Here is a 72,089-nt window from a genome sequence, read left to right as displayed (position 1 = left end):
AAAATTACGGTAATTAGTTACTTGGCAAAGTAACTAGTGATAATTTTCATGGGTTTTTTTCTCAAAAGAAAAAAAAAAGGTCACACAATGTGAAGCTTAAAGGGTTTTGGGAACAATTGGCCCTAGCCCAATTCTTTACCCTCCACTTAACTAGACACAAGGGTCTTGCGATAACTAGATAGTAACCTTTGCTATGTGTGAAAGTCATTTAAAGTTGTGAATCAACCGTTCTGTCAACTTTCAACAATCAACATGTGTAAGTTTTAAGTTTTCATCATTTAAAGATAGATTTAAGTCAAGATTTTGCCGATTTAGGAGCATTTTAAAAACATGTTGCCAATGCAGCCGTGTCTGTCATTTGCATCTAGTTCTATAATATGTGATATCTACCGTATCATGTGGGCGTAGTTTGTAGGCTATGGCTACACTCAGGTAAACGAGGGAGTTTATTTTATATCCAGCGATGAAGTTGGAAGCAGTTATGTGGCGTCGGAGCTACTCCTGTTCTGGTTTGTTTACATCCGTGGTACACTCAAAATGGCGCATGGAGGCGTGTCCGCTAGTTTGGGCACGTGACCGATTGGAGCCACCTAGCATCGCGTTTGCAACGGCGTCCTCCCCACTCCTGCTCTGCTTTCTCGCCTCCGTGAGTCCGTCTCTCTCAGACTTTTTTTATTTAACCAACTTAGTAACGCATAGTAATGCACGCCTTCCCCGCCTCAGTAACGGTAATGGCGTTTCCAAGATGAGAAAAGTAATTAATTAGATTACTCATTATTGAAAAAAATAACGCCGTTAGTAACGCCGTTATATTGTAACGCCGTTATTAACAACACTGGTCAATTCTATCCTTACAAAATATATGAAGACAATCTAAATGACCTCTATAACTGAACTCATTATATATAGTGAAAAGGTTGCTTAAAATTTGGTGGGGACAATTTGAGCATCCTTAAAAGTTCCTAGTGTTATGTCCCTAACTTCCCTATGCAAACCTACGCCATTGGTCCATTAACAGAAGTACTATTATTGTTGTGATAATTTAGTACATATTAAGGCCAAGTAAAAGGAAAAAGAAGAACTACGAAATGTAATTCATACTATTGCTACGAGAAAAAACTGTCGTATTATTACGTAGGGTAATGTAACTGGAATCAGCTACGCAATTCACGTACATGAACCGTAGCTGAGAGCTACGACTTTAGCCTGGCTCATTAAATATTTCAAATAGATCCTGTTTCTTTTTGGGAAACAAAATGTGGGAAAAAAAATGTCATGATATGACGCAATTTTGCCGTGGCACGACATGGTGAGGCAGTCCGACTCCGATGCAGCTCACCACCGCAGCCTGAAAAAATCCTAGCGTAAACAATGCCTCTTAAAGGATCTCCAGCCCAGGAAAAAGTTTAAAATACCTAGTTCCTGCTCGAGTGAGTAGCCTGCTGACCAAGGCTGACCAGGGCATCTTTGGAAGCGGAAGTACAGCACGGACACTATTCAAAATCAACAATGGCAAGATGAACCATGGCCAAATGGTGTTGTGCTGCGCTAAGCATTGGATTTGACACACATTATTGGGTTTTAATGTGGTGATAGTGTTTGCATGCTGTACAAAACGTACCGTGTGAGACTGACTGGCAGAGACAGGCGGAGCCTCTCCGGGCTGCCGTTCGGTGGGTTTCACTCTCTCTCTTGGCAGTGGCGACAATTTGACAGTCCACAAAGTCAAGAAAGAGAACGATCACGAACGCGACTGTGTGACTTGGGATCCCTTTCATGGTTAAATTTTCCCCTATGCATTTTTTATATACTCCAGTTCACTCGGCATTGAGTCCAGAGGGAGCGGCCCAGCCGCTGTCTGAGCGGCGACTTGCTACGCTGTGCTACATGAAGTTTTTTAATTAATTAATTATTATTCTTATTATTTGTTTTTTTAAATTCAAACTTACATGCATACAAACTTTTTTTCACAAAACCGTCAGTTGACATAAAATTGACACATACAGATGCACAGTTATATTATCATTGCAAAATAAAAGACAATAATAAAAAAAAAAAAAAAAATTAAAAATTAAAAAAAAAGAGAGAGAGAAACTATACAGACAAGTTTCCTGAGTGAAATATGGGCAGCCCCATCTTGGAAAATGTCAGCTCCGAACTTCCGGTTTAGAAAGAACAACAAGAATTGAGGTTGAAGTAAACAGTGTGTTGACAAAGTTAAAACTGCAAAATCAAAGCAGAGGAACCCATGGAATCTCCAAAAACGGATTCAGCACGACGTAGATGACACTCCGATACTTTCTGCGCTGTGCGTGATCCCCTGGAAGCGCCTATTTATGTGGTTGGAAGTGGAATGTTTTCATCAGCGACCAGCTAGTAGCTACAATGCACAAGTGTGGATCTACCTCGCCATACGCCTTACATCGAAACCAGCTGCAGACAAGGAGTTAAGGATATGATTTAAGCGGGAGGATATTCCTAAAAGATTGTATGATTGTTCTTATCACTTCATTGATCATTCGTGGACAAAATTATAACAACCTCTCAGCCTGTGTTGATGTAAGGTCCACTTGAGTGACCAAAATGATGTGAAATTACAAATTATATTACATTTGGCTGACACGGATTTTGTTGTTACAAGGTATGTACAAGGTTGTTATAAGGTATGTGCATATAAACAAAACTAGTATGTCTTCTATTCTTTTTTATTGCAGATATTGATCGCAATAAAACATTTGGAGAGATGATTCCATTTCTTGTTTATTTAAAACGATTGGTGGATTGCAAAACAGGTCAATGAATCAATTTATAAAATTATTTAAAAAATAGACTACGAGAATGTGATATCAGACAGCAGAGCTCTGGAGCGGCTTGAGAGCCTCGCCGAACTTTCACCCGACATTACGCAGACTGTCGGCGGCTTCCAGACGGGCTTTCTCCCGCTGTCCTCGGTAATTACAGCTCCAATACGTATCTTAAAGTTGCTGCAGTTAAAAAGCTCGTAGTTGGATCTCAGACAGTCCGCCGCGAGGCGAGCCACCGTCCGTCCCAGCCTCTCGGCCGCCCCCGGGTAGACACACGTAGTCTCGATATAAGTCCATCAACGTACAGTAAGTGTTGATGTGAGGCACATCAATTTGTCTTCCCTAGCCTAACAGCGTTTTCCACCTGTGAATAAACGAGCAAAAACCTTGCAACACTGCATTTACGCATTGACATAATTGCGCCATCTACATTTACTGATTAGCAACCGGCTAGCAGCCACAGCAGTACAGTAGTTGTAGTAAATAATGTTAAAGATCATCATAATTACAATCATAATCATAATAACAATATCGAAGGCAACAAGTCATTTGATGCGCAAGATTTTAGCTTTAGTATTTTTTGAGCACCGGACACTCGACAGTGCAGGGATAGGAAGAAGATAGCTCCCATAACACAGCTGCAACATGGCTACAAAAACACCCTGTCTTTGTGGTGGCACGAGTGTGGTTCCACATCTGCCTTCATGAACATGTTGTCCTCCCCTGTCATGAAGATAGCAGATGGATGCGGTATTTCCAAATTGTCTTTTTTAAGGGATTTTGATGAGTAATGTTACTCCAGCTCCACTGTTGTTTTGGATGAAGAAATTCTAAAACAGAAGTTGCGAGCAGACATAAGGAAGTAAAGCGGAAGTACCTCGGAAACTTGTCTATACCAGGGGGTCCCCAACCTTTTTTGCACCTCGGAACAGTGTGATTTGGGTCTTTTTTTCACAGACCGGTGTTCTGTCAAAATTTTCACCCTTATCAAATTTTGCTCCCAAAGCTTTTGTTGCGGTAAAAAAAGCCCTCTTTTACATTCAGTTGGACTCTCAATGTTATCCAACGGTGCTAAAAAACTATTTACATCAGAAACATACATATGCAATTCGAAAATGGCATAAATTAATGCTCAACGACACGGCAAAGTCATTAAGTGAGAGAGCTGCGTGCAGTTGTTGTGTGCAACGTAAGTTTGTATTCCTTTCTTTAAAGAAAGTTTGTAGTGTGTACTTTGGAATCGCTGCATTCGCGGTCATTTTTAACGTTACGCGCATGCCAAATTTGTCAGAACACCGGCAATGTGTGGCAGAAAAATACAGCAAATATAAAATAACTTTTGTTTTTAGCCCCGTCGTGTTAAGTGCAGGGAAAATACAACTCACCCGCTAAATTAGTGGGAGGCCTGACCTTGTTTCATTGAGACGAGATGAGAGGTCCCGAGATGGTGGAGTGAGAGAAGCCTGCTTCACAAAGATACGATGTTGGAAATTGTAGCATGGTTTTCAGTGCTCTCCTAGCGATGTCAGAATATTCCGAAATGATTTTAATCCAGAACCTTGGTAGAGTTGTCTCAAATGTACGTTTAAGGTCGCCGTGATTTGTGATCTCCACAAGCTGATATTCCTGTTGCACAGACATGCTCGAATCACTCGGTTTATTCACATACGGGTCACGAATCCACTCTTTCGCAGTTCGTGGGTCTTTAGTGATTGGGAAGTAGCATAGATTTTTTATTTTTTTTCAAGGTTGTAGGCTCATCTTCTGGCTCGTCAGGTTCCCTTTTCCTTGTAAAAAAAATCTGTCCAAAGACATCTGTTTTTCAGTCATTCTACTGTGGGGGCTATTTATTTCCAGGAACAAATGTGATGTGCCCGCCCTACGTCATACATCATTATTGAGGACCAGCGCACATAGGTATATGTACAAAACAAGATGTACTGCTAGCAGTCCAATCAATTGATTTCTATGACGCCATTCTATCCTGTAATATTACATCTAGAGTAGACAGGGATATTAGTGTGTTAAGGGGTACACGCCAAAGTTAATTTGGCCAGAATGCAGTCATTAATAAACTATGATTTCAGTGCGGCCCGGTAGCATATGAGCCATGGACCGGTACCGGTCAGCGGCCCGGCGGTTGGGGACCCCTGGTCTATACAGTTTAACATGTAAAATTAATGCTATGCTAAATGACATGCTCCATGCCAAGGGAGGGGCGTATTTCCTCTTCAAAAGTCATCCAATCAATGAGTGCACCTTTTGTCCACGTCATGCAACTAGTAAAGTTTTGTTGGCGCACTGTGAATGCTGAACCTTTTCAACAACTCTTTTGCATATGTTGCTGCGAGGTAGCTCTCCAACTGGACCCTGGTCCTCTTGGTCTAGTGTGAAAGCGCCGTAAGAGAAAAGGTGCTCAGACTGTCTGGCAAAAAATTAAAGACTTAATTTCCCTTCACTCGTGAGTTGTTGTATCTCTTTTCATCCTTATCTGAGCAGATCAGTAGCTGGTTGATTCAGCTTGCCCTGTGCCAAAGTGCGAATTTGTGTCTCTGGATGTGAGATGGGAAACCTTCCAGGCAAGACAGCATGCTGAACTAAACGTAGACAAGCTGCAGCAAATTGTAAACGAACACCAGCAAACGTATTAGCAACAGATTTCTATCCCAAGTTTTTTTATGCTCTAATTATTTGCAAATCCTGCAGGACTCAAGGGGACTAAAAGAGACATCTTCAAATATAAAACGACAGCCTTTCAAACAATCCAAATAAAAGTCACCCAGACTTTCATTTAGCAGCAATTGTGTCATTTTTTTACAGCATGGTGACAATAACAATCAAACAATAGCTTTTTATTATGTGCTTGAACCCAGTGCACCACCAGCGTGTTTGTGAGAAACTCTATCACTCCATCATAAAAAAGGATATGAACGGAAAAAGCTAAAAGAACGAGCACGGTTTCAACTGATGTCTTCCAGTTGTGTGACCTCTCTTTCCTTCTGACTCTTTTTTTCTGTCTCTCTGACTCTCTCGCTTTAATAAGGCCAGCTGTAGAGTCGGCCTCTCTGGGGGGAAGCAGTAGAGTGTGGCTGGAGCTGAGTCTGAAAGTGGGGCTCGTTGTGGTGGTGGTTGGGGGGTGCAGGTTAAGGAGAAGGAGGGGCGCACTTCCGACCATTTTTCCTCATGTAAAATCACATCAAGTCTGGAGTTTTGGCAGCCAACTCTCTCCCCTTTGGTTTTCTTTACCTCCCTCCTTCACTTCCTTCCCTTCCATCCCACTTTTCTTCCTCTGTCTTCCCATCTCTTTCTCCCTTTTTCCCTTCCTTCTCATATTCTTCTTCCTGCTAGCTCACACCGTGCCCGCTATGGAAAGTAGACAGATGCTTTTGGACTTTTGGTAATGAGCCTCTCCAGACGTCTGCTCAGTGGCACCATAACAAGTCCCGAATCTTCTTTGCTCCCCCTCCCTCCACCTCCTCCTGCTGTTACTTTCAGGCTAAAAACGAGTGTCCAAGGACCGCGATATATTGCTCACTTCCTTGGAGACTCTTTTACCCTCCAGACGCCTGCTGTTGTGGTACTGTGTTGGGTCCAGACCTGCTTCCGAGTTCCGACAGGTCCCACACCAGAACTGTTCTGCTGGGTTGAGACTGCGGGGGTGATAGTGGCGTGTGTGTGTGAGTGAGCTATGTTGGTGGGTGTTTTTCATCAGACTAATGAATAATACGTCTGAGCTGCGAAAAGAGTACCAAGCGAAAGGAGAAGAGAGAGAAGTCTAATGACTCTCAGATGGTCGTCTACTACTGTGCTGCTGCTGCCGCCGCATGCGCCTTTTAAGGGGGGGATACTCTGAGATATATAAACTATGATTATTATTTTAGGGATATAATCATATGGCTCAAATGGATATGTTTGGAAAAAATCTTTTTATAATATTCTGTGCTCCCCTCATATGAGACGAAATGAGCCGAAAATATTTATTGTCTGTTGTATTTTCCTTGTTATTTTGCATGGTGCTTAAGAAAAGGCATTATAATAGTAATTTAAATTGAAACAATGTGCTTTGTTGGGTGACTCCAGTGAGTCAAGCAATAGTCACACTAATTTTGCAATGGTGGAAGAGCTGAGCACATACAGTTGTGGTCAAAAGTTTACATACACTTGTGAAGAACATAATGTCATGGCTCTCTTGAGTTTCCAGTTATTTCTACAACTCTGATTTTTCTCTGATAGAGTGACTGGAACAGATACTTCTTTGTCACAAAAAACATTCATGAAGTTTAGTTCTTTTATGACTTTATTATGGGTGAACAGAAAAAAGTGATCAAATCTGCTGGGTCAAAAATATACATACAGCAGCGCTAATATTTGGTAACATGTCCCTTGGCCATTTTCACTTCAATTAGGCGCTTTGGTAGCCATCCACAAGCTTCTGGCAAGCTTCTGGTTGAATCTTTGACCACTCCTCTTGACAGAATTGGTGCAGTTCAGTTAAATTTGATGGCTTTCTGACATGGACTTGTTTCTTCAGCATTGTCCACAAGTTCTCAATGGGGTTTCAGTCAGGACTTTGGGAAGGCCATTCGAAAACCTTAATTCTAGCCAGATTTAGCCATTCCATCACCACTTTTGATGTGTGTTTGGGGTCATTGTCCTGTTGGAACACCCAACTGCGCCCAAGAGCCAATCTTCGGGCTGATGACGTTAGGTTATCTTGAAGAATTTGAAGGTAATCCTCCTTCTTCATTATCCCATTTACTCTATGTAAAGCACCAGTTCCATTGGCAGCAAAACAGCCCCACAGCATAATACTACCACCACCGTGCTTGACGGTAGGCATGGTGTACTTGGGATAAAAGGCCTCACCTTTTCTCCTCCAAACATATTGCTGGGCATTGTGGCCAAACAGCTCGATTTTTGTTTCGTCTGACCACAGAACTTTCCTCCACAAGGTCTTATCGTTGTCCATGTGATCAGCAGCAAACTTCAGTCGAGCCTTAAGGTGCCGCTTTTGGAGCAAGGGCTTCCTTCTTGCACGGCAGCCTCTCAGTCCATGGAGATGCAAAACACGCTTGACTGTGGACACTGACACCTGTGTTCCAGCAGCTTCTACTTCTTGGCAGATCTGCTTTTTGGTGATTCTCTGTTGAATCTTCAACCTCCTGACCAATTTTCTCTCAGCAGCAGGTGATAGCTTGCGTTTTCTTCCTGATCGTGGCAGTGACAAAACAGTGCCATGCACTTTATACTTACAAACAATTGTTTGCACTGTTGCTCTTGGGACCTGCAGCTGCTTTGAAATGGCTCCAAGTGACTTTCCTGACTGGTTCAAGTCAATGATTCGCTTTTTCAGATCCATGTATGTATATTTTTGACCCAGCAGATTTGATCACTTTTTCTGTTAACCCATAATAAAGTCATAAAAGAACCAAACTTCATGAATGTTTTTTTTGACAAAGAAGTATCTGTTCCAATCACTCTATCGGAGAAAAATCAGAGATGTAGAAATAACTGGAAACTCAAGAGAGCCATGAAATTATGTTCTTCACAAGTGTATGTAAACTTTTGACCACAACTGTACATATTTTGTGGCCACGCTGCCACATCATTATGTACACTTACACAATCTAATAAAATCGACAACCAAAGCCTGTTTTGACAAGAATATGGAACAATTAATAGATGTTATGTAATGCTATTTTGCAAGTTCTCCCACTTAGAAATCATGAAGGAGTCTGAAATTTTCATCGTAGGTGCATGTCCCAGACACGTGCCGCCCATAAGGCGATTTAGGCAACCACCTAAGGGCGCATCAGCGTCCAAAAGGGTGTCAAGACAAATATTCAAATAATATTTGATGATAGCAGTATTAAAAAAAATATATACAAAACAATAAAATAAAAGAACAACAAAACTGTTCATAATAAGTCTTTAAATAATAATGAAATCATTTTTCTAGTATGCCTTCTGCCCGTTTCACTTTTTCCTGTGATGCGATAATTTCACCACAGACCCTAGTCTCACTCACCACCCAGCAGACCAGCGAGCTACCTGAAGGTGCTATTTTCATCGTCCGCATTTGAGCGACATTACGGTGACAAGTCAACTTCATGAAAAGACAAAAGCCCTCCGGATCAGAAGAAAAAGAAAGAAGAGAGCAAAGACGTGAAGAAAAACAGAGGTTTGTTGTGATGATTTTTTTCAACAGCATAAGCACGTAAACTTAGCGCAACTGCAAGCTAGTGGTTATTTACATAGAGCTTATATGACTTAGTGCTAAAGCAAAATTATACTGTATCATTAGCCAGGCTGTTGTTTTAGAAATATTTTCAGTATTCAGCCAGCTGTGGATTAGTTTCGTTAAATTTACTCCCCCTCCAATTTTAGAGAAATTTGGACAAAGTGTATGGCAGACTAAAATTGTTTTGCTTATTTTCATGTGATGTGAACCACTTTTACCTTCCGTTAAATTGTGCTTTTCAAATAAATTTGCCTTGCCTAAAAGTGCCAAGGTTAATTAAATAAATACACCATTAAATATGGAATTAATAATTTAAAAGTTCTGTGGTATTGGGGACTAAAAGTGCCACGGATTAAAATGCAAGCATTTGTTATTAAACTCACATTCATGTAAAAACATATTCAATTTATTATTTTTTTTGCTATCATATATTATTTAATTCATTATTATTGGATAGTCCTGTGTAGTTGCCGTGCTTCAAGAATTTATTTTCTTTTAACTATGCCCATCAAAGATAGTGGCCGGATCCAATACACAGGTATAGTAGGCTGCAAGAATGTAGGCGCTATTATGGTAATGTCATGCTGGTTTCATAATCAACAGCTATTTGACTAATATTATGTAACATTCCACTTTCTTTTCTTTGTAGATGCTCTTCTGAAATATTTTCTTTCTACCTCTGTACATCCTGGGCCATCGTTTACAGCGAACTTATCCACATCAGCACCAAGTCCAAACCCACCAAGTCCAGGAAAGAAGTGCACCTTCCAAAACAGCTGTCATATGAAAGTGCAATAGATGCTTTTGCATCAGTGAAGACAAGCTGAGTAAGGTTATAGTTCACGGTGAAAAAAAAAGTTTCATTTTAAAGTGTCCTGTGTGTCTTTATAGAGGTTTGTGTGGGTGGGTGTTAATCATATTGTAATAACAATTGTAATTTATTTAATGCATTTGTTTTTTAAGTGTTTTTACTGTTTTTACTTTTTTTATATAATAAATTACAAAGAGATAATGTGCTTTTTCAGTGTGTGTTCAAATATATGTGGTGAAAATGGTGGGTGGTGGGGGGGGCAACAAATGTGTTGCCAAGGGCACTAAATTGGTCAGGAACGGCCCTGGCATGTCCACTATGTAAAAAGAAAAAAATCAGAAATCACAATGCGTGATTTAAAAATATATACTGGTATATATATATTTGTGTGTTACAGCTGAAAATAAGTATTTGAACACCTGTCTATCAGCTAGAATTCTGACCCTGAAAGAACTGTTAGTCCGCCTATTAAAAGTCCGCCTACACTCCATGTATTATCTTGAATTAGATGCACTTGTTTGAGGTGGATAGCAGCATAAAGACACCTGTCCACCCCATACAATCACTGAGACTCAAACTTGCAACATGGTCAAGACCAAAGAGCTGTCCAAAGCCACCAAAGACAAAATTATTCACCTCCACAAGGCTGGAAAGGGCTACGGAGCAATTGCCAAGCAGTATGGTGAAAAAAGGTCCACTGTTGGAGCAATCATTACAAAATAGAAGAAGCTAAACATGATGGTCAATCTCAATTGGAGTAGAGCCCCATGTAAGATATCACCCTCTGGGGTCTCAATAATCCTAAGAAAGGTGAGGAAACAGCCCAAAACTACACGACAGGAGTTGGTCAATGACCTGAAAAGAGCTAGGACCACTGTTTCCAAGGTTACTGTTTTTCATACACTAAGATGTCATGGTTTCAATCATGGATGGCACGGAAGATTCCGCTGCCTAAACTGGCACATGTCCAGTTCAGTTTTAAGTTTTCCAATTCAATTCAATTCAATTCAATTCAATTCAATTTAATTTATTCACACACACATTCATATTTACAAAGTGTAAATCATATCATAATGACCATTTGGACGATCCAGAGGAGTCATGGGAGAAAGCTATGTGGTCATATGAGATCAAAATGAAACTTTTTGATCTTAATTCCACTAATAGTGTTTGGAAGAAGAATGATGAGTACCATTCCAAGAACACCACCCCCACTGTGAAACATGGGGGTGGTAGCATCATGCTTTGGAGGTGTTTTTCTGCATATGGGACAAGACCATAGGTGGATCTACTATTCAGGTGAAGTAGACGATCGCCTTAGGCCCCCAACCAGTAGGGGGCCCCCAACCAGATGCCCTTGCTCCAACGAGCAAGGGCTTGGGCCACCGGAGCCAGCAGCACCCCCAACTATTCGTCATGTATAATTATGTCAGCATACCAAACAAACAAATAACAAAACAAAAAAGAAAGCCATTTGAATGCTGCATTTATATTATCTCTCCCCCACACACACGCACTACAATGGACTGTTCCACGACGACGGACTGAGTATCAATCGCTTAGCTTCATTTAGCGCCGTTTAGCTTAGCTTAGCTCCGTTTAGCATCGCTTAGCTCCGCTTAGCTGTTCGTTAGCTTCACTTAGCTCTCCCGTGTTTTTCACGCCACTAAGCTCGCTATTTTTACAGCTCACTTGCTACTTTGCACGTCGGCTATTGTTTATTTCGAACACATGAGCGAACGTGCTCTCCATGAGAGCCAAAATGCAGTGGGGAAGAAGTTGAGAACATGCCGCTAATGCGTCTTTTAACTTTCTTCTTCTTCACAATGAACATAAAATGTGTGAACACCATAGTGACACCACAAGCAATGATGAAGAATGTTTTTTTTTTACAGAGTGTAAAGCTTTCAGCTAGCGGTTTAGCGAGCGTACCTCCAGTGAACATTTCAAAATAAAAGCACGTCATGTTCGTCATATAAATAACAATGTCTGGAGTTAATCCCACATACTTCAGAATTAATATCATAATATGTTGAGTAAATACTGCAGAATACAGATTCTACACTAAGAATAGCTTTCAAATGACACTCTTTATGGCAAAAATGATTGCAATGAATATTTTTTATAATTATTATAATACTATTATATATAGTGGTATACTATAATAATAATGCTAGAATTTTTTTTAAGAATTGTTTTGAATAATGTCGGAAAGGCAAAATCAGTGTTCTGAATCTGTTTACTTTCCATTGTTTTGCACTAGTAAATGCTATCAGCATTTAACCTCATTGTTTATTTGTGATTAATTATTGTTATTTACATGATTATTTGTACTTTATTAAAAGAATTTAAGTGTTCCAAAATGGTTTTGTGAATTAATAAGCGTCAACAAAAATTCCATTGCTAAATTATAAGAAAGAAAAGAAAATTATTAGATTAGTCGACTAATCGTAAAACTAGTTCGCTAATCAGGAGAAAATTTGTCGTTTAGGACAGCCCTAGTGTACCGGAACATATTTCCTCCACACCCTTTTAACCTTTTTAACCTCTGACCCAAGAAGGGGGCCCCTGGATATGTTCGCCTTAGGCCCCAAAATTGCCAAGTCCGCCACTGGACAAGACGACTGCACTGCATTAAAGAGAGGAAGACCAGGACACACGACACGTTCAACCTCTGTAATTGCAAACCAAGGCTACTGTTCATTCGTTTTCTCAGGTGTTCAAATACTTATTTTACACAAATAAATCATTAAAGAAAATCATGCATTGTGATTTCTGGATATATCTTTTTAGATTAGTGTCTCTCACAATGGACATGCACTTACGATGAAAATTTCATTGTCAACATGGGTAAACCTCAACCATGAGAGACAGAATGTGGAAAAAAAACAGAAAATCACATTGTTTGATTTTTAAAGAATTTATTTCCAAATTAGAGTGGAAAATAAGTATTTGGTCACATACAAACAAGCAAGATTTCTGGCTGTCAAAGAGGTCTAACTTCTTCTAACGAGGTCTAACAAGGCTCAACTCGTCACATGTATTAATGGCACCTGTTTTAACTCATTATCGGTATAAAAGACACCTGTGCACAACCTCAGTCAGTCACACTCCAAACTACACTATAGCCAAGACAAAAGAGCTGTCGAAGGACACTAGAGACAAAATTGTAGACCTGCACCACGCTGGGAAGACTGAATCTGCAATAGGTAAAATGCTTGGTGTAAAGACATCAACTGTGGGAGCAATTATTAGAAAACGGAAGACATACAGTACAAGACCACTGATAATCTCCCTTCATCTGGGGCTGCATGCAAGATCTCACCCCGTGGCGTCAAAATGATAACAAGAACGGTGAGCAAAAATCCCAGAACCACACGGGGGACCTAGTTAATGACCTACAGAGAGCTGGGACCACAGTAACAAAGGCTACTAACAGTAACACAATGCGCCGCCAGGGACTCAAATCCTGCACTGCCAGACGTGTCCCCCTGCTGAAGCCAGTGCACGTCCAGGCCCGTCTGCGGTTATGCTAGAGAGCATTTGGATGATCCAGAAGAGGACTGGGAGAATGTGTTATGGTCAGATGAAACCAAAATAGAACTTTTTGGTAGAAACACAGGTTCTCGTGTTTGGAGGAGAAAGAATACTGAATGGCATCCAAAGAACACCATACCCACTGTGAAGCATGGGGTGGAAACATCATGCTTTGGGGCTGTTTTCTGCAAAGGGACCAGGATGACTGATCTGTGTAAAGGAAAGAATGAATGGGGCTATGTATCGAAAGATTTTGAGTAAAAATCTCCGTCCATCAGCAAGGGCATTGAAGATGAGACGTGGCTGGATCTTTCAGAATGACAGTGATCCCAAACACGCAGCCAGAGCAACAAAGGAGTGGCTTCGTAAGAAGCATTTCAAGGTCCTGGAGTGGCCTAACCAGATCTCAACCTCATAGAAAATCTGTGGAGGGAGTTGAAAGTCCGTGTTGCCCAACGACAGCCCCAAAACATCACTGCTCTAGAGAAGATCTGTATGGAGGAATGGGCTACAATACCACCAACAGTGTGTGAAAAGCTTGTAATGAGTTACAGAAAACGTTTGGCCTCCGGTATTGCCAAAAAAAGGGTACATAACAAAGTATTGAGATGAACTTTTGGTATTGACCAAATACTTATTTTCCACCATGATTTGCAAATAAATTCTTTAAAAATCAAACAATGTGATTTTCTGTTGTTTTTTCCCACATTCTGTCTCTCATGGTTGACATTTACCCATGTTGACAATTACAGGCCTTTCTAATATTTTCAAGTGGGAGAACTTGCACAATTAATGGTCGACTAAATACTTATTTGCCCCACTGTATAACAGTTCAGAGGTTGTCAGTTTCCTCCCACATTCTAAAAACATAAATGGATGGTTAATTAAAGATTCTAAATTGCCCATAGGCATGAATAGTTGTTACGCTGACCATTTGTATCCTTCCTCTTGCCTAAAACCAGCTTGTACTCTCCATAGGGCAACTTCATCCCGGGTGAGGAACAGTGATATAAAGAATGAATTGATAGCTAAATACCTTTTGGGCATGAGCAATAAGAAAAAAATTGTGTTTTATTTGAGGTATATGAAGTGGTATGTGAAGAATGCCTCTTGTCAGTCAAAATAAGTAAATCACATGAATCTTTAGACTCTATAGAGTAAGCACTTCACGCAAATAATGTAAAGATTGTCATTGAATGCAGTGTGCTACTACATTTTCTGCAATGCTAGTGAGCATCACAAACTGGAGATTGATTCAAATACACAAAAATGTATGCAGAGTTTGATGTGAAATAAAACATAAACTTCAACTAGTTGCCCAAACTTCTAAAATATACAGCACATATCACATTCAGGAATACTGATGAGACCTTGGGTCAACCTGTCATGTCATTTTATGTAAATGCCACAATTACTGCGCTGTAAATCAAATTATTTAATCTTCCTACATTCTTTTGTAAAATGCTGCCACGTGTGGTTATGAAAAGCCCCTATGTCTGCATTATGTTTTCTGGCCTGAAGGCATCAATTCTGGGAGAACTGGATACTGTGTGAGATCAGACCCACACATGTGAGATGCAAATCAGAGGAAGTAATGATGGACCACAGCGTCTGAAAGAGACCTGCCAAATATCTCAGTGTTTTATTGCCCTCGCCCACTCTACTGTGGGCCGGCGAGGTTGTGAACGCCACTTCAACTCTTGATTTCTTCCACAGTGAGGAAAAGATCTGGCGATAGTAGGCACCACCACTATGGTGCTAAATCAATGCCAAAAGTATTGTAATCTGAAAAAAAAAAAGGAACAATTGAAAAAAAAAAATATTTTAAACTGAATGGATAAATGGCATGGAAAATGAATGAATGAATGAATGTTTTTAATGTCTTGAATCTTTCAAAGGTGAAGTTTTATTTTTTTTTCAGTTGCAAAGTTGATATTTTCAGGTTCATAAATTGATATTTTCAGGCTTAAATATTAACTTTTTGGTTTCGGTTATCTAATTTTCACATTCAAATATTTTTTTTCACTTCCAGATCTTTATTTGGCTGTGTATTAACGCAGAGGGCATACTTTGATGGATTAGGACGTCTTTTGTAACTCATACAACTCAGACTCAGATGACCTTTTGGTCAGTATTGATCAATAAAAATTCGGAAATATAAACATTAATAAAAATAATATCAAAGTACCCATTCATGAAGGCAGCATCTTTTGGGATTGCTTTGATAGGCTGTCTCTCACAGGCACACACGCCTCTCGTCGAGGCCCCCCTCGGCGTTAAAATGCGGACAAAAGTTTTGGAGAAAATTTTTTTTTTTTAAATCTGAAAGCGAAAAAAAAAACATCCGAAGGTGAAAAAATTTATTTAAATGTAAAAATTAGATAACCGAAACCTAACTATATATACTATAAAATATCAACTTTGTAACTGAAAAAAAAGTATTTTTTTTTCGCTTTTGAAAGATTCAAGAAAAAAACTTTCCAATTTTTTTTTTCAATTGTTTCATTTCTTCAGATTACAATACTTTTGCCATTTATTTCGAACCATACACCACGACTGATTTCAGTAATAATGAAAGTTCACATCACATATTTGCTGTGATTGGGCTAGATAGGCACCATCTACACAACAACTCTGACGCCCTACAGAAAATCAGTATACAGTCACAAACCAGTCAATGAAAATAAAATTATGGAAGTAGTTCCATTACGGAGTTACATGCTGTTAATCTATATCAAACCAGAGTTCTTTCTGCGTATACATAAGAGTACTGTAAATGAAAATATATCCTTTTAATCACATATACAGCAAGTATTACCATATTGGCCCGAATATAAGACGGTGTTTTTTGCATTGAAATAAGACTGAAAAAGTGGGGGTCGTCTTATATTCGCGGTCTAAACATTATACCCATTCACGATGCTAGATGGCGCCAAATATCATTGAAGCGAATGCTGAACTTGAGGAGTAATGTTCTGTCATGACAGATCTCAGCTACTCTCGAGTTTGACCAGTTTGCATTATTTTATTGCAATGTTTTCCTTATTCAGATTTGTTTCTAGACTACAGTTACAGTTAGACCTCACTTTGATGGTTAATTCAGTTATTGCAATTTTGTTGTTTTATCACAATAGATTGGTTTATTTATATTTAAAAAAACAGAAGCCATTCATTTACGAATGTGATTGCACTTTAGTTTACATATTTAAATGTTCAGATATTAAGATTTGAATGAGGCAAATTAACATGCTTTTTCTCTCAAATATATTGTTATAATCTTTTCAGATGTACTGTAATTATTTTCTGTAAAAAAATTAATTTGGTGTTCAAAAAGTCTTTTTTCAAACTTGAGTCTTAAAAAAGAGGGGGGTCGTCTTGTAATCAGCGCCGTCTTATAGACCCTACTCACCTACGTCACAAAATGACGTGTCGCTGTATCCGGCCGCCATATTGTACCTATTTTTTAGACCTATTCTCATTGTTTTCAATTAGTCGTGCAAGTTATAGAGCAATTCATGGAAGCCCCGGCGTTATCTGATGCTGTAAACTCATTGGATGCGTTGCATAAAAGGCGTTACGTGGAAAAGCTTCAGTTTATCCATTCGCCAGATCCGTATTTGATGCCTAAATCGATGTTTTTCGACCCGCTGTCTTCGCCATCTTTGCCTGACCCTGATATTTACAACTATCTTGTCCACACAAAATCAGCCTATTCTCACGAAAGTTTGAAAAACTTTAAGAGCTTGGAGGCTTATAAATGCTACGTTGCTGGTTGGGTGAAACAGGTCCTCGTACACGAAAATTCGGCAGGAATCTTGTGCTCGGAAGGTGAGTTACGAAATTTTCAATTCAAAATCTTCTGTTCTTGCTATCATCCACTGTCAAGTCTAATGTATTTCATGTCATTTGTCAATGGAGCTAGGGCTTTTAATGTTTATATGGTTTAGCGATAGCACTCTCACTACATACATATATAATATGTAATAAATATGAAGTGCGATAGCACTACTCCAGATTGTCCCTAGTTGAATTTATATTTTGGCTTTTGACCTCAATAGTGAAATTGTACATTAATTGTATGACAACTGTCTGATTATCCCCTTATAATTAAATATTTTCAGGTAGTTCATTCGCAACGTCTGAGTGTATGTTGTCGGCGATTAGCCTAGCAATGATCTTAATTGTGGTTGTCAGCCCCAAACCCTCTAAATATATATTAAATGCATCTTACCAGATATAAAATGACTACTACATAATCTGTGGTAGTCGTTTGGAGCCCAGTTTTCTCGTCGAATTGCAGCAGTCAATCTCGGTCTCCTCTCCGGGTCTCTCGGAATACGGTAAAACTTCAAGTCTCTCCGTCTATCTTCTCTGTTTTTGCAACCTACCGCCACACACGACTTCACCATTTTGATTATTAATGTTAACGAGCAGAAAAAAACACCATAATAGGAGGAATTTACGAAGCGCTAATGCATTAGCATGACGAGTATACGGACAACATGGCGCGGGGGCGTGGCTGTGACGTCACGTGAGTAGGGTCTAAATAGACCCTACCCACCGACGTCACAAAACCAGGTGCTCGCTGTATGGTTCCGCCCACTTGTCCGTCATTTTGTCTCTGTATTAGCATTGGTTTCAATTGATCGAGGAATTTAAAATGCATTTCATGGAAGACCCGGTGCTTTCTGATGCCGTAAACTCACTGGATGTGTTGCATAAAAGGCGTTATGTGGAAAAGCTTCGTTCTATACAGTCGCCAGATCCATATTCGATGCCCAAATCGATGTTTTTCGACCCACTGTCTTCGCCCTGTCTGCCTGACATCTGCTACGCTGATATTTACAATTATCTTGTCCACACAAAATCAGCCTATTCTCACGAAAATTTGAAAAACTTCAAGAGCTTGGAGGCTTATAAATACTTCGTTGCTGGTTGGGTGAAACAGGTCCTCGTCCACGAAAATTCGGCAGGAATCTATCTTGTGCTTGGAAAGGTGAGTTACGAAATTTTCAATTCAAAATCTTTTGTTATTGCTGACATCCACTGTCAAGTCTAATGTATTTCATGTCGTTTGTCAATGGAGTTAAGGCTTTTAATGTTTATATGGTTTAGCGATAGCACTCTCACTACATACATACGTGTATGTTGTCGGCGATTAGCCTAGCAATGATCTTAATTGTGGTTATTTGTCAGCCCAAAACCCTCTAAGTATATCTTAAATGCATCTTACCGTATATAAAATGACTACTACATAGTCTGTGGTGATTTTTTGGTGCCCAGTTTTCACGTCGAATTGCAGCCGTCCATTTCGCTCTCCTCTTTGGATCCCTCGGAATACGGTAAAACTTCAAGTCTCTCCTTCCATCTTCTCTGTTAGTGCAACCAACAGCCACACACGCCTTCACCATTTTGATTATTAATGTTAAGGAGCAGAAAAACACGCCGTAAATAGGAGGAATATACGTAGCCGTAACAGGTTAACACTATGTTTTGACGGACAATTGGGCGGTACCATTCAGGAGAGCGGAGTTGTGACGTCACGTGGGTAGGGTCTATTCGGGCCAATACAGTATATGCCCTGACAGCATTGCTTGCTCAGATCAGACGGCAGACATTTGGCTCCACGTGGTTCTTGGTAAGCCTTCATACAAATGCCTTGTTGGAGAATCTCTAGCTCTCCTTTTGATGCAATGCAGCTCTAAACTACTGGAAACTTCTGTTAAAACCTCTGTAACAGTGTTGAAGAAAATCACAAAAAGTTATGAGAATGGAGCTGTCAGTTGATTATTATTTATGAACATATTTGCTTGCTTACAATATTATTTTGCCAGGATATACGCAGTATAATGACGCAAACTAACAACACTGAAATGGACATACGGCATGTCAATTGTTTGATACAAACATGAAGTCTGTCACCGGAGGGGATCGAATCCATACATGTGGAAGTGGAGAGGCAAGAGTGATGAATGCTGACTGTAACATTATGTAACGATGACAGATTATTCATTGTGCTATTCGTTTTCAACAGCAACTTGCCATTGCCAATTTACACAAAACAGGCATACCAGCAATGGCACTTGGGTTTCGAGTTTTCAACACTGGACCACTGAGTATTGTGCACTTAAGAGTCCACTGACAACCTTCGCCCACCACAAATTCGCACCAGAAAAAAAATATTCAAGGTCAGTCAGTTCCCTGGTAATAACCCATAAAATTCTAGTTATAATAGATACTTTTTTGATAGCCTAAAGATTTTAAAAAAGAAATAGTGTCTGTGGGTGATCGATGAAAATGCATGAAAAAACAGGTGTATCAAAACAATAAAAAAGTTACTTTACTTTGTCAATGTTTTAATTCAATAATAAAAACAGCATTTTTAAAAAAAATTAATATTGTGGTCCGTATTATGTTTTGCTTTGGAAGGTCAATGGTCGATTGGATAGGCTGATATTTAGTACATATCTAGACAGATCAAGAAGTCTTCTCGTATCACCACTTTTACTAGCCATCGCAGGATAATTATCCAGTTCCCGGCTTCAGCCGCAAGCCCCGACTGATGGCCAGCTTCCAGCGCTGCGGCTCCTGGCCGCCAAGCCTGCTGCTGTCCAGGGACATAAACAACACAGATGGGGAAGGTTGAGGGAGGAAAAGATGATACGAGGAATGGCAAACTATTGCTTCACAACTCAAGCTCTGTGGTTGTCAAAAACGTGGATGGACAATATTTTTGAAAAAATCTTTTTTTATTCATCTGGAGCAATGTTAGCTAGCATGGAATGAAGACACTAACACTAGGGACAAGTTTACACCGAGCACTTTTAAGTTCCTGTTGTAAATGTTGAGCTATAACAGGCTTTTGCCACCCATCTGTCTGAATGCCAAGTTACTGAAGGGCGGTGCTCGACACCATGCTGCCTTTTTAATAAGTTGACAGGAAATTTTCTGTAAATTGTGAAGAACACTTTCCCAAATAAAGCTTGCCATCTTTTTTATGATTATTCCTTCATAAACTGCTAAATGCAAAGGAAAATCCACCAAATGCTTTACACCCAACTGTTTTTAGTCGTCTTCTGTAGCAGAAAAAATGTGGTTAACTGCGCCAAATGATACCTTAACTCATTCACTGTCATTGACAACAATAGACTTCCAACCCATTTTGACTGGTGAATGATAACTGCTGACCCTTTGCTTCGTAATCAAATGGACGTCTAGCGTTGTCAATGGCATCCAATGATATAGGTTATAGTTATAGGCAAGCGGTGTCTCCTCTCATTAATCGAAATGAGTGCGAGCGGGCATCAAAACCACACAGTCACTGAGAGCGATGCAGCTTGTGTGAAAGGGTGGAATCCCCCCGAAAGCTTCTGGTGTGCAGCCAAAACAAACTCCTGCCGATGGTTTGCCTCTTGCCTCCTGTCTCTCTGGCCTACTTCTCGACGGCAGCACAGGGACCCGCGCCTCTCCGAAGGAGGAGCAGGGGACTCTTTAGGCCCTCCCACCGGCTATAAACCCTGAGGCAGACGGAAACACTCAGACAGCAGGCACACGTGGAGCACAGCAGCAAAAAGAAAGACAGAAAGAGACAGAAACAAACTGCTGCCACAGGCGGTGAGTCATTTTTCTGTTTGGGACTGAAGCAGCCAAATTGAGCCAAATTGACTTCAAGGTCGCTTGAAGCAAATCAACAACACACGTGTGGAGTCTTCAGCGTACCGTTATAACCAAACTTTCTTCCAGAGGATATTGCCAAAGTGATTCTTGGGATGTGAAGAGAAGAAGACGATCCTGGAAACTGCAACCACCTGTTGCACTGCAGTTTTAGCATCAACCGGCAGACACGCCGCTGTTATAAGGACGTGTTTAAAAACCAAAACCAATCAGCGCACTTACCTGGTTGAAAACCTTTAACCAATTAGGTGCCTACTAAATCGTTTCCCATAACAAACCTGTGAAAACCAGGCTCACAGGGATTGACCCTTGGCATTAAAGATGACTTTTGCGATGCTGCGAACGGCATCTCCCGCAGGCCGCTTCTTGTACGGTGACATTGCTCTCCTCTCTGAAGACGATGATGAGAATGGCAGTGAAGGCTCAGGCTCAGAGGAACGCTCCACCAATTCTGCGACCTTCCGCCTGTCATCCTCGTCCCCTTCTGCCTTTCACATCAAGATGAACAGGAAGAGAAAGCTCTGCATGGGGGGAGCAGGCACAGCAGCGGTCGAGGCCGTTCTAGGGAGACTTGGACCCCCGGGCTCATCTCCCCCCACTGAAATTCGTCAGAGGACAGCAGCCAATGCTCGCGAGCGAGATCGAACCAATTCTGTCAACACCGCATTCACGGCTCTACGCACGCTCATCCCTACTGAGCCTGCAGACAGGTAAACAACCCACATTACCCAATTACACATTTTTAACGCAACATTGTATAGTTTATGAGGATGTAGTTCATGATTGTGATAAATGTCACTTTGATTCAAACACTAGGAAACTGTCGAAGATCGAGACTCTTCGCTTGGCCAGCAGCTACATCAGTCACCTGGGGAACGTTTTGCTCCTGGGCGAGGGGCTTCATGACGGACAGCCCTGCCACGCTCCATCGCCACCGTTCTTCCATGTCAACTCCTCCCCGAATCGAGGATCGGACCAATCAGGCCAGCCTAAGCACATCTGTACGTTCTGCCTCAGCAACCAGAGAAAAATGGTGAGCAGTCGAAGAAAATAGCAAAATATAGTAGCAAAAAGTGTAGAAACTTCATTGTTCCTTCTCTGTACATGAAGTGTAAAATGCACAGAATACTTGAAATTAAGTTAACAAAGCGTTTTTAAAATCCCCAAAGTTGACCATATGGTCACAGCAATGTCATGGTTTAAGGGTCATTTAGGTGTTTAAAGCTGATTTGAGATCAGTGACGAAGTCTGTAAACCTGATTGGACTCAAGGGACATTAAAAACGGAAACTCTTTCAAGTCAGCTTTTGGGGGTGAAAGACTGAGTATAAGTGGACTTTTGGGATTTAGTGTTCGTCAGGCAGGTGGGTTGAAGGATCAACACGGTCTTTTGGAACTAGTGCAAAAATGTCAGACAAAAGTCACAATTCAAGCTCATTTAAATCTTGGTTAAATTAGTTTGTAGATTTTGTCAGGACTCAGTCTGTTACACTTGACTGCATTGATACCAACGGTACTGAGTTTAGGTTTAACATAAATTTAATTCATTCATCATGTTAATTGGACGATAAAATGGAATACACTGTCACTTTGAAAAGAAGAACTATAACTTGAATGATACATAACTCCAGTTTTACATCACCAGCAAAAGTGATAGAGCGTTGATGTCCACTGAACTTGGCCTCTTTAATCTGGACTTTGCCCATTTAACAGGATTTATGAGTAAGGGGCTGACATCTGGCAGACCCCTCTGCCCCAGCAGTGTGTGAAAGTCAATACTCTCCTCAGTGTCGAAACACAGAGAACCTTTCGCTGAGGGATAACCTGAATCTCAGCGGTTTGTCTCTCCCTCCCCTGTATCTACATGAATTAAAGCCATCGATGCCCACAGTGTCTCAAGCCAAGCACTTGAAGAACACTGACCTCAGGTTACGTACACAGAACAATAATCAAAGGCAAATTAGGACGTATAACCTTTAGGTATTAGATATGTGTTTTGGTCCGGCAATATTGTCAAAAATGTTGACCATTTGCACAGACCTGCAAAAAACAATACTAACAAAATGCAATATTCATGCCAAGGGCAGTTGTTGGTAATGACACATTGAAAACCAACATACTAGCAGTGTAAGACAAGAATACGTCAAGTGAGACGCATTACATGTACCTTTCTATTGTACTTTAACCTTTGCCTACATGCGTACATTTCCTTTTCTATTACTTTATCTTTTTTAAATTTATTTTTCCGAATATTCAGGATTTCAGGTTTAAAAGTGCCTAAATGTTTCCTTAAACATGACTTGACCCATAACTTTCCACTGTTTCCCTCAAGCTTCCTTAAATTTACACGTGCCCACTGCTCACCTACATCTCCATTTCATTTTTTTCCCTTGAAGACCTTTCCCCAAGCCGCTCTCATTCCCTCACCCCTGCGTCAGCATATCGATCAGCCCAATGGAGGTCAGCGCTGTCAGTAGGAGAAGTGTAATACTATCTGCTGTTGTCAACTGCTGCTGCTGATACATGATGAGGCTTGAAATACATGCTGGGTAGAAAAGTGCTTTGAAACCTCTGTCTCCAGAGCAGCAGCCTCAGCCACATTTTTCTGTTTCCTATTAAGCCGTTTTTTGTTCATGCAGGGCACTATAAAGTGTACCAAATATTGTTACACTCACATATGGGAATATTCAAAAATAGAGTTAGGGTTACTACAAAATTGGGAAGGTTTTCTTCAGTTTGTTTGTTTTTCTTGAACTTTTTGCATGCTTGCATCCAAAAAGCATGTTGATTATTATTATTATTTTTTTCCCCATTTGTTGGTGTTTTAATGATAACCCCGTCCGACCTGAGCATGCTGCTGAAGTACGTGACGCGTTCGCATCTCTAAACCAATAAATACACAGAATTTAGTTGCTATTGCCACTTCTGGGAGATGACTGGATGAAACTTTACCCATCTATATCAAATCATGCGGTTTGGCACGCCCTCTTTGCAATTTTTGGCTCTTTGAAAATGGCTGACCAAATGCAACTTCAAAAAGGATAATGTAAAGTGCTAATTTCTCATTACAAATACATAAAAATTAATATAAAAAATAAGCAATAAAAGCATGATATATCCCCGACCAAAATATTGCACTTTGTTTTTGTGTTTGAGGAGAGTAAAAATCAGTGCAGTTTTTTTTTTTTTTTTTTGCTTAGCAGAAAAAATGCAGGTCTGAAGGGGTTAAACATTGCAGTCAGTTGTTGTTTGGGCAACAAACAAATCATCTTATAATGTATTTAAGATTGAGGAATAGAAATGTTGACATATATTTGCAGATATTGTGCTACATTAGTAACCCACGTAACGCATCAGGAACAGCTACAGTTAAAAAAAAAAAAAAAAGGAAAAAAAAAAAGGAACAAAAACTCACTTTTGTTAATCTTTGCATTAACCCCACCTATAGATTATGAATAGAAGTGTATCACATTCAAAATCAAACATGGACAGATTGGAGTTAATTCTGACAGTAATTTAATGGGATTTAATATTAAATTATTTATAAAGTATAATATTTTATACAGTATATATAGTGAAAATAAAATAATAAAAATTGACCATTTTAGTCAAATTTGCAAAATGCCACAATACAAATGTAAGTTATTACTAGTATTACTATTACAAACATTTTTCATATACACTCACTTGATAAACCATCTGAGAAGACTGAATACAATTTCTACAACTTAATCCAACATTCTGCCTTCACATAGATAATAATGGTCAAGTTTGACACATTGGGAAAACTACTAATTTATTTAGAATGTGTTTAAATACACTAATCATATTATTTTTGTTTTGCTATAAAGTGATTCGACAGAATGTGAAAGATCTGAAAATGTTTCTTCTTACTTAGCTCTACTATCAGAGCAAAATATTACAAGCACCCTCAATCATATTTTAGACTCATCAGTAGAACAATACATTTTTTTTGTTTTATTAATTGTGGTGATACAATAATAAATAAATAAATAAATAAATAAAAACAAGAACTAAATTTGCAGAATAATTGTAAAAGTTCATCAACATCGTCGCAGGTACGACTGTGGAAAAAAAGAGACTCAAAATAGATGATTGCATATATAAATAGTGTTGTAAGTCATCCACTATAACACTGAGGGTGAATGCATGTATTTTTATGACACTAATTACACTAATGTGAGTATGCTGACAAGAAAAAGCCCTAGGTCCCATTTTGGCATTATATGATGCCTACCACCTTCATATTACAGTACAACAAACTGAGTGTGGATAATCGGAGAAACCTTATAATTGCATTTTAACCCACATTCTCGCAATGAAAATATTCAAAGCCATTTAGCTACCAAACTGTAATAGGTACTTGTGCCATTTATTGAGGAGTGATAAAATGAAGCCCAGACCTAGCTGGTATTTGAGGGGTTAACTTTGATGGGCAGGAACCAGGACCTACTTTCCACAGCAGAGTTGGAATAGGTTATTATAGAGGGGAAATGATTGGGAAGGTAAAATGAGACTTTGGTGCACTCTTCGTCCATTTGTGTGACCGTTAACTTTCATCGCAGCTGTCTCGCTGCCTAGCCTTTGCCATATTAATCACACTTTCCTATTTCCAGTGTCATCTTGGTCAACTTTTGAAGTTTAATGCACAACCAAAATGTTGACTCTGTCTTTTGGTTCTGCTCTTAACTTTTACTGTACATTTGTGTTCAAAGTTATTCAGCACAACACCGTATTAGCGTGGGGGCTGAATAATTTTGTACACAACTGTAGTTATTTTGTGATATTTACACAAAAGGCCACCAAAGAAATGATGCAAGCGATAAAGATGAGGAGAAATGTGATGAAGACCATAGAACAAGAAATGGAGCGCGTCTATCTTCTGATTTACATGGGGAAAAAAAAGGTTTTGCTCATCACTTCCCCATATGCGCATCAGCAAAGTTGTATTTTTAATACAGTAGGATAAGTGGACAACTGCTACGTCTCCCTGCTTTGCTTCGCTTTTAAGCAATAAAGTTTATCACCAAAGTAAGGCAGTGAGCACGTTTAAATTCTTTTCAATCTTATTCTATGACAGCAAAGAAATGTTACAGAACTATTTTTCTATTTCAATTATTTCTCAAGAGGGAAATTCATTCTAAATCCCAAGAAATCGCAGGCCGACAGCATCTCGTCCACTGTATTTCACGTTAGCGATTGAGTTGATGTCCTGTTCATGTAAGAGTTAAGGGATATTTGTTTTACTTACAGTATTGCCTGAACATTCATCACGTCTTCTGGCCCAAAGAAATTTAACTGTAATTTCAAATCAACGGCACAATCAGTCCAAACTGCCATCCAGGCATTTCCCCCTTAAAAGTATGATTTCCATACCACTGTTCAAAATCATTCCTATAAGGTTCATTTCTTAATCATCTTTATTTAATAGAAAACTTTAAATGATAAAAATCTTTTTATACATCCAGTAGCTCTATCATGCATTTAAAAAGGTTTCATATTTAGAAACTTAAGTGTTCTAATTCAAAATTGAGGGAAAAAAAAGTAATATCGACTGTTTTAATTTGTTATTACATTAGTAAAAATGACTTATCACATTTTCCCCAATCGTTTTGGACACTCAGAGTGACTATTGTTAATGACATCAAAAGAAAACGAGAGTGTATTTGGCATCACCCCCAGTAAAGTTTAGTGGCCTATGTAAAATGCTTGTGCGGCACATACGCGCACACACGCCCACATACACTTGCTCTCGGAGTCTGGAAGTCATTGGCGGTGCAGGGCAGAGCAACAAATGAGCTAATTGTTCTGAAAATGATTTATCCTGCGCTGAGGCCCGTACAGCCAGTGTTTAATTCAGCTGCTGCTATTAGAAACACATTGACGTTAAGCTTTGATGGTGACGTTAAAGAAGCCTGGAAAGTGCTCTGCACACACAAAAAAATCCCTCCCTGCTCACACTCACACCCTCTCACACATACCACACACACACATGCAACCACGCACCCAATGGGCACACTGTGCAGTACGTAACAGACTTGATCAAAACCATGTCATTTGCAAGTCTCCCCGTTTTTCATCCAGAGCCAGACGGCAGTTCATTGCTGCTTTCGCGACATCCAAAAACCCCTATACGATTACTCAGTTAAGGAGGCCTGGATCACGACAGCCCTTTCAACACGTCTTAACTAATGGCGTGCAGGAAGTTGTGGAAACAGACATGGAGAGGGAGAGAAAACAAGCGAGAGAAATAGCTACAGACTCAGTGGGATAATCAGCCTGCCATTTGTCCTAAAGTTTGGACAGTTAGCTTTTTTTTTTTTGCCTAAACGCCACTTTGCTTCTTTATGGAGACCAAATGGAGCATACGTCTATGAGGGCCTAACTGCATGGATAGCACTTTTAGGAGCACGCTAATGACTGTGGTTTTTACAGTCATTTGGTTATTAGTCTGTTTTGGGTGGAAAAAAGCATGACATCACTTGTGCGTATGAAAGTAGACATTTCAAGGTCATAGATGAAAAGTAAATTACCCTCATTTGCTGATAATGCTGCCGTTGCCACTTTGCCTTTAATTTCAACTGATGCTAATGAGGTGCATCGAAGGTGGCTAATATAGGAGGGGCAATTTGCGCATATATATTCCTGCCCACGTCTGACTGGCGTGTGTGTTCGCCTTGATCAGTGCTTTTGACTCAGTGCCGTCATGCGCGGACCTGTCGGTATGTCCTCAGCACAGATGGAAGCAGTTAAACCCCAATTTAACCAGGACAGATGAAGCTGGGTCATAGAACTAACAAAATCTATTAGTAAAACTATCATTTTGTTGTCATGTGCTCTCAAGGGAGGAAACAGGAGAAAAAAATCTGCTCAGCTAAAAAAAATGTATATATATACTGTATATCTATCTATATTGTATCATAAACTTCATAATGTATTGAAGGGACACAGGGTGCGGGGCCGATTGATAGGAAGCCTATCTCTGTCAAAGCTGACCGAGTGGAACACAGACAAAGAGCTTTTCCTGTTAAAAATTCTTGTGAATAACTGCTTAAATACCTGAATTCTTTATAGATATGGATAAAAGCAAGTAAGCAAGCAATCGATAAAAGCAAAAAAAATGTGCAGGTAGCATTTACTTTACGGAAATATTGCAAACTATGAGCCTAGTCAGTAAGGAAATTAGCGGCCACCACATGTAAACAAAGAGCTTTTTCCATTGAAAATTCTTGTGAATAAATGCTGAAATCCCTAAATTCTTTATTGATATGGACGTAAAAGAGTCTCGATTCTTGGTTAAAAGCAAAAAAATCGTGCAGGTAGCACATATTTTACGTAAATATTGCGAAGGCTAGTCAGTAAGGAAATCAGTGGCTCTATATGTAAAGAAAGAGCTTTTTCTGTTGAAAATTATTGTGAATAAATGCTTGAATCCCTGAATTTATTATAGATATGGACGTAAAACAGTCTCGATTCTTGGTTGAAAGCAAAAAAAAAAAGTGCAGGTAGCATTTATTTTACGGAAATATTGCAAACTATGAAGCTAGTCAGTAAGGAAATTAGCGGCCGCTACATGATAAAAAAAAATAAATAAAGAAAAGCTTTTTCCATTGAAAATTCTTGTGAATAAATGCTGAAATCCCTAAATTCTTTAATGATATGGACGTAAAAGAGTCTTGATTCTTGGTTAAAAGCAAAAACATCGTGCAGGTAGCATTTATTTTACGTAAATATTGTGAACTATGAGGCTAGTCAGTAAGGAAATTAGCGGCCGCCATTTGTAAACAAAGAGCTGTTTCTGTTGCAAATTCTTGTGAATAAATGTTTAAATCCCTGAATTCTTCAGAGATATGGACGTAGAACAGTCTCGATTGTTGGTTGAAAGCAAAAAAAACGTGCAGGTAGTATTTATTTTACAAAAATATTGCGAACTATAAGGCTACTCAGAAAGGAAATACGTGGCTACCATATGTAAAGAAAGAGCTTTTTCCGTCGAAAATTCTTGTGAATAAATGCTTGAATCCCTGAATTCATTATAGATATGGACGTAAAACAGTCTCGATTCTTGGTTAAAAGCAAAAAAAATGTGTAAGTAGCATTTATTTTACGGAAATATTGCGACCTATGAGGCTAGTCAGTTAGGAAATTAGCAGCCGCCACATGTAAACAAAGAGCTTTTTCCATCGAAAATCCTTGTGAATAAATGCTTAAATCCTTAAATTCTTTATTGATATGGACGTAAAAGAGTCTCGATTCTTGGTTAAAAGCACAAAAATCGTGCAGGTAGCATTCATTTTCCGTAAATATTGCGAAGGCTAGTCAGTAAGGAAATTAGCGGCGCCATATGTAAAGAAAGAGCTTTTTCTGTTGAAAATTATTGTGAATAAATGCTTAAATCCCTGATTTCTTCCTAGATATGGATGTAAAACAGTCTCGATTCTTGGTTAAAAACAAAAAAAAAAACGTGCAGGTAGCATTTATTTTACGTAAATATTGCGAAGGCTACTCAGTAAGGAAATTAGCGGCGCCATATGTAAAGAAAGAGCTTTTTCTGTTGAAAATTATTGTGAATGAATGCTTAAATCCCTGATTTCTTCCTAGATATGGATGTAAAACCGTCTCGATTCTTGGTTAAAGCAAAAAAAAAACAAACAAAAAAAAAACGTGCAGGTAGCATTTATTTTACGTAAATACTGTGAACTATTAGGCTAGTCAGTAAGGAAATAAGTGGCAGCCACATGTAAACAAAGAGTTTTTTTCCACTGAAAATTCATGTGAATAAATGCTTATATCCCTGAATTCTTTATAGATATGGACGTAAAAGAGTCTCAATTCTTGGTTAAAAGACAAAAAAAAAATGTGCAGGTAGCATTTATTTTACGTAAATATTGCAAAGTATAATGCCGATTCTGTCTCTCACTGTTTTTTTAACGTTTCAAAATGCAGGCATAGTACAAAATATAATGAAATAATTATAACATCATATTAAAACTGTTGGTTTACATGCGGTGGATTAGGCAACCTAAAACAAACCCAGTGTTTTTCAGAAGCCATGAGGATGCTTATTTACAAACCACAGAGAGTGTGAAGTGCATGTCTAATGTATCCAAACCACATAATGGCAGACTGAGGCTAAGTTGTAGCAATTTCACTTGTGATGTCGACTTTGCCGCACTATTTAAATGTGAGCCTCTAAATCTAATCAGCTGTCAAATAGATAATCCTCTTTGAGGACAGTTACAGTTTGTATGAGACACCCCTGTACAATAGCTAACTCCTTAAAAGGAAGGAATATGAGCAGTTTTTATTTCATGCTTGAATACCAATCTCCATATATGATTTACGGGTGATTTGTATTTTCCAACCAGTTATTCCTCTCTTTGTGCCGCCAGGAGCTAAATTATATGCTTGCATTTGAGAGGATGGCTTAACACGGGGAAATAGAAGGAGCGCATGGAAAATCCACATAAAAAGAATGACCTGTGTTGATTTTCACAGGAAAACAATATTAAAGCTCACTTATGCCTTTGATAAGTATAATTGTTGCCTTCCAATTAATGTAAATGCAAAGTTTGTTCAACTTGATGAAACAATAATATTATTCCAATGTGCTAGTATCATCATATCGTAAAGTAAACGTCATCAGGTAATCATATTAGTGTCGAACAAATGGTTCCAATGGGAAGCTTGTGTGTGTGTTTGGTGAGAGAAAGAGAGAGATGGATGTCATGCTACTATGCCGGAAATAGTCTTCAAGAGATTGTTTTGACTGCCCAGTCAGCTTTAAAGACCCCCTCGATCCTCCTCCCCCTTTTTCGAGTGAACTAGTCACAACCCAGCTGGACTGCCCTCCTCCCCCACCCACAGCTGTGGCACTGTCTCTCAGCACATACTGCAGAGGTGGCACAGGTCCAAGAGATGGCGGTCAGACGTAAATTGATAATTGTACAAATTGTAGAGCCATATGACTTGGGTGCTGGCTTTCCCACAGTCTGTTGTCTACCCATAATGTTGTCATTTTGGTTAAGTAAGGTGAAGTCATTTAATCCTTTATCAGGCTTAGCCCTTTATTTGGTCGCTTAAGTGGGTGTTAAATTGAGCCGCACACCTCACTATGACGCAGTGAATGTCTCAGCCAATCAGTGAAGAACATTTATGTTAGTAATTTAAAGACACAAAAACAGGGCAAAGGAATATTAAACTTGTCCTAAATGTAAATAATAATTGCCGTGACAACTGAAAACTGAGACGTATTACAGTGATCTCTCCCTACTTCGTAACTTCAAACCCTCAGTGCATCTTTTTGTACAATTAAAAAAATAAATAAATAAATACAGATGAGCTGTCCCGAGCCAATCACGTAGTCTCACTCTCCCTCCTATTACTCTTTGTTGGTCAGGCAGTGCACTGGAGTTACTTATTAAAGTTAACGATAATTAAGAAACGTTTAATGTTTGATCTTGCCACAGACGCCTGGAAGCTGAAGCTTCAAAGCGCTGCATGTGTCAATCATCGCTTAACTTGTTAAATAGTTGCTTTGGCAACTCTGTGTGTAAGTGAGCGGCTTGTGTGGATTTGAGAGGACTCATTCAATAAAGCATTTATTAATGACAAGCATTTTTCTAATTTTTCTTGTTTAAAAATAATTCGGTGGGAAATTAACATGTTTAAAACGAATCATTATTACATTTGAAGTGCTTAAAAAACATTTATTAAAACATATATACATACATAAAAGTTTGTTTTTTAAAAAATTATATTTTAGGAAAAAAAGTTAAAAAAAAAAAAAAAAAAAAAACATGTCTTGTATGTATCTTCTATCTCTTTCCAACGCTAAATCTGAATAAATACATTGAACACACAAAACGAGAAAGGAGGGATAAACGAGAGATCACTGTAAAGGTGCATCGCTTAAATAATAACTTCATCATATTCTAACTTTCTCATGTGAAGTGTAATCTAACAAAAATAGATAGTAATTTTAAAATTATATACTCAGATTTTTTTAAAAATTCATATTTATTATTTAATAACCTACAGTTAACAATTAGTGCGATTAATGAAATAAAGGAGCATTAATCCAAGGTAACGATGTTGACTAAACCACAAACAATAGTTGGATCACAGAAAAACTTTGTAGTATTTTTACACTAAATAATACAGTGCAATTCGTTTAAATGAGTTAAAAAGATTATTTCTTCTAAATATATAATATAAATTACAATATATAATCATAAATAAATCCTAGTAAATGCAAAGAATTCCTATTCCAAAAGAAAGAACATATGAACTAATATGATACACAATTGTTGCCTGGCACCTGGCATAAAAAGATCATCCAACTAAGTTCATCCAACTTGCCAAACTTTTAAAGTACACTTGCATTTTTGACCACTGTGAATACAACAAATCTTACTATACTTTTGTGTGTGGATTAGGCAACAACATCACAATGGTTTAATGTTACGTTCATTCATTAATCACTGTAATATTCCAAAGTCATCTCATGGATCACTTGGCAAATGTTTCATTGTGTAACCAAAACCGCCGTCTTTCAATGACAGTCTATTTCAGACACTTGATACTGTCTTTACTGTTGATCAATGTACACAGCAGACCTATTTTGTGGCAGTTCCTGTGGTTGTAATTGTTCTCATCCAGAAACGGAATTGAGCACACTCTCTTACAATCAGACGGCGATGGAAAAGCAGCTAAACATTTTACTCAAGTAAGTGTAGCGTTTCTTTAAAATAATATTCCTCACGTAAATGTAAAAGTAGTCCTCCAAAAATTTACTCAAGGACAAGTAAAGTATTTGGTGAAAAGAATACTCAAGTAATGAGTAACATTGTGAGGAAATGCTTATGATGTTTTTCTTTTTAACAATGGTATTTTCGTTTTTTTATCTATGTGAACTGTTATTAATATACTGTACTATACAGTGGTATGAAAAAGTATCTGACCCTTTTGGAATTTCTCACACTTCTGAATATTCTAATTAATTACTTTTCCCATCTTTGCAACGCCATTACAGTTACTGAGAATGTGAAGGGGTGCAACAGGCGCGTTACTACAATTTGGTTGAATGAAGCACAAGTTGTCTGATTTTGTCACAACTTCCTGGGAGAGCGCAGAGCGGAAGGCGGGAGGAGGGAAGGAGGAGGTCATGCCGTTGCAAATGCGATGATTGGCTTGGTAGCTCAGAGCATTGGCATAGCATTCACATTCTCATTAGCATTTAGCTTGGCGAGCGTCATCTTAACTCTCTTTTTTTCCTTTTTTTTTTTTAACATACAGTTCATGGCATCCAGGTGGGTACAATTAATTGAAAATAATGTACTGTTTTGTACCTGAGTTTGCATTATCATCACCAAGTTGGCATTGTCCATGTAGATGCTACAATTTATATATATTTTTAATGACCAAAAATAGGCACTTGCCCTAAACTTTTTTGAATGACGTATCCATGAACCTTGCACGGTTTTTTTTTCTTCCTTTTTTCCCATTTTTAAATCGGTCCATGAAGTATCCATGAACCTTGTGTGATGTTTTTTTAATCAAAACAACTAGAGGAAAAACAAGAGATGCAGGAGATTCAGAGCCTCAATTGCATATTGAAATATATTAGTGCTGTGAAATGATTAAACATTTTAATCTAGTTAATCATATGTCAATTGTGTGATTAATCACTTTTCCCTCGGGATGAATAAGTTGCTCTTCAGGAAAAAAAAAATTAGGGCTGTCAAACGATTAAAATTTTTTTCGCAATTAATCGCAATTCAAACCATCTATAAAATATGCCATATTTTTCTGTAAATTATTGTTGGAATGGAATGATAAGACACAAGATGGATATATGCATTCAACATGCGGTACATAAGGACTGTATTTGTTTATTATAACAATAAATCAATAAGATGGCATTAACATTATTAACATTCTGTTAAAGTGATCCATGGATAGAAAGACTTGTAGTTCTTAAAAGATAAATGTTAGTACAAGTTATAGAAATTTTATATTAAAACCCCTCTTAATGTTTTCGTTTTAATAAAATTTGTAAAATTTTCAATCAAAAATAAACTAGTAGCCCGCCATTGTTGATGTCAATAATTACTTACACAATGCTCATGGGTGCTGAAGCCTATAAAATCACTCGCACCCAAGCGCCAGCAGAGGGCAGCAAAACTCCATAAAACACAATTAACAAATGGGCATTTCACTGTACTGTCATTTAAATCTGTCTGAGTGGGGCATGTGCGTTAATTGCGTAAAATATTTTAACGTGATTAATTTTTAAAAAATTAATTACCGCCCGTTAACGCGATAATTTTGACAGCCCTAAAAAAAAATCTAGGAAAATACTATAATTGACTTAAAATTTGTTTTCAGATGAAATGTATGATGTATGAATGAATGAATACTTAACCAAATAGAGTTTTAAAATTTTATTTAACAACTCAGCTCGTATAAAATAAAATAAATTGTCAGTATTTTACAGAAAAGATCTTAACAGATTAAAGTGCCTCAGACTAACAATGTGGCTCAAGTACCGTTTGGCATATTGCCCAAAATTAACTGCCAACTTAAAGAGCAGACAAGCACAATACAGTAATAATAGCTAGTGTTTCAAAAAATGTGTAAACAACTTGTCTGTTAAATTAAACATTTCACACAAATAAATGCAGCATTTGCAGTTTTACACTAACTGGCCTGAAAGCTGTGTGAGATTTAAAAAAAAAAAAATAATTTGTCAATTTTCACACACTTAACTGAAAAACATTACACTAAAGTGTGTTTCGAAACACTGCTTAAGCTAGCCAGTCATACCCTTTTTTTTGTCCAGTGGTCTCCTGTCAGTGCAACAAACGTAACTCTGGCTAGTTGCTCCACCTTCGTTGCCTTTTCACTTTCAAAAAGTTCATGAATTTTTGTGGCAATAGTTGCCCGTGAAGGTGTTGTATGTTGGGTCGCCCGATGCTATCTGGATGAGATTTTCAAGGCCCCTGTCTTCGACTAAGTTAATGGGTCTACAGTCTCCGGCTACCCATCTAGCGATAGCAGTAGTCAACCTACTTGTTGTCCTTTTGTTGACAAGTCCAAGTCCGCACTCTGCCAGTGTAGCTTGATGATTGCGTTTGCGGTGTTAGCGTCATTGCTAACACTAGCGTAGATATGCTTTGCCCGAAGGTGGTACTTTAGGCTAGTTGTGCTTTGATGGAAGGACAGTTTATCACATCAGTATCTGCACAGAACTTTCATTTTATCCAGATTTCCATTAGGCAGCTTGTTAAAACGGAATTTGCCATGATGCAGTCCTGGGTCATCATCCTCACTCATCGTGGCTGGCTGCATTTTGTCCTGCATTGCCGCGCGGAGAATGTAAACATCACCGTGTGGGACTACGGGAGGCAGTTGTGGCCAAACTTAGTGTGAGCGGTAAATTGCGTTTTGTTTTGTTTTTTTTAATGCGTTAATATTTCCAGATTAATCATGGTCGTTAACGCGTTATTGTTGACAGGCATAATATATATGTATAGTCACGGTTCCGTACATACCTCGGTACAGGGGTCACAGTTCGGTGTGAGTTCAGTCCAACAGGAAAAACAAAAAGGCCTTTTTTTTCTCACAGCATTTGAAAGTTAAAGTTTGTGTACCGCAACACTCATATATAAGTGAAATTTAAAAAAAAAAATTTTTTTTAAACATGAAAAGTTATGTCAGTTACTTTGATGAGTAACTAATTACTCCTACAATGAGGTAACTGAGTTAATAACTCAATTACTTTTGGAGAGAAGTAATTTGTTACTGTAATTAATTACTTATTCAAAGTATTAAAGATTAACAAAGCTGCCTATCGCATAAGCATATTAACCAAGAAATACAAAAAAAAAAAAAAAAAAAAAATCATTGAATTCTGGCGAGATAAAAAAAAATCAGCAATGAAGCATTATTCTTCCAAAGAGCATGAGTGTCCTCTAAAAAAGACATATTTCCTATGATGACATTAAAAGGATCTTCTCTCCAGTTTTCCGTGGTCAATCGGTGCCAAATAAAAACTGAAAGGGGTTTAAATCCACGCTTTCAAGTCATGTTGACTGCAACACTCCATGTCAAATACTTGAAAATTTTTTTTTACAGTGCTTTAAAGACGCCACGTGTTTGAAAAGGCCGGCGTGAGCATAGAACAGCAAGCTCGAGTCTGATTGGTTTAAAAGAGTCATGGGATTATTGATTTGACTTCGCATTGGTGAAACTGGTAGAGCCACTGTTGGCATCTGTGGCAAAAAAAAAAAAATAATAACATCTAACATGAAGAATAAAGAGGAAAAATGTCATCACTACTGTAGCCCAACGTAGTGGGGTAAGAGTAGCGTTTCTTCTTCACAAGTAAAAGTAAAAAGTATGGCTTTGTATTTTTGGAAGTACATTTTCCCCAAAAACTTACTCAAGTAAAGGTAACGGAGTAAATGTAACGCGCTACTACTCACCTCTGCAATCATATGAGTCTTACAATGATTTTCTGTATTTAGCTGCCGAGGCGAATACATGAAAACATTTATCTCACCTTAGTGAGTGGGAGGACAGATTCCTGCCCAAATCCAATGATCTCACCCCCTCATTCTGGTCTGATATCCATCACTTACCCACCGTTGTTGATGTCGGTCAGTAGAAATTTTTCTCCAAACACCTACACCTTTTCAGTGTCTGGAAGGAAATGTGGAACAGGTGTTGGGGCTGATGAGTGGGAAGCGAGCAGGCTCGTTCCACACGATCAGTCGAGACTATCCGAGTGGGGAGTCAGCAGAGGACAGGCAGAGAGGGTTACTGGCAAAAAGAAAGAGCTCTTTCATCAGTAAATTTACCTGAGAGACAAGCTTATTCTAAACCTGTTACCACTATTTTAGTACATTTAGAGCAAATTAAATGACTTTTCTAGTTTATTAAAGGCTGCATATCTTTTGTCCAATGCGAGTTAATCTATGAAACATCAGCCTTGAAAAACAATAAACCAAACGGGGAGGATGTGTTGCACATCAGTCAGTAGTCCGTTTGCTGAAATCCCTCGAGCGCTACTTGAAAGTTTAATAGTAGCCGAGAAGTGAGGGGGAGGGAAAAAGTGATGTTATTTTCCTGGCCAGATAGGGAAGCAGTTCACCAGCCAGGAAATCAAGAGTACACTGCTCTGATACCACAGATGAATATTCTTTCTGTCAAATGCCAGCTCATGATGTCAGACAGTAATCACATCCAATTAAAGGCAGCTCCTTTTAAGAGTTAATTCTGGAGATACAACTACAATTTAACAATCCGATGTAAACTTTCAATCATATTACATAAACATACATTACTTTAAGCAAAGGATTTTAAAGGAATTGGTGCAGCTGTAAGTGTGGGTTCTAGATGTAATATTGAACTCATTGCCTGCCAATGACAAAACTAGACATCCAATTTATTTTAATTAACAAGAGTGGCATGGGATGCTCATCGATCAGTGCTACTGACAGCGCTGGATGTCCAGTCTATTTCGACTGGGAGAGGTTGGCAGCAAATGATTGCCGTACTGCAGTAAATTGCAACCAATGAGTTACCGTAAGTTTTGCACTATAAGACGCACCTGACTATAAGCCGCCACCCACCAAATGTGACACGAAAACAGCATTTGTTCATAGATAAGCCGCACTGGAATATAAGCCACAGCTGTCCACACTGTATTATGGCATATTTACACCAATAGATATTAACGGGTAACACTTTATTTGACAGTAGCTGTCAAATAAAGTCAGTGACTGTCATAAGACCAAATTAACCACCATGAAGCTTTGAATCAATTGGCTGCAACGCTTCATTGCTTCAAGAAGCTTCATTTGGCCATCACTGCTCCCTTGGGGAGACAGTCAACCTCTGCTGCCGCCTGCTGTCAACATTGTAGTTGTCCACCATGCCTCCTACTATGCGTTGCAGCGCTCCAGATGTAAACAACAATCACAAGTTCACGTTATGTGCTAATTATTTATTCAGTTACTCTTCCAGTTGTTTCATTAATTAATAGTTATGGTAATTGGTAACACTTTATTTGACAGTAGTGCCATCAGACTGTTACGAAATTATCATAATTATGACATGAGACTGTCACGAATATTAATGAATCAGAGCTGTACATAAATGGAGTTAGTAACATGATGATTTGTCGGATGACACTTAATCTGTCATAAGCATTCAGTAAAGCCCATGATAGTGTCATGTCATAATCATGACGGTCTTATGAGAGTCTTTATGACGCTGCTGTCAAATATGTATAAATATTTATAAGATGTTACCAAATACCATAACTAGCAATAAATGAAAAAACTGGAACAGTAACTGAATAGATAATTCGCACAGAACATGATTTTGATTGTGATTGTGATTTGATTGTGATTTACATCTGTAGCGCTGCAATGCATACTAGGAGGCATGTGTTACCTGTTAACCCAGATAAATCAATAAATAAGCCGCACAAATAAGTCGCAGGATTTAAAATGAAGGAAAAAAATAGCGGCTTATAGTCAGAAAATTACGGTAAATCAATTACTCTAGAAACCTATATGTTAATTTTTTCTTTTTTGGTTAATAAAGTTGTACCTCGACATACCATTGCTTCGACACAGGATCTTTTCAACAGCCGATGTAAAATTTGACTCGCCATTTGTTTCTATACCCGACGACATGCTCGAAATACAACGACTAATGACAGCACCGCAGTTTCTTTGTTTTGCCGCAAGACGGACGCACGGCGGATTTTCTTGTGAGAGAAATCAACAAGGGTTCAAAGAAAGTTAGTGCAGGTGGTGAAAAAAAGGTGACGCTTACCATTGAAATGAAGATAGAAATGATAGAAAAATATGAGCGTGTTGTGCGCATCCGTGAACTGGCTCGACAATACAGCCGTATAATGTCTATGATCTCGACGGTCCTCTTCCGACCTCCGTTCACCAGTCTGTATAAGTTAAGGTGACAATTATTATTGTGGTAAAATCGACCAAGAAATCGACAGCTTTGTCATGTTTATAATCATTTATGTCAGAACTTGTGCAACACAACACGCCTACTGTCCGCCGCAGTTGACGGTGTTCTCAACAAAACATTAAAAGAGGAAGTAAAATGTCTACCACACCTTTTTCTCTGTCACGTCAGCCACGCGGTGCGTTCAGGTACAGCACGCAAAGCACATCCACCACAGTAGAACCCGATTCGTTACATTATTACAGGACTTTTATTTGTTTTGCTATTTGTAATTGCCCTTTGTAATAGTACTAGTAGTATTCATTAAGGATTTAGTGTAGTATTCAGGCTGTGGAACGAATTAATGGAATTATAATGTATTTTTATGGGAAAATCCTGCTCAACATACGACCATTTCGACTTCCAAACAATGTCCTGGATAGGGATGGGAATCGAAATCCGATTCCAATTCCGAACCGGCTCCTAGTGTTTCGAGGCCTCGACATCACAATGAAAAAGTTTTAACGATCCCTTTAATGATTCCTAAAGACACGTATTGCGTCGTGACGTGTCTTGTTGTCTAGACGGATTAAACTAGCATGGCGCCAAGAACCACTCGCTCCAAAGTTTGACTACACTTCACCAGGAAAGAGGATGAAAATGAAAGGTTACGATGGTTTAGCATGAGCATTGCAGCTGTAAACATAACAATGACAGCACGTAGGTTCAAACGCTCGAAGGTGTGTCTTCACTTCACGAAGAAAAATTACAACAAAGCGACTTGCAGTCATTGCAAGGTGGAAATTACTGCATCGAGAGGGAATACGACTGCACTGTCCTCATCGAGACGCTAAGGCTCAGTCCTGGCTATACAGCTAGCTAAACTCCCGAATGACGATGCAGAAGACGTTGGTATAATTTGCTGACTTTATTCAACCATCACTTGAAGAGTGAAACTAAAAATAGAAATGACACAAATCAATTTCGTCCGCAATAACAAACAGGTTTGCATCAACGTAAATCAGCGATGATTAGCTGCTAACACAGTCATAACAAATGGTTAGCATGCGTTCGCTAGCATTAACACTTCGTTCAAACCACAACACAACTGGATTTAAGTGTCCGATCGCGAGTGGAAACACACAACAACAACACAAAAGATGATAAATACAGGCGTTGCCGCTGTAGATATTTTACAAACATTAACAAAGAACGTAGGCTCGTAGCAGTGTTTCCCTCTCTCACTAACTCGCTCACTCGCTTGTGGCAGCTTCGCTTCTTCTTTGCGTGTAAGCGCGCTCTTCTTCACGTGAGCGCATTCTTCTTCGCGTGCGGAAGCGCAAGGGTGCCCCCCACTTGAGCGTAAAAGCACCATAAAAACTAAAAGGCATGCATATCAATATACAGTAATGGTAAATAATACACTTTAACACAGGGGTCCCCAATTTGGTCCGGCCCCCTGAACAATACCAGAGAGCATTTTTTTTTTTTTTTTCTCAATAGTGTTATTTATTTCCTGGCCTTTTTTATTGTGAAGAACTCAGAGAGGGTTATTTGGTTATTATCTATTTAATTAATAGTGTTATTATTATTTATTATATTATATTATATTATATTATATTATATTATATTATATTATATTATATTATATTATATTATATTATATTATATTATTGTTTTTATTTTATTTACTTTTGTTCCGTGAAGAATCCAGAAAGGGTTATTTGATTGTGGCTTTCTGAAAAACAATACATTTTTAGATTTAGGCACTCCTGCAATCGTCACACTTTTTCTGTTACAAACTGACCCCAGCCCCTCATCAGAGAAGGGAAAAGTTATGTGGCCCTCACAGGAAAAAGTTTGGGGACCGCTGCTTTAACACATATTGCCAAAGGCAGAACAACAACCTATATGCCAATGTATACCAATATTTTTTATTTCTATTGCAAAAATGTTTCAGTAAAATGTTACACATTCTTGTGTATTTGCCACTTATTGCCACAGTTAACATTGAGGCTTTGGGCCTCTTTTGACCTCATTGTGAGTTTGTAAGGTTGTGACTTCTGATTAAACAAACTCGATGCCAATCAAAACGTTTGTTCTTCTTTTTCCCCAAATTAGAATCGATAAGAGAATCGATAAAGAATCAAATCGTTAAGCAATATCGATAATGGAATCGGAATTTAAAAAATCATATCAATTCCCATCCCTAGTCCTCGAACGATTCAACTTCGTATGTAGACCACTGTATTTTTATTTGTTGTCTTTGAGCAACCACCGTTTACAGTATGCATATAATCATAGAAGAATAAAGTCTAAACAATTCAGAAAATGTATATTTAAAAATTACTTGTACCCTTATTTGCCTTATTTACCTTACCCTTACTATTTGCATTACAAAAAAAAAAATCAGTCTGAGTCTGAGAAGCTAAGAAAAATTAGTATTGTCCCAAGACTGACGACGTTCTCTTCTACTGCTTTGACACTTAGAGGGGCTCTTAAACGGTATGGGGAGAGAAGCAACTGAGGCCCCTGTAGTAACACTGACATTATGATATATACAGTACTTCTTACTTGACCCCTGATGTTTCCAATATATACATCATTTCGGATAGTTGGACTTAGTATTCATTAAGCCTGTAGCTATGGTTTATATAATAAATGTATTCTTCTAACAAGGTAACAATCTTCTTGTGACACAAAATATATGAATAATTGTTTAATTTAGTGACACTTTAAAATTTTCTGCACAATAAATATTTCAACATTTTATTTATTTACATTGGAATTTCATTATGTATTAAATAGGCTACATCAATATGTTTGCTGTATTATATTATTAGGTATTACTGTATTATTATAGTACTGTTTTATCAAATGATAAATTTAACACTTCATTTTTAAAATTCTGGTTATTTTGAAGTTTGGATATTTAAAACACGTAGTTAGTTTAAGATAGGAATTTAAAAGGTTTATTACGGATTCATTGACCCTGTAGCTAATGTTTATATAATAAAGGTATTCTTATAACAAGTAACTATCTTTTTGTGACATAATATATATGAATAACTGTTTAATTTAACGACACCTTAAAAAAATCTGCACAATAAATATTTCAACATTTTATTTATTATTTTTTTACATTGAATTTAATTGTGTATTAAATAGGCTACAAGTTTGCTGTATTATAGTATTAGGTTAGGTATCAAATGGTAAATTTAACACGTCATTTTTTTAATGCTGGTTACTTTGAAGTTTGGATCTTTAAAACACATGTACTTAGTTTAAGATAGGAATTTAAAATGTTCACTGCATTAATGATGATTTTATACATTCTTTCAGAATGCATTTGCCTTGGGTGCACAACGATCTGAAAGTTGCCTTCTCTTGCAGAACAAAGACAGAGACAGGAAGACGGCCATCCGAAGTTAACAACCGAATGGAGAAAAGGCCGACGCTCTCAGTGATTCATTGTTTTTGAAAACTACGATAACTTGAGGATTCAGCAGACGTGTCATACATATCTGTGACTTGACTTCAAGTACGACAGCACTTATCATCAGACTTTTTGAAGAAACTTTACAAGACGTGTTTGTATAAACTTTTTTCTCCAGTGATCTTTTTGAGTGTTTTGGCTTTGGAAAAACAGCATTTCAAGACTCTCTTTGACATGCACATAAAAGCCACGAAGACCCTTTCATTGTGGGACTTTATTACTGTATGCACGAGAGTAAAGAGCCCTTGGCACATGATCACAAAACACACAAGCCTATGAAAGACAAATTTGTATTCATCAAAAGCTGTGTAAACTGTAATATAAATGTGTATTTATGTGACATAACATATATGAAACTATGTTATTTAACAGGCATATCAATTTTCTTAGAAAAACAATTAAGAGTCACTTGCACAAAACATTGCCCTTTTTTACAAGTTTATGGCATTATGTGGTGGTTATATGCTGGAACTCTTGTTGTGGTTTTTCTATTTCTGAGAGTATTTTTTTGTGTTGTGCTGAAGAAATAACAAGATGGTAATAAATTGTTTTGTATCTAGGAGTAAATTTGTTTCATGTTGTTCCATGTCGTACGTGAAGTTTCAATTACTAAATCTTTTTTGGGAAGCATGTTGTTGCTGTGGAGAATATTAAACATTATCAAAACAATTTTTATTAAAAAAAAGAAAAAAAAAAGTTATGGCGCAATAGTCTGGCTATTTTATAATGGCTGTGTTTGTTTCCACCAAAATTGTACTTTTATTTTCAGGTTCCTCTCTTTTTAGACCAAACGAACTTGACCCACCAATCGCTCTGTTCTTTCCTCCCCTTTCCCCCTTTGCTGTTCTTTGGGGCCAGGGAGATCAGAGCTAAGGGAAACACTTGGATACAGGATGAGGCGGATAAGACGAGCACCGAGGAATGTGAAAAGAGGGGGGGAAAGCTGGGATGGATGAGGTGGAATTGAATCTGCAGGTATAGCTATTTGGACATCTGCCTGTGTCCCCTTGCTGTCCTCTTCTTTACCTCCCCACATGCACTTTCTCTCTCCGCCTCCTCTTTGGCTCTTCCTTCATTTTCCCTGGAGAGCCACTGGCCTGGTGGTGATGACTTTCCAGGGTGTGTAGGATCACTTGTTACTGTCTGTCTGTCTGTCTGTCTGTCTGTCTGTCTGTCTGTCTGTCCGTCCGTCCGTCCGTCCGTCCGTCCGTCCGTCCCGTCCCTCCCTCCCTCCCTCCCTCCCTCCCTCCATCCATCCATCCATCTCAGAGCCATTGGAAAATACAGTGGTACCTCGACATACGATCGCTTCGACACACGAACTTTTCGACATCCGACGTAAAATTTGACTGGCCATTTGTTTCTACATCAGACAACATAATTGAAATACGACGACATGACAGCGCAACAGACGAGTCCACGTCGGATTTTCATGTGAGAGAAATCAACACAGGTTCCAAGAAGGTTAGTGCAGGTGGTGAAGGGAAAAAGGTGACGCCTACCCGGGGGGTCGTCCCGACGACGAAATCCCGGGTCGCAATGAAGGTGAGGGCCGTCTCTCAGCAGCCGGCCGCAGTGGGGAGCCAGCCTGAAAGCCGCTGTGAAGAAGCCGCGTGGCTTCTAACCACTGGAGAGCCAGCCCGAAAGCCGCCGGGGAAGAAGCCCCAGTCCGCCCCGATCAGCGGCCGCGGCGGGGGCGAGGGGGCCCCGTCCCCATGAACCAAGAACCGCGGTGCGTTCGCACGATTTATTTCGGAACTTGTGCAACGCAACACGCCTACTGTCTACTTCAGTTGACGGTAACAACAAAACATCAAAAAACAAAGTCAAATAGAACCGCACTCTCTATCTCACTGTCACCTCAGCCACGCAGTGCGTTCAGGTACAGCAAAAAACGTCCGCCATGTTAGATCCCGATTAGTTACTTGATTACAGGAATTATAATTATTTTTATTTTATTATTCCAGTTTTTATCAATAATTTATGTGTTTTAATAGTACCAGCAGTATTTATTAAGGATTTAGTGTACTATAGGTTCTTGGGCTGTGAAACGAATTAATGGAATTATAATGTATTCTTATGGGAAAATCCTGCTCGACATACGACCATTTCGACTTAGAAAAAAGGTCCTGGAATGTATTATCTTCGTATGTAGAGGTATCACTGTACTGTACATTGATAATTTATTTTCTACTGTGCATTTCTCCAAACACATCACAAGGGTAGCAAAACAACATGGATTATGTGCAAAAGCCAGTTTTTTTTTTTTAGCAAAATTCTTAGTCTATCGCTCAAAATTAAATTTCTCTGTCAATGAACATGACAGCGCTGTCAGAATGATAAGTCCTTGTTTCATTATGTACAGACAAGAAAGTCAAATTGCTTATTCATGCTCTCAATTGAACAGTTACTCTGGTGGAAGGCTCTGATGTTGAAGAGGGTGTACGTAAGTTTTGATGAAACTTGTAAGTTACACCTTTGTGTGTGGGAGATTGATTGCAAAAAACTGGACAAGATTCAGTTGACATTTTTACTGTTTTTTTTTTTTTTTTTTACTGTCATTGTGATACGGAAAGCAAAAGACAGAACTGAGTATCACAGAAAAATACAAAAAAGCAAAACTAGAAATGTGAACATAGGACAATCGACACAACTAAACTTGCTGTCGGGATTTTTTCACCATTCTTTCTACACATCTTGACGTTCCTCTCTGTTAGGCCACAAATTTTCATCCACGTCACAACAGAAGTCCTCTCCTGCTATACAGCGTGGAAAGAATATTCTTGAATGCCTTATCCAGCCGCTGGCGGCATCTACTGTGATGTCACTGCATGCTGCATTCATGGCATCTAGAAGAGTCATCTGAGTGTGAGGCTGGCGATCATACACTTGCCATGTCCTAGTGGAGAAAAAATCTATAGGATTGAAGAATGGGGAGTATAGTGGGAGGAAATCCATTACCAATCTGTTGTGGGTTGCAAACCATTCCCTGATTATGTTGGAGTTGTGGAAACCCACATTGTACCACATAACTACCACAAATATCGGCAGGTTAAAATAAGTTACGTAAAATAAGTAATGAAAATGCTTAGGAATAAGCACACACATGTTGACATATTCTGACAACATGTTAATCCATTTTACATGTAAAGACAATGAACTAATGACTAAATGTTGTGGGTGGTGAGACTATTCAATAGAGACCCCTTATAATCCGTTTCAACCATCATGACAGATGCAGCTGATAATGTAGGAAACAGCGAGAATTGTACAAATCATTTGCATGGATGTACCAAAACATCTACAACTTGTTCAAAGAAATGAGAAAATGCTTTTTTATTTGAACTTGTGTTGTGAGAATTGAACAAGTATTTTTGAGAATTTCAAGTCTGAGCAAAGAAACATAGTAAAGCAATTGAGAAAAACTGTAATAGCAACAATGACATCTGCACAGTCTGTCATATCCAATGGAGGGACCTGGTTTACAGTACCATATTTATCTATTTAAGTGATCAGCAAATAACAACTAAAAATGCTGAAAGTGTTTTGTTGAATTTGAAAATGATATCGTATCGCCAAATTACCACAACCTACACATAAAATTTTTGCCCATTTGGTGACAAAATCAGACTTGACGTTCCATAAAAGCCTAGGAAGACAACCTCTGGAGTAGAACAAAGCTCCTATACATGCACCACAACCAATACTAATCAAAACATGAATTTATGAGTGAGTTAATAAGTCAGCAATAGTCTTACAATGAAACGTAAATGCACAAAAAAGTCAAGACAATTAAACCCACTAAAATACACACACTGTGAATACAAAAATTGATTTACTACATGCGTACAATCTCGCAAAAATTCCATAGGACCTAAATTCAATAGTCACAAAAGGAGAACATCAAAGTGTTTCATTTGGCAGAGAAGTGAAAGTGACTTGGGAGAAATGCATAGAGTCCAGCAAAAGGGTGAGATTGTAGCCAAACAATGAAATAAGGATAGTTGTGGAACCCTCTTGGGGAAAAATGCAGTTAAAGCATATTATACTTGAAATGTCCTTTTTATTCTCATGTGCCAGAGGTTTTCTCTTCCTAAAGTGAAACATTGTGAAACAAAGGACTAACAAGTTACAAATACAAAAGGTCTCATCTAAAAGGCTTCGGTTTCCACTCATATTCATACTCATTGAAGATTTTGAGTGTAAAATAACATTTTAAAAAATATGTTTGGAATGTGGTAGAAAAAAATTAAACGCTGAACCACATAACTCTGAGGCCGGCATGCTTACCATTAGTACTAAAAAAAAACCTTAATTTTGGGCCTTTTGTATTTTAATCCCCTGTACAAAACCTTGAAATCTTTTGAGATTCCTCATTGGCCGATGCGACATCTCAGCTGGGATAGTATGAATTTCATCCTCAATTAACTATGGTTACTAGATTTGCAGAAATTTACTTGCTCAAGGTCACTGTCTCGTGGTGCTGTCATTTGCTCATGTCCACACTTTAAAAAAATTCCTGTTGTGGTCATCAGCAGATTTGAATGAACGAATGAACAAATGAACGAACGAATGAATGATGGAATAAATGAATGAATGTTTTATTTTGGACATTACAAAATAAAAATAATAGACCAAAAAAACAAAATAAAAACAAAAAAAAATCAGACAGAACCTCGGGATAACAGCAACAATAGTTAAGACAATAATAATAATGATAATAATAAATAAGATCATAATTCAGAGTACGATGAAGCATTTGCTTTGTAAAACCTACCCCCCTTTTCTATTCCTCAATTATATCAGTCCGCCCTATTTAACTATACCTTATATCAACAAATAAATAAAGTAAATAATGAAGGAGATCGTACCTTTTCTTGTAGGTACCGTCTAACTGTTTGCATTATTCTAAAACACTTAAAATAATCAATCAAAGAATAGTATCTTTTCTCGTATTTACCGATCGACTGTTTGTATTACTGTAACACACCCAATATAAAATAAATAGCACTTATACCATAGTTGAAGGAAAACAAGCAGAATATAGGGTATAAAAGATACATGACACCTTCTTATCACGGAAGCCCAACGTGTGCGCCATGCAACTGACTCGCAATCAGTTCTCCCGGACAGTCCAGAACAAATGGACGCCCTGTCCCAACACAAGGAAAACCAACGCCCGATATCCAACTGATAACACGACTGACAAGACTCCAAGAGCCCCTTTGACGCTGAGGTGGCAAAATCCACAACCCTCGTTGCCCTGACAACAGTAACTTCTGAATCCTACTGTCCAATCCACAAACAGACAATAATTCCAAACACACCCTTCTTCCTGCCCACGGCCGGCCCCGCGAGAGCCTACAAAAGACTGAATGTTTAATTAAGCGTTGTTATTTTTCTGGGGAACCTTTTGTTGGCGTGTGGTATGGTGACCTTGGAACGAGTTTGCCTCCTCGCCTGAGTCTGTGTCTGTTTCGCCTTTCTGTTTGATCGCTGTCGACCCGAATAAGTTTTCAACTTATTCTCATGAGCCTTTTTAAACCTTTCAAAATGGAGTCAGTACAAAGGGTCAGGACTATGGGGAACGCGCGGAGTTTGGCCTTCTGGCCAGATTACCAGAGTCCCGCCTGCCTGGACACAAACAGAAATAAACAAGACCTCGCCAATAACAGATATGTGAAAACCCCCTATAATTGAAAACCTTCATCTTCCCTATACCCTGTGAAAACAATGTGCTTGTACCACTTCCTAAACTCGGTCATGCTTGGACATTGCTAGAGCCCCTCATCTAGTTTATTCCACAGCCTCACGCCACAAACAGAAACACAAAAACTATTTAATGTTGTTCGCATCCTCTTATGCTGTAAGTGAAGGTCCCCCCTCAAACTATATTGCCCTTTTCTGTTAAAAAAAAAACCATTTCTGTTTATTGCCAGGAAGTGAACTGTGTATAGCCTTATAATGCGCTGAGTTGTTTGAAAATGAACCGAGTCTGTAAATTTCAAAGTTCTGGATTTTAAAAATAACATATTTTTATCATCCCTATAACCACCATATGTACTATTCTTATGGCTATTTTTTGTCAAATGGATGATGAGTTTATTGTACATTTATAAGTATTACCCCACACCTCTGCACAGTAGTGTAAATATGGCAGGCAAAAAGTAAAGAATGTAGAGTGATTTATTGTCAAGACTGTGTTTTGCTTTATTCAGGACTGAAATGCTTCTTGATTTAATATTCACCCTAACTATATCTATATCTAAATATTCATATATCTGCGAGTCCACTCAAATCCACTCAAGCTCCTCACTTACACACAATAAGTTGCCACAGCAACTGTTTGACAAGTTAAACGATGATTGACGCATGAGGCACTTTGAAGGTCGTGTCACTAGCAAGATCAAACCCAAACGTCTGTCAATCATCGTTATCTTTAATTAAAAAAAAAAAATTAAAAATCCGCAATTGACTGAAAGTGCGAAGTTTGAAGCACAAAGTAGCGAGGGATCACTGTAGCTGACTTACAGAGTGGAAGCAAAAAACTGGGAATTTAAAGGGGCCCTTCATGTTTCAGCTATTTCAAAGACGACCATCCAAATTTCGGTTTCGATACACGTGTTTTTACAGGCTTGCAAAATTGTATTTTCAATTTACAGCATTTAAGTGGTGAAGCCCAAAGTGCTATTATTTCTCAGGGCCCCAAATCCCTGGCAGCGCCCCTGGCGATGAGATAGACAATATGAACTTAGTACCAGTAAAAGAGAACGCTGATGTCTAGTGCGTACTAATGACTTCTGGTTCAGTTGGTCTGACAGTCTGATCTCTCTAACAGGCCGTCTGTCTGGGCAGCAGAATGGGGGGAAGGGGGTTGTTCCTCCCACACATAGGCCAGATCAGATTCCCCTACGCCTACACACGCACGCACACACATGAAAATTTGCACACTGATGAACTTCCGTGCACAAATAAATGGACACATGCGTGAATGTGCAGTCATACACACTTAACGGGTTCTGTGATATAGCTTAGCTTTCTAAATGATGTCGGATTTTTACATTGATGAAAACAGATCAGCTGAGGGGCAGACAGCTGTTGCGTATTTCAGTGGGCGGTTTTGGACTAAGGTGAACCGGAGGTGGACAATTGGCAGGCTTCTTAACTATAAAATGCTCTATGAAGAAGATGCCCTCATGGAAATCTGGCTTCTGAGGAAGTACTTGAGATGCTGGGAAGTCCATCTGAACAATGAAACATTATAAACGATATGATTGATACGGGAAAAACTAACCCATCCAAATGATCACAGATTAAACATATGAAGATGTTCTCTGGTAGACAAAATTTTATTGAATCTTTAATGCAGAATTGTGGGGTGTAGGTCCGGTTTGATCTTTCTTCCCTTTTCCAACGATCGTCTGGAATGTACAGATTTTGTCTCTGGAAAGCACTGTCGATGTACTGGTGCCAGACAGGCAATAAACATAAATCTTCGTTGTTCCAACACAGAAATATGAATTTCTAAATAGATTTGTTCACATTTAAACTATTTTGTCTTTTAAATAATCTATGAATTTTGGTGCGTCACCTCATGCAAACCAGCCTACAGGCCAAGATGCCAAGGAAGCAGTTGAAGGTCGATCTTGTTGAGGCTCTTTTATTACCTCACTTTGCATCAGTGTTCTGGTATTGCCTAACAACTTGAATTAATAGATAAAAATCCCTCTTGTGAATACATTTTTTTAATGGTCAATGTTGTACTTTGATTTTTTTAATTTATTTTTTTTAAATTCACCATGGGAATCATGGAAATGGAAATCCAGGATATTACTTTTACCACCACATTATTTTATTAGAAATATGTCTCACACTATTAGTGTGTCCATAATTTAGAAACATTTTTAAAGGTGATATTTAAGCGACAAAATGTGAAAATGTTTACCGATGGTATTATGACTTCATGACAGCACTTAGTCTTCATCATAATAGAAAATGACAAAGTCAGGCAAATGTAAAACTGACACTGCTAGTTAAACCAACAATAAAACACTGACAAGTGACACGTGTTGGTACTGCTTTGAATGGCAACCTCTTTCTCTCTTTTCACATTCTCTTTCACTTGGCAAATAGTGTTAAGGCTGCTATTTATTTTGATTTTTGAAAGATAACAGAACAATAAAAATAAAAGAGGCAAGCACAAACACGCAGAATCAATCTTCTCTGATGCTTATTGAGCTCTAGCACGATATGCTAGCTTTTAAGTTGCACTTTATGCATCCACTTGGTATACTTTTTATCCTCACTAGGTGACTTTCAATAGGGGGACAGAATGAACTGGTTGGCAGCTTATCCTGCATGCACAGGCTGCAACAACTAATCAATTCAATTGATTAAAATTGATTTATAAATTAGTTGCCAACTAATTTGATTATCGATTTTTGCCGGCAGCAATAAGCAGTCCCGTTTGTGTGCTCCTTTGTGGGTAATGTGAGGTTCTGATGTGTTGTAAAGTCGTAATGTGGGATAAAATCATAGTTGCTACAAATAAGAGTAGCCTATTTTAATGCTCCATCACAAATTGAGTGACTCTCGCGTTTTATAGGCACCATGAAAAAGATTATCATTTTTTGATTAGTCTAACAACACGTGAATGCAGCATCAATATTATGGTGCGTGTGTCAATCATACAGTAGACAGTGCAAATTATATCTTTCCACCTGCTTTACAGGTTAGTGTGAGATAACCTGCCTATTCTTGTTGTTCATTTTTACCTGTGTTGATGTTTGTTTGGTCGCCTATTCCCATGAATTGTGAATTTAAATGGTTCAACTCTATTCTTTACGTATCAGGCAGTTAACTGTGGTAAACCACTCTGGTCACAAATTGAAGTAGCAGATTAGCTGCCATCTTTTTACTAACTGGCTATGAATACAATGAGAGGCTCTCACTCAAGAGCTTTGTCTATTATTATGTTAATATGATATGTGGTATTTGAGCTGTATAAATACTGATGCTATTTATTGCTATTTGTTTATATGATCACAATGAGTATAATCAATCTGTAGGATTTTATTGCCTATCTTTGGGATAAAACCTCTAACAATGTTGTATGTGTGGTCAACATTATTTCCAGCTGTTTTATAAGCGTTTTATTTGTTACTGCAGTCCCTGTAATCCGGAACAAGATGTATTATTATTATTGTTTTTATTTATATTTGACTCAATCAGCATTACTCTTGCAAATGGATATTAGAAAGTTATTTGCTTGCATCAAGGATAAATCAGCGAGGTAGAATGAGAGAGGTAAACTAGGTAACCCACCAAGGCAACATAAACCACTTTTAGGTCACAACCTACAAGTTGAGAAACACTGATTAACTACATAACAGTTACTGTGATAGAAGAGTGCAGGAAGAGGTGAAGGAGAGATGGAAGTTGGTGAAAATGGACAGAGCTGAATTGACTATCAACAAGGAATGTCCTGATTTTTATTTTGAATGCTGATGGCTGAAAAACAAAAACAAAAAATGTCACATTTTCACAGAAACGTGTATTTTGGTTTAATTATATATAGTTTAAAGCGCTATTTCTGACTTTTTATGATAGGTAAGTGCTAAAGACAAAAATTGCCCAAACGCCAGTGGCCCACTGTGCCCCAGTATTGTTTAACTCTAGTGATGCCAACATAACATTAACGCTCAGACCTACTGCCAATCTTTAGAAGCCACTTTCTTCAAGCAATGGCACAGGAAAATATATAAAGAAGAAGACTTTCAGTTTTAGGCAAGACAACACTCCATCACATACATCAAATTACTCAATTTTGTGGCTGGCCTGTAAAGATCTTGAAGATGAAAGTAAAGGCCTTAGAGATGGAAAAACTAATGACTTGGCCCCTTCATCACATGCCTAAAACCTCATTAAGAACTTTTGTGTCCTCAAAAAATTTACAAAGATCGCACTTCTCTGAACAGTGGCTAAGATGTTGTTTCCCTTTAATCTTTGTTTCTAAGTTGCCTTATTACCCAAAGTATTAAACTGCAAGGACTACTGCTTTAAACAGGTGCCCACGTCGGGCTTGTTTTCCATGTCTCCCTCCTTTAACACACCTGGATCAAATTATCAGCTCATCTGCAAGAGCCTGATAACGATCCTGATTATTTGATTCAGGTGTGTTGGAGGGGGGAGACATGGAAAACAAGCTGGATAGGAGGTCTCGAGGACCGGACTTGGGCACCCTTCGGCTTTAAATAAGACAAACATGTACTTATTTTAACCCTGATCATTCACAGTTAGACCAGCGTTTATTTTCAGTCACTGATGGTATAGCAGTTACCCCAAAAATGAAAATGATGTAACCAAGAATTATTTTAACCATCGATTATTCCATCAATAATTATAAATCTGGAAGAAAAAAGGCATTAATTCATCTCCATCCCATTAAAAAAAATTGGACACTGATTTCAATTAACAGTACCGAAAACGTCCAAACATATTTTCTTAAGAATTTACTTGACTGTTTTGGTCCATAACATGTTCATTGGTAAGAATAATTTCTCAATGTGTGATGATGTCTCAATGTTGTTTGGTTATGGCGGAAAACACTCAGGTGACTTGAAGTTCCGCTCAGAGACCCCCAATTTGGCCAAATTTCAAAATTGTCCGATATGCATGTGAGATACATCATTGGAAAGCTTAAGATCTCAATTTTCGGGGGGGAAGAATATTTTTCAACAGGAGGGCATTTTTTTTTTTGTTTTTTTTGTATGTTTTTTAAACAGCAAAACCCTATCTGGAGGTGAGAGCACACGAGAGCAGAATTACAGACGCCATGACTTTAACTAATTATTATTATTATTATTATTATTATTATTATTATTTAATTATCGCCTACTTACCTTGTTTCGATCCAAAAACTCCATGTAGCATGTATCACTGAGTGTCAAGACACAGCTGTGAATGGCCACAGTTGGATTTTTGGGGGATTGTATGGGTGAAACATGGTAATACAACAAAGGTCGCCATACAGAAATCCCAAACATCAAGGCGTGGTCGAGATGTTTTTTCATACTGTATATTTACCGTTTTAAAAGTTTTTTTTTTTTTTTTTTCAAATTTTCTGTTTGGATCAGTTATTTATTATCCAGCATATTGTAAAAAATGAAAAAATTAAAATACAATTAAGCGATAGTTATGAGGTAGATGTCCGTGACTTTTTTACTGACACCATTTTTTTCATTGTGACGTCATTTGTTTAAAAGTAGAAAATATGCGAGTAAATGATTTTTTTAAAGTTTTTTTTTTTTAAACGAAACACTAGACATCAATTAATGATTCTAATCCAAAAATGACAGACATTTTGAATATTAAATATAATTACCTTCGTTCTATGGCTGGGTTGTAACAAAAGCGGTTGTGCGGCGTCTGTAAACGGGTTTCCAGGGTAAAACGGACAAATTAAAAATAGTTTGGGGCCTTAATTCGCCATGAATCTGCTATGGCAGCATATAGACATATTGTTCTATCAAACACATCAGTTGTTTTGACTTAAAATACATCAGTTTCTTTTAAAGAGGAGTGCAAGGGCAGAAACTGCTTTTTCAGTCTTGTCTGTGTTTTCCGCCGTATTTTGGTTAAATAGAGCAAATCAGTTTGCCTTAATGGAAAAGCAGAGAAAGCGTAGAATATTTCTTTTATCACATTGACATTTTCTAATTTGAATTTAGGGTTTCTAAATAATTTATCCAAATAGCTGCTGATTAATTTGCTAATCTATTAATCGTTGCAACTCTAAACTAAGAAAAACTGACCACGAAAGATGGGGTAAGTAAGAAGCGATCCTTGTTTTTGTGGTTAAATGGTACCCACTTGAGTGAGCTATATCTATTAATGATGGATTGGGAGTAGGGATGTTCCTGGAGCATAACCTTGTTGACTTTAGAGCATTCGTTTCCTCTGGTATACTCTCCTGCTCGGTAGACTTGATGGCCAACTTCCTGCCTCTACTCAACCTGTCTCAATAAAACAAAAAGAACAAAGATATAAAACGTGGAGGAAAAGGAAAATGCACCTTTAGGAGCATTCGTCTTTCTAACCCAACAGGGATCAGAGCTATGCAAACACACCGACACGCAAACACACACTCCGACACACGCGGTCTCTCTCGGCGGGAGTCTAACTGCTCCGAGAGGGGAGCTGTGCTGCTGAGGGCCGGATGAAAGGAAACACTAAAACTACAATGAGGCAAAGACAGGTGGCCAGTTTGGCCACCACACTCACACACACATACACTCACGCGCACCCCAACTCCTTCCTTTGCAACCCCCCTGATGTGCACACCTGCGAAAGTGCCGAATCCTGGACTCCACCTCCATCAACTTTCTACGCAGTTCTGTTTTTTTCCTACAACATGTAGTCACTCATCTTTTTCCTCACCTTTCTTCTTCTGGTAACCTGTGCAAACATTGCGCCTGTTTCCCCCTCAGCCTGTATGACCTTTAATTGCTTATTAAAAAGACATTTCCCCCTGATGAGGTTACCTCCCCGTAAATTGTGACGTGTGTATGCGTGTCCATTTAGGGGGACCCGGTCAGTTTGCAGACCAGATTTACGCACACATACATTCCTGTTAGTGTTTCTGACTCATATGATCATCAATCATCATAGTGCACTTTGCAAGACGTCTTGTTTCCATTTTTCTCTACTTGTTAAGAATCTCTTCACGAAGTCGAGCTTGTGGTTAAAGTTGATTTGGCCAAGAAGGTTTTTTTTTGTTCTCAATAAAGTAAAAGAACCAAAGAAAAAATTCATACTGATGTTGTCAATTCACCCTATGTCATGATTTCCTGATGTTCTCATTCATTGTTATTCCGTTGGTTTTCCACATTCATTAGAATCCTCTGATTGTCTAGACTCAGATTTAATGTCTGTCTGGAAAAGATATTCCAGACAAAGTAAAATCCTATTTCAATCCAATAATTGCTACCAATAATATTTCTTTTAACTTTATTAATCCCCATGGAGACACTCATTTTTACAATCACTTGAAAAAAGAAAAAGATTCATAGAATTTCGGTGTTTATATACATTTCAAAATATTTGAGCGTTTATATTTTCATACTGCGTATGGTTTGTATCGAGATTAGTAAAAAACAAAAACAAAAACAAAAAAAGAAAAAAATATACCCATGCATTGTGGTGCCCCCAATTCTATGTGAATGAAGCTTCACCCCCTGGATGAGTCCCATCCGTTGCTACATTCATTCGACTCTGGTTCTGATGACAACAACATGAATGAGGGGCTCGCCAAATAGCTGGGATTGGGACGCATTCCCCTGTCTCACCATGTGCCACATTATTTACCGTAATTCTGCGGTTTATAGTCCAGTGCAGCTTATTTGTTGATTTATTTGGGTAATACTGTTAACACTTTATTTGGCAATGGCCAAGTGTCATCCGGCAAATTTTGTCACCAACTCAATTTATGTCCAGCTCAGATTTTTAAGAATCCATTCAAAAGTGAAATTATCTGCCGGATGACACCAATTGACATCAGTCATAAGCATTCATTAATGCTCATGACAGTGTCTTGTCATGATTATGACGATCTTATGACAGCCTAAGGACGCCACTTCCAAATAAACTGTTACTGGTTAATATCTTTTGGTCATAGACATCAAAGTTACTTCACTGAACACATTTGGCATTCACTGTGCCCCACCTAACCGTAGATGGCTTTGTGACTCAGCTTCATTTATTAGCTATCGGTAAGAGTGAAACTCTCACACATGGTTTTAAACACAATGCAGGACTTACATTCAAAAAGTACGAAAGCTGGACCGCACACAAACAAGCAGGATTGTCTCAGGAGTGATTTGTTCAAGGATTCAAGGTAATTATTATATTTTCGTACCATGCGTGCATTTTAAAACATAGTGAAAAAAATCAATTGGAGAAATTAGCCACTCCATACTTTGCAATATTTACGTAAAATAACTGCCAACTTCCCGGTTTTTGCTTTCAACCAAGAATCGAGACTGTTTTACGTCTATATCTATAAACAATTCAGTTATTTCAGAATTTATTCACAAGAATTCTCAACGGAAAAAGCCATTGTGGCAGCTCCCTAATCATAACAAAGAGCTAACAGACTAGTATCCTTCTTCGAAATATTTACGGAAAGTAAATTCAAACAGCCTGTTTTTTTTTTTTGCTTTCAACCAAGAATCGAGACTGTTTTACATCTATATTTATAAACAATTCAGTTATTTCAGAATTTATTCACAAGAATTCTCAACGGAAAAAGCCATTGTGGCAGCTCCCTTATCATAACAAAGAGCTAACAGACTAGTATCCTTCTTCGAAATATTTACGGAAAGTGAATTCAAACAGCCTGGTTTTTTTGTGTGGTTTTTTTTTGTTTTTTTGCTTTTAACCAAGAATCGAGACTGTTTTACATCCATATCTACAAAGAATTCAGGGATTTAAGCATTTATTCACAAGAATTTCAACGTCAAAAGCTCTTTGTTGTGGACTTGTGGTAAGGCGGCGCCGCAGTGAACTTAAAGATGAGCCACACATTCGAAATATTTATGTAAAATAAATGCTACCTTCAGGTTTTTTTTTTGTTCTTAACGTAGGAATCGAGAATGTTTTACGTCCATATCTATAAAGAATTCAGAGATTTAAGCATTACGCATAAAGCTCATTGTTTTTTTACGGTGGCCATGTTGGATTTTGTATCTCTAGATTTTATTTTAGACATTTCTGCGTCTATATTAAAAATCAAACAGCTTTTATGTGTTTTATATCATGGAATATTTCAATCTAATAACTTTCAGTGAAACACCATGGTCCTACACCAACCCCCACGCTGACAGCAACAAGCAGATCTTCGTCTACTTTGACCCTGTGCACCTTTGGAAGAACACGTGTGACGGGTCACAATATCAATGTGACGGGTTGCAGCTCTCCATCACTGGCGCTCCAAACATCACAGACACAGGTGGACTTCTATTATTGCCATTTATTACAAAACTCCCTGCAACACAGTGTGCAAGGAGTGAGATGGCAGTCACGTCGACAAGCGCATCTTTACTGTACATCACAGTGTCCTCCTTAACAAAAACAATTGTGATCGTATAGTGACATTTGAACAAACAATTGGCCTAACAGCATATAAAATTCACATTTGCAACATTTCAACACAGTAACAAATTATTTACATATTTACAAGGTGTCCCTAAATGCATCACGTGTGTGACGTAGCAGCGTTATGATGAGCCACAGTGAGAGACCGAGCTGTGGGCTCACATCCAACAAACAGAAAATAGTTCAAAAATACCAAACAAAATGCATACAAAATAGCACAATAATATGCAGAAGGGCATTTTACCTGCAACACAGTGTGCAAGGAGTGAGATGGTGGTCACGTCGACAAGCGCGTCTTTACTGTACTGCACAACACATGAACAATGGCGCATTTTTAGTAAGCTTCCGTCCAAAACTATTCACAAACAAGATTAAACTGAGCGCTAACTTTGTGTCACTACAACGATGGGAAGCTATACAGGAAAACCGCTTGGTAGAATGTGCAATACAAGCAAAAGATGACTTATTATCAGGGGTGCACATAAGTGGTCCGCATGCGCGCATGCGTACTGGACGTAGACAAACACGCTGGCCCTCAACGGCTTCCATACCGATGGCTGACCAATGTATTTGCGGCGGACACGAGAAAATAACTTCTCAAAATATCGAAGAGGCAGGCCACACTGAGTAATTACTTCCGTGTTCCCCCACCCCCGTCAAAAGACAAACAGACGACAGAGACGCCACCGGAGCTACCGAAAAAAAGGACTTTTGCTGAAAAGTGGCTACAGGAGGTACCATGGCTAGAAGGAAATGATGCTCGCACGGAAATGCGGTACAAAATGTGCCGTGAGAATCCCAATGTCGCCGATAAGAGAAGCGCATTTTATGTAGGGTCAAAGAATTTCAGCCATCCAAACTTTGAAAAGCACGAAAAAAACACAGCATGTGGCAATTAAGCAAACTATCAATGTCAAACAGGACCCCACTCGCCCTATGGACAAGTGGCAGAATAAAGGTAATGAACAGCAGCATGCACTGACAAACGTGTTTTTGCTCGCATTTTACAAAGCTAAACATGCATGTTCAATGAGGTCTTATGAGGAGGACATCCCACTTTTAAAAAGGCTTGGAGTTAATGTGGGAGCCACATAATGCCCTTTATTTTGAATTGGTGCTTTTTATTTCTTTACATTTCACTTCAAAGTAATGGTAATTTTGTTGTGCCAGTTGATGTTAATCAAGCATTAATTGTTAGTATAATTAATTAAAGTTAATTGGCTCTAAGTAAAGCTTGTCATAAATTTATCACATCAGGCGGGTTGGCTCTCAAGCTCAATGAGGACAAGGTCACATCTCCAGGTCCTCCTCTGAGAACCTGGGCAAAATAATTATGTGCACCCCTGCTTATTATCGTCATTTATGTCGACCGTTGCAAATGTGCGACTCACCATCACAGTGTCCTCCTCGAACTGTGCCCTTCCCGCGCTAGTTTGCACACGTCCCCTTCCGCGAGCGAGTCATGACGCGTCACTTCCGGCATAATTTAACAAGCATATTTACTCCCGTTACACATGTACAGCAGCTTCCACAACAACGGCTGTATGGTGCTGCTCAGGTGTCCTGGGGCTGAAGTAAGTGGCCAGTATTATTTACTTTGTAAAAAAGATGAATCAAAACAACTATCTTTCTCAAACAAACATATTTTTTAGGAGCCTGAGAGGAGGACGATGGCCTGATTCTTGAGCCGGAAGGTACGGGCCAGGTGGGAGAACTACCAGTCTGTCAATGCCGGCTACAAGTTGACCCAGAAGGTGCTGGTGCGCTTTTCGATCGAGAAGCAGAGCGTCGGGCTCATCATGACGGTCGTCAACCCCAACACGGTTGCATGGGCAAGGAGGAACATAGGGACACACAGGGCCGACATCCTGGAGATGTCCCAGAGGACAAGGGAGACCTGGAGACAGGCCGGGCAATCCTCAAGCGGCCATCTCTCCCCATGGCCCACATGGCGTCCTTCCGCATGTCGCTGTGGGACTCCCTGATGTGCTGGAAGCACAAGACCACCTGCTGGAGTTTCTGGCGGACCTTCTTCAACTGTTTTGGTGCGAACTTCTCCAAAGATGTGACTTTAGAGGGTGGAAGAACAAGGTCTTGGAGTGGCCACCCGGCAGGAAACGGAGCAGAGTCGAGGAGGGCAGAAAGGAGACAGCGAGGAACAAGGACTTGTACAAGTCAAGGAAGCTGACCAGAAAATGCAAGGCATAGAAAAAGGCAATGTGATTGTTGAAAGACGAGGCTCACATCCTGGTAACACCACATCGATTATTTGTACTGCATGAATTATATATATCATACGCATTTTATATTTATGTTCATTTAGATTTCATACTGCTTCTCGAATTTCTGCTTCTCGTGCTGCATAGTTTAACACACCCTATGTGTTCTTACTATAGTATTTTTTAACAATGAATATCGACCAATAGTGTAACTTCTTGACCAGTGTGTGCTTTCTCTTGCGCACGCCCTCTCGCCCACACTTTGCCTAAAGACCAGTACACAAAGTTGTGCTTCTCCACCCTACGCAGACAAAATGAACATTGAAACCAATTTTCCTGTCTTATTTATAGCGAATGTGTTGAACCCAGCAGAGAAGGCGACAGTATGTATGTATATGTATGTATATGATATAAAAATGCCTCAGTGGCCAATAATGATTGACAGCTGCTTGTCCCGCCTCCAGACGACATCAGTTGTCGAACCGCTCTCTTTGCGGCAGTGCAGGATGATCAGGCAGGCTCTGGTCTTGAGATGTTTGTCTTGTCTGTTCCAAGACACACTGTGACATCATGACACACTGTCCTGCAATCTGACACTGCGATCAACAGCACAACCAAAAAAATTGTGTATAGTCACGGGAGGGGCATTAGAAAACAAAAAATAAAATAGCTTTACGCGCCCACTGGTGATATGACTGGCTGCTCTGCCATTACTATACTGTAATTCTTTATCTCGGGCTCCACCTGTTTATCATCGTGTGCTAAACCTGAGGGCACAAGCTTTTATGCTGAACTAAACAGACATAATACAGCTGTATAAGTGTAACTTTATCCTCTAGTACAGTAATTTCTCAAGATTAACAGCATTAGTAGAAATAACTTTATCGTGAATTGGGGAGGAAAAGTGTGTATAATTCCCATGAAATTGTTTTGAGTGCATCAAGATTCCGAGTTAATAGAGCAGCTCATTGGTGTCTGGAAAGAAAAACAAAACCCCACCTCGGACTGGGGTCCATTTAACAATTATGTTGGTTTACAGTATGAAATTCAAATTAACGAAACATAACAAATTACAGTGTGATTTCTAAAGTCTAACTGTAATACTGTACACAACCCAAGTTTTTAGGGATAAAAATGCCTTGAAAGTCGCATGATATCTGTGAAAACATCAGTGTACCTCCCTAGACTTGAATTCAGTGAACATAACGTGACCTGATTTTTTTTTGCTTTGTCTTTGCCTTTGTGATTTTATTTTTGCCCTGCAATTGCCAAAAGGAGGAATGCCTGCTTCAGATTACGTGTGTGTTCTTTGCCGCGTGTGCGTGCGCGGTGGTGGGGTGCATGTGAAGCAATACCACATTTTCATCGTTTTCAAACTCTTACAATTTCCCCCAATTCACTTTAATGTTTGAGGTCTTTAAATTACTAATTATATCAGCCAGAGATAACCCAAGTGAACAGAAAACGATGTTTTCACATGGTGATTTTGTTTACTGAAGGGGGGGACATCAAAACTACCTGGTCCTGTGTGAAAAAGTAATTGCCCCTTTATTAAATCCTAATTACATTAATCTATTTTCAACAACGGTTATGTTGGTTAGTGTCTATTCAACGTGACTTTGGGCGAAAGGCAAACAACATCCTTCTCTGGTGCTCAGTCACCTGCAGGACTAATACTAATACAGGACAACCATTCACACTCAGATTCACCCGGTCACTAAGTGTAAACAGAACCCACACTGACTGTACCAAATTAAGGTGAAAGTAACACTACACCATCAGTGACTAAATTATCAATTAACAGTGGTTAATGTTTTATTTATTTATTTTAGAAAGCTGAGTTAATTCAATTCAAGACCTTTTTTTGTCATTGTCAAAATATTGCAACCAAATATTTTTTGAAATATTTCTCATACAGACTGTACACTCTGCGTAAATTATAAATTATAAAGTGCAGTGGTGCTCTAGTGTCTTTTACTGATGACACCCTAGCCCAGGGGTGTCCAAACTTTTTGCAAAGGGGGCCAGATTTGGTGTGGTAAAAATGTGGAGGGCCGACCTTGGCTGACGTCCTTTACGTAGAACAATATATTTAAGGAAATGTTAGTAGGCCATTCTGTGTGTCACATTTGCTTTATTTATTTATTTATTTTTTGTACTGAAACGATGAATTGATTAACTCCAGTATTCGATTAAAGAAAAAAGATTCAAATTAAATTTTAATGCTTCGAGTATTCGTTTAATTAAAGTGATACACTGCCCTCTAGTCTGCCTCAATTCACATGGCTGAATCCAGCTGCTCCATGTTAAAACCAACATAAGCCAAGTTTTTGTTTGAGCTATTTTTTTTTTTTTTTAAATGCATTCGTAATTTAGTTTATTGGTATATTTAGCAGTTCTTGTTTTTTTTTTTGTGTCTGAACGATTTGTCAAGAGCATTGTTTAAAAAAAAAAAAAGCGTTAGTGTATTATAGCATTTAAGCTAGCAGACATTTGCTATGTAAGTTAGCCATTGTTCTTTTGTCAATCCTTATTTATTTTTTATACAGTTTGAGGCTCAGCTCAGGTATTTTAATTTTTCATGTTCCTTATCCGATTACTCGATTATTCGAACTAACTAGTTCATCGATTAATCGACTACTAAAATAATCAATAGCTGCAGCCCGAGTTTTTTGAAATTAATAATTTCAACAATCTCACAACTAGCATTTGTGGCGTTCTCTTTCGACTCTCGGGCTCTTGCGAAATACTGCTGTTACATGTGATGTAATAATGCTGCTGTAAAATTAAACTAGCTTCAAGTTGCTTCAATTTCTCGCTTCTTCCCTGTAATCTTTTCGTACATGTCAGCGTGTCTTGTTTGGTAATATCGCCTAACATTGAACTATTTAAAAACAGCGCACTGTCTCTTTGCAAATGAGGCAGACACAGCTGTTGCGTATTTTAGTGAAGAAATAGTCCAATTTCCACCTATCCCTGAAGCGTCGGCCGTCGCAGTCAACAATTTTTCTTGATTGTCGCCATTTTACAAAATTGGGAGTAAAGGGTCACACGGGGTAATGTTGCTTAGAGTGCTGCTTCCTTTAAGTGGGTAAATGAGGAGCTGCATTTTGTGTGTAAGCTACTTCATATGCTGGTAGCAGTACTGCTGACCAATATATTAAGTCTATGCGGGCCAGATGTTAATGATTATTATGACAGAGGCTGGGGGCCGGATGAAATTTGACCGAGGGCCGCATTTGGCCCCCGGGCCGGACTTTGGACATGTCTGCCCTAGCCTGATTATATTAGCCAGAAACAGGAGTTGTTAGCATTTTTCATCTCATCTAATCACCCAAAATTGCCTTGATTTTCAATTTTTAATCTGACTACATCCAAAATAAAACTCATAGAACAGGATCGGAGCATGATTTTATCATTAGGTGATGGTTTAGTCTCATTGCTGACAGAAAGTTGTATGCGTATATTCTTATCCAGGTTGCACTAATCAACTATTTAAAGTCATATAGCGTGTTTGGTAAATGATTAATTTGACTTCTACAAGAAGAGATAGGAGATGATATATCAATTTATTTATATATTATTAATTATATATTTCCTAATATGAATAAATCTCTGTTTAATCGGCGCTGAACTGTTTTGAATAGTTCTAGTAGTGCAACCAATACAAAAAGATACATGAACAACTTTTAGCAAACCAAGTAAATATATATTTATTCTGATTCAATTAAAAAATAATAATAATAATAATAACATACAGTATGTATGATGATGTATTATGTCAGTCTTTAACTTTTCTGTAATCCTTCGCGGGAGTCTAATGAATCACACAGCAAACACCCTAAACTGCTTTAAAACGTTCATGAGTGCAACCAGGACTATAACACAGCATATGCTGACAACCATCTGTTGGCGATATGAATAATATTGATTAAAAAGTCACACTGCAAGTCTATACTTTCAAATTTAATTTCTCAATATACTGTAGAGCTTGTAGGTTTGATTGTCGCCGGGATCTTAGTAAGATCAAAGTGACAACTCAATCAGGAACCAAGAACAACATCTAAATCAAATAACTATTGGCCTCCCTTCTTTTAATTAAGGTCAGTGTTCATGCCTCAACAATAAGTGGAGATGAAATTAACCTTAGCCTAACTTCTTGGCAAAAAACAAATAAATTTAAAAAAGAAAAAAAAAAAACAAGCACCACAAAAAGTGTGATTCCCAAGACTTTGGAGGAAATAACTTTTAGGAAGGTGTGGTTGTGGCCAGATAGTACACAATTGAGTAAGTTATATCAATTCATCAATTGATGATGGTTTGTCTGTCCTGTTTTAGGTCTCTGTGCTCAGTCATGTTAAGATTTTCAAGGCGAAAATAGTGTGCCACCTGTGAGAGCATAAAAAAAATCTTTAAATAGCATTATTATGTGAATTTGAATCATTATTTTGAGACCATTGGACTATATACAACAATTTGGCAAAGCGCAGATGACGAGAAATTAGTCTTTTAATCTACCGTTTAGCCCCGCCTGTCATTATAGCGCTTCAGTGTCCCCAGCTGGAGAATGACGTCAGCAGGAGAATGGTTTCATCTGTTTTACTATTCAGCCCATTGAGGGGGAAGTTTCAGAATGAGGAAAATGCAACGCAGAGAGCAGCAAAATGTCATTGTCTCAATCTCTCTACTCCAATATTTTTACAGGATATTCTTTTTATTCAAGTATTCTTCCCCAGTTGCTAAGTAAATGGTATGGTCATGACAAATAACTGTCTTGTGCTAAATGGAATATGAAATATTAAAAATGCATTTATTCAGTACAACAGGGCAAAATTACTCCAAAATCATCAAAACTGTTGACTTTTTGCACCTCCCGAACGATATTTTATGCCACTGGAGTTAGTCCGGCTTTTGTCATTTCCCTGCCCGGGCTTCGGAGAGCGTAAACAAACCAGGAGGTGTGACAGCTAGCTGACATGCTAAGCCGAACCAAGCAGCATTTCCAAGCTTATTTCTCGCCCTTCAAAAACGAACAATCACACAAAACTACCCCAGATCATGTCACACGGCGGCAGGGTTGTCGATTGTCTTCACCGATCGGCAACTCCCCGGCGGCGAGCAAGTTACAGCTTGTCGTTCCACTGCTGTGGGCAGGAGTGCTCGTTGCTGGGGAAGCAGCTGGAGAATGACTGCCGGACAAACCGGCCAACGTCGGAGGAGCTCGTAGTGGCCCGAGCCCAACCCGAGGATAGTAGTCTATTGCTGGGCACACGAAGAGGGCAGAAGGGGCTGGATGATATGGAGAACCGCACGAGCATACGCCGAGTATAGCGCTCTCCAGGTGGGCACGCTAAGTGGACGGAGGGGTTGTGCGACAAGCCACCAGTCGTCGGCCGAGTGGCCTTCTTGGTGGGTGGACAAGGAGCATTGTCAGCCACAAAATGCAAGCCACCTCCTTATTAAAACATGTGCCATGATCCCAGTATTTGACATAATACAAAACACAATGTTTACTCACTTCCTCATAAGTCCAATGGTCCCACAGTTGTCGGACTTGTTTTGGTCAATCTCCACGGTGAACGGGAACTCTATGAATCCCAAAAAGGCTCACACACCTCTCCCTGGTGCAGCTACAAAACCCTGCAGCACATTTGGCTGGCGTGATACGAAAAATAAACGAATTAATCCGCAAAATCAGCTGAATCCGCAGTCCATCTGCATGCTATAAAGCAACACTGTATTGTGAGATGCTTACCCGGGTGACGTCACATTCGTCCTCAATCCAGGAAGTCACTCATTTTCATGGCGCGGGATTAAAAAAAAATCTAATACAGTGATACCTCAGCTCACGAACGCTTAAGCTCACGAACTTTTCGCCTCAAGAACATTAAATTCACGAGCATATAGTCTCTGCTGACGAACTAGTTTTCGGCGGACGAACCAATTCACGCGGTCGAAAAGCGCCACGAGAAGCTGACGCACGCTCACGGCGTCCCAGTTCGTCCCCTCACTTTCGTTGAGTGCGGACGTGGTTTGTGTTTGATAGACGTTTTGGACCATATTGAGTGTACTTTTGCTATTATGGGACCGAAAAAGAGTTACCTACAGTCCTTATGGAAGGTGACTCGTGTTACCAATTCGCCCTCGACTGGTAATTGGCGGTGCTTTCAGCTTCCCACCGTAGTGAGAAGTGGACCGGCGAGTCACGTTGGCTCGTTGTCGTCGGTTGTCTTCGGTTCGCCCGATTTCCTCTCCAGAAAGGTGGCGGCGTGCATACAAACACCCAGAGGCGTCGGATGGCTTTTTGTGGGCACTTTTATTAACAACCAAAAGCATGTTGGGGGCACAGCAGTGGAGTCTACGCTAACTGCGCACTTTGCCGGTAACACTCTCCTTCCAAACAGTAACTCCCTCCCTCCCTCCTCCTCCCACTCCATTCCATCAAGCCATCAACTACCATCACAAAGATAAATAAAACGACTTTATTATACAGTACAGTTTATTTATTTAATTATAATACAATAGCACATTTATTATACATAAAATAAGATATATTTTTGTGTAGTTTTAAGGCTTATTTAGTAGGAAATTGTGTTTTATGGGGACCTGAGAACGGATTATTCTCATTTTAATGGTTTCTTATGGGAAATAAATGTTCGGAAGACGAACTTTTCGCCTTACACACACTTTCTGGGAACCAATTATGTTCGTGAGCTGAGGTATCACTGTATATAAATCGATTGCTCCCACACACAACCAAGCGGTCCATTTCATTCAGGAGCATAAAATACAGTGTGAAAAACTGGTGTCAACAATAATCGATGCGGCGATGCATCCCGATACGGGGCATGGATGATTCGATTCGATGCGGGCAACAAGCCGAATCGATTCAGCGCATTTTAAAATATATAAGACTAACAGCCTAGCTCTCCGCGAGTCTGCAACTGCATCCTTGTATTTCCTTTTCGAATTTCGATATAGAGCAGCAAGAGGTGAAAAGCAAACTAAAGACGGGGGGATTGAAAAGGCAAGAATCCACAAGTGGTGTGTGGAAAGGATTTAAATCGATAGCGGAAGATGCTACAGAAAACCGTGTCGGCCTTGCCGGATGCAACAAATGTGGCGCTTTGCTCTCGTACTAGAGCAGAAAGACTGGCACCTTGACGCTGAGCAGGCATTTTAAGAACTGTACTGGCCTAAAAGATGATATTAGTCAAACATCGTTATTATTATTTGTTTCGAGGGCTGCACGTCTTCGTGCTAAGCAGGACATTGTGGTGTTCCTTTAAATGTTATTATTTATTTTGTTTCAGTGCTCCATAAGGTAGCTTGTTCTTTTGTGTGTTCTAATGCGAGTCAATAAAATAAAGAATGTCGTTTAAAAGTATTTTAGTTCATTTTTTATATGCTGCTGTTCCTCTCATTGTCATAGAGGCGTGTAGTGAGCAAAATATCCCACACAGAAATATATTTCAAAAACCTTTCCAGAGTTATTTCGTTGTGTAAATGCATTTATAATGATCAGAAAAATAGGTAGACTATTTAAACATTAAGAAAAGCGTTTTTTTCTGCCAACTCAAAGAAATTAAAATAAATGTCAATTGCATTTTGCCGAGGAAATGACGCATGAACTATCCACCTGATAGAACAGACACAAAAATATAAAAGATATAAATGTTTATTGACTATGCATCTTACAGTCTTGTTTAACTGGGAGAATTTGTTACAAAAGACGGGCTTTAATTTGTTATCATTATGCACATGGCATCGTCACAAAGAAACGCAACCACGCACCGCATCCCCGCATTTCCTCCTTCGAGTCCTCAAAAATAATCCGGCCGCGAGCCTACAAATAAAACGTAAAATTTCGGGGGGGGGTTTCGGGCTCATGCATACAAATAAAAAATGAAATTTCGGGTTTTTTCGGGCTCGGGCCTACAAGGTAAGTTAATTGCTCCGGCCGAGTCGGGCTTTAATACGCGCGGGCCGAGCCGGGTCGGGTCGGGCTGGATTTTTTAGGCCCGAACTTGGCTCTAATGTAAGTACGTTCAAAAATCTTCCCTGCGCAATTCCGGTGATGCGACAGATTTGGTTTCCCCATTTGTATTATTATTCTCATGTTTACCTGTAGAGGAATCTACTTTACAGTCAAAGCAATGCAGGGGGGACGAGGAACCCAAATACGCTTCCTCACCGGAGTAACATCACAGACATGCGCAGTTGCAATTCGAGAGAGCAGAGAGATAGGACATAACATAACAATGGCTGAAGCGGAGAAAGAGGGAGTGCTACAGTGTGTAAAACAAAAAAGAGAAAGCCCTGGTCTCATTCAAAGCACAAATTAAATGCTGTGATATGGTTTTTAAAAAAATTTTTTTTTTATATATATCTGAAAGTATACTATTTTCATTTGACTTCAACCAGGAGTGACACAAGAGCCAATAAAAATTTGTTTAATGTCTGACCGCTTGTGTTGCCTCATGATTCACGAAAAATATGCTTTGCTTTAGAATTTTAATGCATCCCAGGCTTCAATGCATCGCGATGTATTACCGAATTGAACCGAATCAAATCGTGACCCTCTAAATCGAATCGAATCGAATTGAATCGTGGCCCTCCGAATCGTAATCGAATCGAATCGTGAGGGCAGTGCCGATGCACACCTCTAGTGTGAAATATGAAATAAACATGCTTTTTTGCGGTCATAGGCACTTTAAAGGGAATAAGAAGAGGTACTTTGATTGGACTTGATTGCGTGTACGCCCAGAGACCACCCTCCATACACCAGCTTGCTACAAGTACCTGTGTTCCAGTTCAACATGCCTTGCACAGATTTTCACCAGTCATGAAGCTATATCCCAGAGAGTTGCATCCATTTTCTTACTGTATACTGTACCCTTCAGGATTTCTATGAATCAAGAGACATTCCAAAGTTTAAATGATAAAAAGAATTGTTCTGAGAAAATAATTAATGTATCATCTCATGTGTATTATTATATTCCTGTCACAAAGCAAGTAATTGTGTGGGGGGACAGGTCTGGAGGAAGTAAGAGAGCAAGACAAGAGAAATTAGGGAATGGGGAGTAGAGGAGGATTGATAGCAGGGCCAAGTCTTCCATCAGTAGCAACTTGCCAGAGCATTGCTGTGCTTCGCTAGGTCCCTCTGCTCTCCACTCTGTCCTCTCCAATAAGGCTTTTGGTTTAATACTGGAAAATTCTCTCCGAGTTGTCAATCACCCTGTTTTAATAAAAACAAAGTATAATATTGCGGTCCCTCTCGCCCTCTGGTCCCCCGGAGAATCAGAGGCGAGGTTTTGTCTGTGGAACTGTGAAAATCTCCCCTACTTTTATTAGCAAGGCCCTGGTTTGACCAAAACTCTGGAAAAATCTGGCCAATCTCCAGTGTGTCTCTTCCATCTGGAGTGTATTAACACCAGCCACCTGGACCCTAACCAAACCTGAAATGAAGCAGGGGGTACTGTAGAAAACAGTTTATGTACACACACAAGTACACCTATAGAGCACACTTATCTTCATTGATACTTATGTGGATGATACAGTGATAGTACAGGTATCAGCTAATTTATGCTTTAGTTTATTTACATACAGGGTGACCCAAAAAAAAAGATTACACTCAGTTGACTGCTTGTTTAAAAGCCACTGAAACATATCTAAATAGGTTGTCATGCTTAAGTGATACATTAAGGTCACTCAATGCTGCTGGTAATCTCTCGTCTCTACAATTCCTGTGCTTCTGCTGAAAATGAAGAAAACTTTAGCTGTACCTGAATTGCTGCGTGCCGGTCTGACACCTACTGAGATTGCAGCAAATCTGAGAATATCCAGATGTGCGGTCTACAAAGTTAAAAAGAAGCTGAAAGATACTGGAACAGCCTCACGAAAACCTGGGTCTGGAAGTGAAGATCTGTGCGGACCAAAAAGTTGATTGACAAGGTGATATGTGGCCACCCCAGAGTCCAGATCTCAATCCCCTGGATTATAGCATATGGGCAACTGTGGAGGACAGTGCCTGTAAGAAGCCACAAACGTCTGTGGCAGCCTTGGAGAGGTCCATTGTTAGATCTTGGGAAAAGATGACAGCATCCTACATAAAGAAGCGTTCCGCAGGCGCCTGGAGGCTGTTGTGACACTTAAGGGAGGACACATTGAAAAATAGAGTGTACTGTACATGTTCTTTACAATAATGTATATTTTGTGATTCAATTCTACATCTAAGATGAATAAAAATGGCATTTAAGTTGTATTATGGCAGTGTGAACTGTTTTTTTGGGTCACCCTGTAGTACAAAGTTAGGTAAAAAAAAAAAAATCTACACTACACATTATCATGGCCTATGTTTGTATAGTCTCCCCTTCATTTGGTGATCAACTGATTGCTTAGTTGGGTGGGCTAGCTTGATGAAAGTTGACAGAATGAGGGATTAAACCGTTTATTGAGGAGCAACCTTTAACAGCTAGCTGAGTGCCACCTGGCAGTCTACACAACATTTCGTATTAATGAGTTCCTTATTTCACCCCAAAAATGTTCCGCAAGAAGATTTTATTAGGCCGAATGTCAGCTTGCAGGCGTATTGTCTATGACTAGTGGACTGACACCAAACACTGGTCATCACATAATGTCAAAGCCAACATTGTCAGCCAATGAATTCCTATTTTACTTTGATAAAATTAAATTTTATTGAGCGTTTTGCTTTCGAGGTCAATCGTCATCCCAAAAAAAGTATTTTCAATACATCTGAAATTGACTGTTTCATTTAGTGAATTGTTCCATCATTATTGGTTGCAGGTATAATGTTTCAATAAAGTCTAACTGGTAGAAATACACAAGTGTGGAACAATAAAGCACACTTTAAACAATGCCTAAAACAGTTTAGTCCTTGAAACATTGCTAGAACATATTCTAGCTATGTGAATTTCTACTCATGGAACTACAGGCAATTTTTGTAGGGAAAGTTACTCTGGTCTATCTCGTTTTTGTTTTTTTATTGGGTAGGATAAAACAAATACAGTGGTACCTCTACATGTGAAGTTAATTAGTTCCAGGACCTTGTTTGTAAATCGAAATGGTCATATATCGAGCAGGACTTTCCCACAGGAATACATTATAATTCCATTAATTCATTCCACAGCCCAAAAACCTACACTAAATCCTTAATAAATACTGCTGGTACTATTACAAATGGCAATTACACATAACAAAATAAATTAATTCTAAATAAAAATCGGAATATGATAATAATAATAATAATAATAATAATATTAATAATAATAATAATGATTCCTTTAATAATGTAACGAATCGGGTTCTAATGTGGCGGACGTTTTTTGCTGTACCTGAAGGCATTGCACCCAAGAGAGGTGAGCTTGAGAGTTTACTCTCACTTTCAATGTTTTCTTGAGAACACCGTCAACTTTGGCGGTCAGGAGGCATTTTGTGTTGAATAAGTTGTGAAATAAAAGATAAACACATGACGAAGCTGGCGATTTCTTTGGCAATGTTACTACTATTGTAATTGTCAGCTTAACTTAAAGACTAGCGAGCGGTGGTCGGAGGAGGACCGTGGAGATGTATTGTTGAGCCAGTTCACGGATGCGAAACCCACACTCATATTTTTCTATAATTTGCATCTTCATTTAGAAGGTAAGTGTCACCTTTTTCCTTGTTTCACTACCTGTACCAACCTTTTTGAAACCTGTGTTGATTTCTCACACAAGAAAATCCGCCGTGCAGTCGTCTGCGGTGCTGTCATTTCGTCGTATTTCGAGCATGTCGTCGATGGTGAAACAAATGGCGAGTCCAATTTTATAGCGATCGTATGTCGAGATACCACTGTATAATGGAGGGGGGGTTAAACTGTTTCGACCATGTTTATTTGTAGAGTGAGGAAAATAATTTTTCAATAAACAGTAACATTTCTAAACTAACAAAATTGTTGGGACCGACATTTGGCTTTGTTTAGTCGAGGGTTCAGGTACATATGGCTTGTGATCCGAATCTGGCTTCCCGTTATGAATTGTAGAGCAATGTGCGTTAAGGCCAAACTATACCGGACGCGTTTGCGGTTTGAATCTGGCAAGATATAGCGCCGGAGCCAATCCATTTCCATTCTATCTTATTGTTCAAATTATAGC

At 38.8% G+C, this 72,089-nt stretch overlaps 1 protein-coding gene across 1 annotated transcript; it reads left to right on the top strand.

Annotated features, from left to right (window-relative positions):
- The first annotated feature begins 20,951 nt into the window (after nt 1–20,951).
- LOC130915039 (basic helix-loop-helix transcription factor scleraxis-like) lies at nt 20,952–43,093 on the top strand. The gene is made up of 3 exons (XM_057834722.1): nt 20,952–21,777; nt 21,884–22,100; nt 42,463–43,093. Exons 1-3 carry the CDS (start codon nt 21,389–21,391, stop codon nt 42,499–42,501), a joined length of 645 nt encoding a protein of 214 aa, XP_057690705.1. The 5' UTR covers nt 20,952–21,388; the 3' UTR covers nt 42,502–43,093.
- The last annotated feature ends 28,996 nt before the right edge of the window (nt 43,094–72,089 follow it).

The sequence above is a fragment of the Corythoichthys intestinalis genome, chromosome 4, assembly GCF_030265065.1.
Source record: "Corythoichthys intestinalis isolate RoL2023-P3 chromosome 4, ASM3026506v1, whole genome shotgun sequence".
Lineage (NCBI taxonomy): Eukaryota > Metazoa > Chordata > Actinopteri > Syngnathiformes > Syngnathidae > Corythoichthys > Corythoichthys intestinalis.
This window is presented reverse-complemented; position numbering and strand designations above follow the sequence as displayed.

Excerpts from the sequence above, each read along its gene's own strand:
- LOC130915039 (XM_057834722.1), top strand. The coding sequence starts at position 21,389 with ATGACTTTTGCGATGCTGCGAACGGCATCTCCCGCAGGCCGCTTCTTG. Across the intron at positions 21,778-21,883 it reads CCTACTGAGCCTGCAGACAG|GAAACTGTCGAAGATCGAGA; the intron begins GTAAACAACCCA and ends TTCAAACACTAG. Across the intron at positions 22,101-42,462 it reads TCAGCAACCAGAGAAAAATG|AACAAAGACAGAGACAGGAA; the intron begins GTGAGCAGTCGA and ends CTTCTCTTGCAG.